We start from the raw sequence: 72,089 nt of genomic DNA on the forward strand, positions 1-72,089 counted from the left end.
CTAATACTTCACTTTGATTTCTTTTTAAATCTCAATTTCATAGGAAAAATTTCATTCATGTCATGTAAAGATTTCTTTAATTCATGAAGTTGATTCTTATTGCTTCTGAGTCATCCTAAGATTAATGGTTTGAATTCCATTCCCAGCATTTCATCAATCCCTTCATCTTCACATTCTAATATGAGTTGTTCTTGTGTTCCTTTTGAAGCATGATATTTTTTTCCTTATTCTTGTTTCTTGAATTTCTATGTTTATTTTTAGGTACTTGTATATGTACTTGTTTTTTTTTTCTCTGATAATTTTTATCTTTGGACTATTCCTCTGTGGGTTAGTGGATTGTCTGCTCTTTCAGTGAATACTCATATGCATGTGCTTGATGTGGTCAGGGACCTCTATTCAGTGCTCCAGTGTGGGGAGAGTATTTGGAGTGACACCCAATTTGGGTGTAGTAGATCTCTCTCTTTTTTTCTTATTTATTAGAGGGAAAGATTTTATCAGCTCTGTTGTTGTATTCATGCTCTCACTTCCTCTCTTGCAAAGTAATTAATGCCTGGGGGCTAGCTCACAGTGGGTGCAATACTCATCCATACTGTCACAAGAATCACACTAAGGATCCATGCAGTCCTCAGTGTGAGCATGGATCCTGCCACAATGACCACCCCAGGCAATCAGGGAGCCTTGAGCATGTGGATCCACCCACTGGGACTGCCAGGAGTCCAAGCCATACCCTATGCCCTCCAATGCAGCCACAGTGTTTCCACAGTCTAAGCACATAAGGTATCCATAGACATGGGGTACTGAGGATGTACTCTGCTCTGCCAGTCTGTTCTGTGCACAGAGAGCTGGAGATGCTCCCAGAACCAGCTGCCTGTTGTTGCTCCGCCTAGGTTGTTTGAGCCCCAGAATATGCGATATGTTGGGAGGCTTGGGCTATCTCACAGTCCTACAGGTATGCCCATCCCCTGTCAGTCCTCCCAGCAAGACTCTGGTGTCTCCTCTCGGCTGGTTGCTGAGCACATGGACACAAGCAGGTGCAGTTGCTGTTACATATGTCCAAAATAGCATCAGCTCTCTCTTAGCCAGTTGTAGTCCACCATTGTTGGGGAAATGGGGCAAGAGAAGCATGCCCATTTTTTCCCTCTATATTTGCAGGTACCTTGTCCCCCAGAAGGCTCCAGTCTGGACTCATGCTAGGCTCTCCCTGCAGCTATACCACCAGTAGCTTGGGCTGCTGCAGTCTGTTTGAATCTTACACTTCAAAGTTGGCACTGAGGCTCTTGGCTCCTGGGGTCCTGTGTTGTGTCTGTGGTTGTGCTGTGCACCCACTCCTTCCATATAGATCCAATGTCCCTTTTCTTTCTATAGCGTTCTCACTGCATTTTTCTTCCTAATTCTTCCCTGAGTTTGCACTCTCTACTTTTTTTGAACTGTCTTCCTCTAGCCTACAGCAGTAAGCTCCCTCCCTATTCTGCCATCTTGGAATTTCCTTCACATTCTTTTTAAATGATGACTATATTTCTCTGTTTCTTTGTGTAGTACATCCTTGAGAATCATTTGTAAGGCTGTGTGAATGGTGACAAATTCTTTCAATATGTTTGTTTTTGAAAGTATTTACTTCACCTTCATTTATAAATGACAGCTTGACTGATTCAAGTTTTCTTGGTTGGCAGTTTCTTTATTTTAGTGCTTGGACCAACTCTCCCCTTTCTCTCCTAGGCTGTAGGGTTTCTGAAGAGAAATCAGCTGTTATTTTTATAAGGGATCCTCTGAAGGTAATCTCATTTCTCTCCTGCACATTTTAGAATATTTTCTTTATGTTTTACTGTTGAAAGTTTGCTATAATAATATTGTGATGAAGATCTTTTCTGATTACATCTATTCAGAATTCTATGTGCTTCCTGTACTTTGATGTCCCATTTTCCCCCCTCCAAATTAGGGAACTTTTCTGCTATTATTTTACTGAATAGGCCTTCTAATCCATTCGCTCTTTCAGCATCTTCAGGATTTTTAGTAATTTGTGGAAATACTTGGTTTTCTCCTCTGATGACTTTTATCTTTGAACTAAGCCTCTGTGGCTTCGTGGAGTATCTGCTCCTTCAGTGGATATCCAGAGGCATGTGCTGGGTGTGTCCACAGGGCTCTAGTCAGTGCTTAAGGATGGATTGAGAATCCAGGGTGACATCCAAGTTGGGCATGATAGATAATCTCTATTGTCAGCAAGGGGTGGATATGATCATCAGACACAGTGATTGCCCAGAGACCCAGCAACATGCCTTGCCCTATTGTGTCATGAAGAATTCCTTCTGTCATATCACAGTAGGGTCCTACAGTCACAGAGTACAGAAAGTCCACTTCCAGCCCTGCAAATCTTCCTTATCCCTGGAGAGAGCTGAAAAATTCACAGAGCCAGCTGCTTATCAGTGTGTTGCCTTAGCAGTTCAGTATGGGTGCCAGTGATAGAGTGAGGGTACTGGAACATCTAACTGTCCCAAGTGGGTGCCCAGTGCCCTGATAATCTTCCAGGACAGACTCAAAGTCAGTATGGATTTATCCATGTGAGAAAATCCCTTAATTGCTTGCACCTACAAGTTCTCTAATGGCCTTAAGATGGCACTTCTTCCCTGTTGGTCACTGGTCACTCTTGTGGCTGCTTGAGGGAAAGAAATGTGCTTTTCTTTCATCAGGTTGGTAGGTAGCCTGTCACTCACTAGGGCTGCAGCCCTGGAATCAAAGTCAGTGTGGTACACAAGATTCTCCTTCAGGCAATATCACCAGTGAGATGGGCTGATACTGTGAGCTCTCATCATGCCCTCAGCAGCTGGCATCTTCTCTAGCTTCTGGCTGCAGGAACTGCAGATAGTGTCCCTTCATGCCGCTGTGTGTTTGCACTGTCCACCTTGCTCCACGGTGTTTCTTCTTTCTGCAGAAATTCCACTTCAACCTTCCCTCCAACTCTCCCCTGGGAATGTACTTCCTCCATTTTTGTTCTATTATCTTCACCTAGTCCAAATCAGCATTTTCCCTATTTGGCCACCTTGGCATCCCCTTGATCATTTTTAATAAAGCCATTAATAAAAACCATTTTAGTTTTGTGTAACACAGTGTCCTTCCCAAGTTGTCAAGAGTTGACTGAGGCATGAGGAATATAAATTGGAAATACCAAGTGGAGGAAAAAACACTGAGTGTTTTTTTTTTAAAGATTTATTATTTTATTTGAAAGGCAGAGAGAGAGAGAGAGACCACCCATTCATTATTTCACTTCTCAAGTACCCACACAGCCAGGACTTGACCAAGGCAAAACCAGGAACCAGGGGTTTTATCCAGATCTATAATATGGTTGGCAGATCCCCAAGCACTTTGACCATCTTCTACTGCTTTCCCAGGTGTATTAGCAGGGAGCTGGATAAGAAGTTGGAGTGGCTGTGACCTAAAGTTTAACATGCATGGAATCCCAGTGCTGCTGGCGGTGGCTTAACTCTTTGTGCCACAGCACTTGCCCCTCTTGTGTTCTATTCTAGTTCCATACATCTGCAGGTTTTTTTTGTTTCTTCACATATGTTTTATGAACTAATCTTTTCATAGGCAATTGGCTATGGTCCTCTGTATAGGTGGATTCTACATTCATGGATGCAACCAAGATTTGTTTTCCTTCTCATTGTTCTATCAGCAAAATAGTATAACAACTTGTTAAATAGTAATTATACCATATTAGGTATTATAAGTAATCTAGATATGATTTTAACATATATAGGAGGATATGCATGACTTCTATGTAACTACTATGCCATTTTATATAAGGGATTTGAGCATCAAATTTTGATTTCTGCAGGGTGCAAAAGGGGATTCTGGAGCCAATCCCTCAGAGAAACTGAGGGAAGACTGTATATTACTTATTGTCATGCATTTCCAGATTCTATGAAGAGGTTAATATTTTTCCATTTCTGTGAATTGCAAATTGAATGGGTTTTGACATTTCAATGAACAGAGCTAGTGCAGGAACTAAAATGAAAAGCCAAATTTCTGCCCTTTTCCCCCTTTCATGCTTGTTCTCTTGGTAATTGGGGAACTGTACTTGTTTTTTTCTGCAAAAAATATATTTATCTGAATTGATATGACTTTCTCTCAGCAGAAATATTATTTTTCTCTAATGTATAATCTTGGTATCTAGTGTGTGATAATGAATGAAGGATCCTAGATGAAGTTGTCCATCAAGTGAATGATTAAAGTTTTCTTTAATTAGTTAGTAACTATAAACCAAGCCTCAAAGCATTTCTTAAAAAATAGCCTACTTCATTAAATAATAATGAAAGATTACAAAAAGAAAACAAACATTTGGAGGAAAAGAACATCGGCTATTGTCAGCAAGCTATCTAGGACTTGCTCCCTCATTTCTCTATTCTAAGCCCAACTTGTTCTTTCATTTCTCTATTCTCTTCAAGGTAGGAAACTAATTCTATTATGAAGGAATGTGTAGGACGTACAATTTAATCTTTAGACCTTATAAAAGAGATGGCTAACATTTTTCTGTAATAGCATAGCCAAAATAAGAACTTAAATAATAATCTCATAGCTAGATTCACTTCGCCATCAGCGAAGTATACAGTAAGTAGAAAAAACCTCCCTTTCACACCAAAGGGAAAGAAAGTTTTAAAGTGAGAATATAATTTTCCTCATGGGCATTGTCTACCTTAGAAAAACTACTACAGAACATGCCTGGGACTATAGACTTGTAGTTCAGGCCACCGAAGATTAGAGATGGGACATGGGCACTCCCTTGACTTGCATCCTCTGGTCTGCTTTAACACAAACCAGGAGGAAAAGCAAGCTCGGCATCAGAAGCAAGGGGTGGCAGGCCTATTAATGGCTGATCTGTACAGTGATCTGCCCTCAAGGAGACCCAACAGGCCAGACCACTGCAGTGGCTTTCAATGTGGTAAGCCTGGGCTTCAGCAGAAGTCAGCTTGTGAAGAGCCCTGGCAGCTCTGCCAAGAGTTGGATCACTGGAAATGGACCTGCCCTGGAGTTGAAGGATGCCCAGGTCAGAGCCACAGATCTTATTGGCTCTAAACTGAAAAGCCCTTCACTCAGCCCAACTTCCAAAGTGACCACTGCAGCTGAGGGTATGGTCAAGTAGGGTCAGCAACAATGCAGGCAGAACTGTACATTTCCTGTTAGAGATGCCACCTGCCTTTACCTGGCCAGCTCTCCTCCCAGCCCAGTCAAGTAGTGAAAGTCAACAGAGTGCCTTCCCCTAGGAGGTTCACACCTCCCTTAGGATATACCCCATGTGAAGAGATAGATAGGTCTGGGCCTCTTAACTTACAAGGCCTAAAGCCCACCAGATTATTATCAAGCCCCTTCTATCAGGTTCTATTTGCCTCTCAATCAGAAAACTTAATTGTAGCTTAGACAGCACCTTTCTTAGCTCCTCTAATAATGACTCTGTCCTTTGTTCTAGACCCTGTCTAGCACACTTGGGCCTCATTCCTTTGTAATCATAACCTCTACTCTACCACCAATGGCTCTACTCCCAACCTGTGTGTACTGATGGTCCTCTTCCCCACTTAATGCTGTATAATTGTTCAAACCTGGTAAATGCCACTCTTAGGATCATTGGTTACTATCCTCACTCTGTCTTTTATGACCTTGTCTAAATATGATCAGAGTCGGGGAACTTGGAAGGCTTCCATAGCCTTGGCAACTCATGACGACAGCCTAGGATGGTTACTGACACCATAAACTAGAGTGTCAATTTGTTGGGTCAACAATAGGAGCCACTGTGCACTTGCTCCTCATGTGGGATCTCTGTCCTTAATGTGCTGTACATTGTGATTTAATGCTATAACTAGTACTCAAACAGTATGTTTCACTTTGTGTTTCTATGTGGGTGCAAACTGTTGAAATCTTTATACTAAATTGATCTTCTGTATATAAAGAGAATTGAAAATGAATCTTGATGTGAATGGAAGGGGAGAGGGAGCGGGAGAGGGGAGGGTTGTGGGTGGGAGGGAAGTTATGGTGGGTGGGGAAGCCATTGTAATGCATAAGCTGTACACTGGAAATTTATATTCATTAAATAAAAGTTAAAAAAAAAAGAAAACAAACATTTGAAATCTGGTGAATTGGCATACAGACACTTGATATTTTGCTATAAGCCCTTTAAAGTTAGTGCATCCTTATTTTTGTCACTATGCCACAGACTTATGTTTCTCATCCTAAATTATGGTTTTTCTCTGTCCTTTTATGATATTTAAAGCACTACACAAGGATAGCTTATTGGGTTAAAAATAGTGTTCAGGATTTGTAAATCTCCAAAGCAAATACTCTACAAGGTAATTCACTACATGTAGTCTTATATGTGGAATTTGGAACTTTAATTTAATTTTTGTTTAGAAGAAGATTGAGAAACTCAATGAATTGCAGTTCATTATTTTCTTACTAATTGGTAAGATCCCCTGCCTTTGTCTAATCAACATGAGGTTACTTTCTGATTCATTTTCTTCCACTGTCCTTGGTTAGGCTTGGTATTAAATTTATAAAAACTCCAGAGCCCAAGTTTCAATTTACAATGTATGAACAAAAGTTTCATGAAGGGGGCCGGCGCCAAGACGCACTAGGTTAATCCTCCACTGTGGTGCTGGCATCCCAAATGGGCACTGGATTCTTGTCCTGGTTGCTCCTCCTCCATTCCAGCTCTCTGCTGTGGCCCGGGAAAGCAGTGGAAGGTGGCCCAAGTGCTTGGGTCCCTGCACCATGTGGGAGACCAGGAAGAGACACCTGGCTTCGGATCAGTGTAGCTCTGGCCGTTGAGGCTATTTGGGGGGGTGAATCATCAGATGGAAGACCTTTCTCTCTGACTCTCTCTCTCTCACTGTCTGTAACTCTACCTGGCAAATAAAAAAAAGTCCCATGAAGATGTGGCCAAAGCCATTTGTACTTTGATTTGTATTTTCTAACATAGGTCTTATTGGCTTGATAATTCCATATTTTTAAATTACATCAAATTTAGGATTAATTTTTCGTGCATCATTTAGATCAGATATACTCTTGAAGATAATTAGATCATCTCCATTTTAAAAAATTGATATTTATTTCATTTGAAAGAGAGATAGAAAGATAAAGAGTCATACAGAAAGAGTTTTCTTTCATTCATTGGTTCAGTTTTTAGATGGCTGCAATAACCAGGGATGGGGCAGGCTATACTCAAGAGACTGGAACCTCCATCTAGGTATCCCATGTGAGTGACAGGAACTCAAGAGCTTGAGCCTCTATTACCTCAACAGAGTGAGCATTAGCAGGAAACTGGACTGGAAGCAGAAAGAGGAAGGAACCCAAGCACTCTGATACGGGAAGTGCTGTCTCAAAGCTGCAACTTAACTACTGCATCAAATGTCAGTTTCTACTCTCTCCCTCCATTTGTTTCCTCCTCCTCTTCCTCCTCCTACTCTCCTTACTCTTCCTCCTCCTCCTCTTTTTCTTCTTCCTCTTTATCCTTCTCCTCCTCCTTCTTCAATACCTTGTTTTTTGTATTTCCTCTGTCAAACTGGCTCATTCTGATTTTTGTATAATCATTACTTTACTTCTCATTTTTCTAAAAGATTCATATTATTTATTTGAAAGGGAGAGAGAGAGAGAAAACGAGAGAGAGAGAGAGAGAGAGGGAGAGAGAGAGAAACTTCTCTATGCCACTAGGGCCATGTCAGGGCCATGTTGAAGCCAGGATCCCAGAACTTCATCCAGGTCTCCTATGTGGTTGTAAAGTGCCAGTGAGCTATGGCCTGATCAGAGTCATTCCATTTTGTCCTTGTCTTGGGTGTCTTCTATTTTTCCTCACCAGTTGCACAACTGCTATCTATTCAAAAACTAATCTTGTAAGAATGTTACCTGTAAAACTTGTTTATGTTAAGTTCTGGGAAATGCGTCTGATGCCCCTGAGATAAGTGTAACTTTGCTAGTTCTTGCTTCTGTAACAAATGCTTGGCTAAATACAAGTTTTACAATTAACTTCCAACAAGATGTGGTCTTTGCCTTTATAAGCTCACCCCTGAGCTCAATCATGATTTGGAGAGCACATGCCTCCTTGTAGTGGCCAGCTTTAAATAAGGACTTCATAATTTGGCCCTGAGATTTTGGTGTCCTCTGTAACTCATTCTTCCAAATATAACAATTGGCAGAGTCCCAAGCACTTGAGTCATCTTCAGCTGCTTCCCCATGCACATTAGCAGGGAGCTGGATTAGAAGCAGAGCAGTTAGTACTCTTACGGTTCATATGGGATGCTGACATCATAGGCAGCAAGTTAACTTGTTGCATCACAATGCCAATCTCTGCTCCCACTCTTGCTTGAAGTCAACAGAATTGATCCTGCTTCCCTCTGTAGCCTGGGCCTTTAAGTTATTTCTCTTTCATGCTGAGTTTTGAAGTAGATTTGTTCACTTACATTCTTGCTTATTTGGGACATTCTCTCTCCTTTTAAACAGGGAGTATTTTTTCAGCATTGAACTCCACTAACCATCTCCCCTCATGCTCCTCTTCCTTACTCATGTTTTTTTACATTTTAAGGAACATTATTTAATTGTGTTACTACAAATTGGAAGTATTCATTTTTAATTTTTCCTTAATGTCTGTTTTCAAAAATTGAAACATCTGTACTTATCTTTTTATGAGAAACTTTCTTTGGCTGAACTACTTCACGTCATATTAATAGCTCTGTGCATATTTTAATTAGATATTTAGTAATTGTTGTAATAGTCCTTTACCTCAGGTACTCTGAACAGTAAAATGAAGCACAGACAAAGCTAAAAAACAACCACTATTGCAGCAAAGCTGATAAGAGTTCCCAGGTTTTGTCTTTTCTACTATGCCTCTATTTGTTTCCCATACTCATCCATCTTTCCCTCATAAATTTACAAATCGGTATTAAATGACACAGAAAAATAAAAATTAGTCTCAGGAAGATGGAGCAAGAGTGTGGTTCAGTAGGATGCTTCAGTGATCTCTCCACAGAGAAACAGATTTGAACAGCCACTCATGCTTCATGTCCTTTACAAGAGCTAAGGCAGCCAGGTGAGAGACCACAGTGCCTGATTTTGGTGTAATAATGAGGAAAGATGAATTGAAGATGACAGAAGGAGCAAATTGTGTTGCACTTCTTTCAGCTCCAAGTAATGCAGCCTAGAGAGTTCTTATCTATACACTTGAGGAACAGTGATCTTTCAACCAATTTGTTGATTTGTTTATTTAGTGGAGGATTAAGGTTGTAATTATTAAGTAAATTGAAAGTATGTCATTGTAAAAATTAAAAGAAAAATAATAAAGAAAGCAAGAGGAAAGGTGAGGACAAAGTTAGGATGGGAATTATCATTGTGTTCTTATAACTATATATATGAAATACATGAAAGTTGTTCCCTTTATATTTAAAAGATCATTTATTCACTTGTTTGAGTAATGCATGAAGAGAGATAGAGAGCAAGAGAGAGAGAGAGTTTGTGTATTAATGTACAGGTTCATAACAACAGTGTCTGTACCAGGGTGAAGCCAAGAGCTAAGAACTCCATCCATTGGCCGGCGCCGTGGCTTAACAGGCTAATACTCCACCTTGCGGCGCCAGCACACCGGGTTCTAGTCCCGGTTGGGGCTCCGGATTCTATCCCAGTTGCCCCTCTTCCAGGCCAACTCTCTGCTATGGCCCGGGAAGGCAGTGGAGGCTGGCTCAAGTGCTTGGGCCCTGCACCCGCATGGGAGACCAGGAGAAGCACCTGGCTCCTGGCTTTGGATCAGCGCGATGCGCTGGTCACAGAGGTCACTGGAGGGTGAACCAATGGCAAAAAGGAAGACCTTTCTCTCTCTCTCTCTCTCTCTCACTATCCACTCTGCCTGTCAAAAAAAGAACTCCATCCATGTCTCTCACATGGGTAGCAAATATTCCAATACTTAGGTCATCATCAGCTGTTTCACAGGTACATTAACAGGGAGTTAGTACACAAAATAGCCACAGTAATCTTGAAAAACTATGCAAAACTGGAGACAGCATATCATATTTCAAGACATACAATAGAGCTACAAATCAGCATGGTACTGACACAAATAAAGACACCTAGACCAATGGAATAGGATAGAGTTTCACAAAATCTACCCATCTATAGTCAACTGATTTTTTACAATGGTTCCAAAATACATCCTGGAGAAGACCGTATTGTCAATAAATGGTGCTGGGAATACTGGATATCTTTGCACAAAGACTCACACTTGACCACCTACCTCTCTCAATACATAAAAATATCAGCACAGAATATACAAAAGATGTAAATGTTAATTCAAGACATGAAACTAAACTATAAAACCACTAAAAGAAAAACCAAGGAATGACTTTAAGACAGTATTTATACACATTGGGTTAGGATTCATCTATAAAAAATGAAATCCTGGCCAGCGCCGTAGCTTAACAGGCTAATCCTCCGCCTTGCGGTGCCGGCACACCGGGTTCTAGTCCCGGTTGGGGCGCCGGATTCTATCCTGGTTGCCCCTCTTCCAGGCCAGCTCTCTGCTATGGCCCAGGAAGGCAGTGGAGGATGGCCCAAGTGCTTGGGCCCTGCACCGAGAAGCACCTGGCTCCTGGCTTCGGATCAGCGAGATGAGCCGGCTGCAGCGGCCATTGGAGAGTGAACCAACGGCAAAAAGGAAGACCTTTCTCTCTGTCTCTCTCTCTCTCACTATCCACTTTGCCTGTCAAAAAAAAAAAAAAAAAAAAAAAGAAATCCTTAAATCTGCAGCCAAATGAATGGGACCAGAGATTATAAAGTTTAGTGAAATAATTCAGACACAGAAAATTCTCAGACATAGAAGTTAAAAATATAATTTATCATCCTGGATAATTGCCCCACAGTATAGCACTGACCAGAGTGCACTGACTATACCCAGAACATGCCTCTGGGTATTCACTGAAAAAGCAGACACTCCACAAAGCCACAGAGTTATAGTTCAAATATAAAAGCCACCAGAGGAGAAAATCATCAAGTATTTCCAAATGCCTAAAAATAAATGCAGAAATTCAAGAAACAAGAACAAGGAAAACACCATGACTCCCCCAAAAGAATACGACAATACTTCAATATTAGAACATGAAGCTATTGATGAAATGCCTGAAAAGGAATTCAAAAGATTAATTATAGGATTACTCATAAGCAGTAAGAAGAAAATTCATGCACTAAAGAAACCAATACATGACATTAATGAAAGTTTTCCTATCTAAGAGAAAATAAATAATTATAATTAGAGAATAAATAAATCAAATTGAAACAAAAAATAAAAATGAAGAGTTTTTTTTTTAAATAAACAAAAATGATACATAATTGGCCCAACTAATCAAAAAAGAAGAAGACCCAAATCTATCATACAAGATGAAAATGGAGATATAATAACAAATACCATTGAAATAAAAGAATCATTGGAATTATTAAAAAGAGCTATATGCCAACAATTTGGAAAATCTAGAACAAATAGATAAATCCCTGGACACATACTCTCTATCAATATTGATCATGAAGACATAGAAAACTTAAAAAGACCAATAACCAGACAGTGAAAAAAATCCATAATAAAGACCCCCCCCCAACAAAAAAAGCCAAGAGCAGGAGGTTTCATAGCTGAATTCTTTTTTTTTTTTTCGACAGGCAGAGTGGACAGTGAGAGAGAGAGAGAGAGACAGAGAGAGAAAGGTCTTCCTTTGCCGTTGGTTCACCCTCCAATGGCTGCCACGGCTGGCGCACCACGCTGATCTGAAGCCAGGACCCAGGTGCTTCTCCTGGTCTCCCATGGGGTGCAGGGCCCAAGCACTTGGGCCATCCTCCACTGCACTCCCTGGCCACAGCAGAGAGCTGGCCTGGTAGAGGGGCAACCAGGACAGAATCCGGTGCCCGGACCGGGACTAGAACCCGGTGTGCCAGTGCTGCAAGGAGGATTAGCCTGTTGAGCCATGGTGCCGGCCTATTCATAGCTGAATTCTACCAGACATTTAAAGAAGAACTAATTCCAATTTTTATTAAGGTCTTCAAAGAGTTTTAAGGGAGGGAATCCTCCCAAACCAATTCTATGACACAGGCATCACCTTAATTTCTAAACCAGAGAAAGATACAGCAGAGAAAGAGAACTATAGACAAATATCCTTGATGAACATAGATGCAAAAATCACAACAAAATACTAACTAATCAAATCTAACAATACATCAAAGATCATTCTCCCAGATCAAGTAGGATTTTTCCCTGGCATGCAGGGATATTTCAACATTTGTAAATCAATAAATGTGATATTTCACATTAACAAATGGAAGAATAAAAATCATAATTATCTGAATGAATTCATAGGGAGCATTTGATAAAATGCTATGTCTTTTTATTTTGAAAACTCTAAGAAATTTGGTATAGCAGGAATATTCCACAACACAATCAAGGCAACTTTAATGAATGGGGAAATACTGGAAGCATTTTCACTAAGGTCTGGAACTGGACAAAGGTGCCCATTTTCAGCATTGCTATTTATTATAGTTCTTGAGGTTTTAGCAAGAGTCATTAGACAAGGAAAAAAATCAAAGAGATACAAATTGGAAGGGAGGAAATCAAACTATCACCATTTGTAGATGACATGATTCTACATATAGGGGAACCAAAGACTCAACTAGCAGACTATTGGAACTCGTAAAACACTTTGGTAAAATGGCAGGATATAAAATTAACACAAAAAATCAATAGCGTTTTTACATACAGACAATGCCTTAGCTTATACTGAACTTCTAAGATCAATCCCATTCACAATTGCTATAGAAAAAGTCAAATTTCTTGGAATACATTTACCCAATTAGGTGAAAGATCTCTATGTTGAAAATTACAAAACATTGAAGAAAGAAATAGAAGACACAAAAATGGAAAAATCTTCCATGTTTGTGGACTGGAAGTATTAGTATCATTAAAAGTCCATAGTACCACAACAATTGACAGATTCAATGCAATCCCTATCAAAATACCAAAGACATTCATCTCAGATCTAGGAAAAGTGATACTAAAATTGATGTGGAACCATATCAAATAGCTAAAGTAATATTACACAACAAAAACAATGCCAGAGGCATCACAATATCAGAATTTGAGACGCACTAAAGTACAATTACAATCAAAACATTCTAGTACTGCACAAAAATAGACATGTAGACCATTGGAACAAAATAGAAACTCCAGAAAGCAATCCACACATCTATAACCAACCTATCTTTGACGAAAAAGCTAAATTTAATCTGTGGTGAAAGGATTGCCTCTTCAATAAATGGTGCTGGGAAAATTGGATCTCCACATGCAGGAGTATAAAACAAAACCCCTACCTTACACCTTACCTTACACCTTACAGAAAAATCCACTCAAAACTGGTCATCGATTTAAATCTCTGACCCAATACCAACAAATTAGTAGAGGAGAACTTTGAGAAAATTCTTTAAGACATTGGCATTGGCAAAGCCCCTTTGGAAAAGATCATAAAAGCACAATCAATCAAAGCCTAAATAGAAAAATGGAATCGCATTAGCTTAGAAACTTCTGCGTTGTGATGAAACACACATGAAAGTGAAGATACAACCACAAGAATGAGAGGAAATATTTGCAAACCATGAAACTGACAAAGGATTAATATCTAGAATATCTAAAAAGCTCAGGAAACTCAACAACAACAAAACAATCCAGTTAAGAAATGTTCAAAGGACTCGAACAGGCATTTTTCAAAACAGCAAATTCATATGGTAACAGACACATGAAAAAATTCTCAGGATTGTTAGCCACCAGGGAAATACAAATCAAAAGCACAATGAAGTTTCACCTTATCCCTGTTAGTATGGCTCTCATACAGAAATCAATAAATAATAAATGCTGGCAAGGATGTGGGGGAAAAAGTACACTAATCCACTGTTGGTGAGAATGTAAATTTATGCAGTCATTATAGAAGATAGTATGGAAATACCTCAGAATCTGAAAATAGATGTACTATATGATTCAGCAATACCTCATCTGAGAATTCAACAAGGAGAAATGAAATCAGCAGATTTCTTTGTACCTGCATGTTTATTACAACTCAATTCACAATAGCTAAGATATGGAATCAACTCAGATGTCCATCGCCTGATGACTGGATAATAAATCATATATGTATATATATATATATATATATATATATATATATATTACTCAACTGTAAAATGAATAAACTTCTGTCTTTTCAACAAAATAGATGCAACTTGAAAGCATTATACTTAGTGAAATAAACTGGTCCCAAGAAGACAAATACCAAATATTTTCCCTGACCTGTGGTAACTAATACAGCACCAAAATGTCATGTATAGGAGTGAAATTGACATTGTGAGCGTCAATGTTTTCTTATAGCCCTTAACTCTACCTTTGAGGAACAGTGGTTTTTTTTTTTTTCTTATTATTATTATTTGTTGAACTTTTTACTTAGTGTAGGGTTAATCTGATGAGTATAAAGTAAACTGAAAGTTGGTCATTGTAAATATTATGAGATGGGATAGGAGAAGAAGGAGGAGGATAGGTGGGAATGCAGGTGGGAGAAAGAATAGGATGGAAAGTATCACTATGTTCCCAAATTTGTACATATGAAATAAATGAAATTTGTATAACTTAAATAAAAGAAAAAAATTTAAAAAACCTATGTGGGTGCAAACTGTTGAAATCTTTATACTAAATTGATCTTCTGTATATAAAGAGAATTGAAAATGAATCTTGATGCAAATGGAAGGGGAGAGGGAGCGGGAGAGGGGAGGGTTGTGGGTGGGAGGGAAGTTATGGGAGGGGGAAGCCATTGTAATCCATAAGCTGTACACTGGAAATTTATATTCATTAAATAAAATTAAAAACAAAAACAAAAACAAAACCATAATTGAAGGAGAGAGGAAAGGAACATCTTTATTTTTTTCAACATTTCAACTAGTTGCCTGATTATAGGTCATGGATCTGCATCACTGAATTTGGATTTTTCATGGAGTTCGAGTCTAAGTTGGAGAAGTCACCCCAAGTAACGAATAGTATGTATTTTCCTCCTCAGTTTCTCTTTAGTCTCTTCATGTCTTGGTACCATTGGCAATGTGAAGATTTTTGCTTAAGTTAGAGGTCATTAATTATGTTTTAAATTTATGTGTTTGAAACAAAAGGAGGAGAATGAGAGTGAGAGTGTGTGTGCATTAGAAAGTGGAGGAGAAATCTTTACTTAATATATACTAAACTGATCTTCTGTATATAAAGAGAATTGAAAATGAATCTTGATGTGAATGGAAGGGGAGAGGGAGCGGGAAAGGGGAGGGTTGCAGGTGGGAGGGAAGTTATGGGGTGGGGGAAGCCATTGTAATCCATAAGCTGTACTTTGGAAATTTATATTCATTAAATAAAAGTTTTAAAAAAAAGAAAGTGGAGGGGAGGGGAGAGAGAGAGAGAGAGAAAGAGAGAGAGAGAGAGAGAGAGAGAGAGAGAGAGAGAGAGAGAGAGAGAGAGAATATTCCCATCTGCTTGTTCACTCAGCTGGGACTGAGCCAGGTTGAAGTTGGGAGCCAGGAATTCAGTTGGGGTCTTCAATGGTGTGGCAAGGACCTAACCACTTGAGTCAACACTTGTTTCCTTTCTGTTTTCCAGAGTACAAATTAACAGAAAGCTGGAATGTAGAGCAGAGCCATACTTAAACCCAGGCACTCCAATGTTGGCTGTAGACATCTCAAATGACATCTTAAGAGCTTCACCAAATGCCTGATCCAGAAGTCATTAACTCTCAAGGGAATGCTGAAGATCCACGCTATAGGGATCCCTGAGTGTACATTATTTTTTTCTTTTAGCAATGGGAAAAATAGGGAGGACCAGTAGTTTATATGAAGTCTCAGATTCTGTCACCCTGTTATTGATTTCATTTAAGGCATATTAAGTCAAGACACGTGAAGATAGAAAGTTATGAAGCTACCTCCATTAAGCAGAACATGCAAAATTTTTAAAAATAGCTCTTTAGACACAGATTATTAATGCTGTAATGACATAAAGTGTATTAAATGCAAATTTGCAAAGCTCGGAAGGGTTTTATTAGGATGAGCAACATTTTGTTGAATCAATTCAGTTACTGTTTTAATGGAAAATTTGACAAATAAATCTCAGTGGAAGCCTCCAGATGTTGTATCATGCACTCTGGGGAACCAGCAACTGAGCTTGGCAGGGTGATAAGGGTGAAAATCTGGGAAGGGAAGGAAAGGGTTATATGAGGTGAAGTTTTATGACTTTAATCTGTATTTCAGAATCATTCATCCCCAAATCACTTATTGCAGTTACTAATAGATAATCCCCTGCCTTCTGCTACTAAATTGGATAATCTACCATTTGTAAGTAAATGTTGGGTGTCATTGTTAGTGTTTTCTAGGTTAAGAAAAGTCTACCTTGAAAGTCAAGGGAGAAAATGTGAAAAAAAATGTTAAAAGGGAAGGAAGTAAGGACAGAGGGATAGAATAGGTTTATTGTTTGTTGCAAAAGAAGGTAGATACATATGGCAAGAAGCTGAAGTTTTAGTTACAGGATTTATCATTTACTAAGGATGTGCTCTTAGATAATTCTCTCAATATTTGGCTTTTCAGATTATTTATCTTTTTTTGAAAAAGGAGGAAATTCTTCATTATGCTGTTGTGTTCCACACATTGTATAGGGAGGAGAATCCTTGGCTATCAATTGCCAAATACCAGTAGTCCATCTCGACTTTGGAACAACTGCCAACTGTACTACACATTTCAAGTTGCTCTCTGAATGGCATTTTTATAATTTCTGGGATGTAGCTGACTTCCAAGATTTCTTTTAACTTAAAAATACCGCAACATTAGTGGGCAATGTTTATAGGGATCTATGTAATTTATTATGTAAACTGAGATATTTTGGGAGTGTAAATCAGATTTATCAATAATTATACTGGAGGCTGAGGTAAAATCAGGAAGTCTAAGTTGTTTAATTTATCTGGTCATATTTGCATCGGTTTGTAAGACTCTTTTTCAAAGGAGTTTTAAATTTGAAAAGGGGAGAGAGAAGGAGATATATATATATATATATATATATATATATATAATTAACAGCTCCAATTCATACTCAGTTAAGATAGATAAAGCATTAAAATTTTTATGTGCAAGAAGAAAATAGCATAAGCTATATAGAATTTGAACTATCTATGGTTTCAGGTATCCATTGTGTAGGGGAAGGGTCTTGGAATTGACCCCTCTCTTAAGGGAGAGGAAAATGGTACCAAGAGCTTCTTCTAGGTCTCCCATGTGGGTGGCAATCCACTGCTTTCCCAGGCACATTAGCAGGTAGTTGGATCAGAAGTGGAGCAGCCAGAACTTGAACCCTCACCCAAATGGGATGCCCACGTTGCAGGAGGTGGTTTAACCTGCTATGCCACAACCCCAGCCCCGTGAAAAGACATCTGACAGGTGGAAGAAAATATTTTCAGGTTACTTATCCTACAAAGGATTAATATCCAGACTACATCAATTCAAAAAACCTCAGTAAGAACAACAACAAAACCCAACCCAGTTAAGAAATAGAAAAAGGATCTGAATAGTTCTCAAGAGAACTACAAATGGCCAACAAATATCTGAAAAAATATTTCACATCACTAGCTATCCAGGAAATGCAAATCAAAAGTGCAATGAGATATCACCTCATTCCTGTCACAATTGCTAAAAATCCAAAAGTCAAAGAGTGACAAATGCTGGTGAGGATGTGTAAAAGGGGGAACTCTCACACACTGCTGGTGGGAATGTAAATTAGTACGACCACGGTGGAAAACAGTCTGAAGATTTCTTAGAAAACTAGAAATAAACCTGCCATATGATCCAGCAATCCCACTTCTGGGTACCCAAAAGACATAAACACATTGTATCAAAAGATACCTGCACCACCTTGTGTTCACAGTGGCCAAAATTTCGAATCAACCCAGGTGTCCATCATTAGATCAATGGATAAAGAAAATATGGCATGTGCATACACAGTGGAATACTATTCATGCATAAAAAAAGAAATCCTGTCATTTGAACCAAAATGGATGGAACTGGATGACAACATATTGAGCAAAGTGAGTCAAACACAGGAAGACAAATACCACATGTTCTCCCTTATATGTGGGAGTTAAATAAATTTTTTAAACCTCAATCTGAGCACAGGATGTTGATTATTAGAAGCTGGGAGGGGTGGCAGGGATAAAAGGAATTTGGATTAAATAACTGGGAAGGTTGGCTGTGGTGCATTAATTGTGACAAAGACACTAATATGTTAATAGGAAAAATGGGGTGATGGGTATATGGTAACTCATCACAATTTTTTGTAAGCCTAAAATAAATAATAAAAAATAAATTTGAAAAAAAAGAAAGATACAAAAATTTTAAAAAAAGTTATTATGAAATTACAATCTAAGTAACCACTACTCAAGTAAAAAATTAAAATATTGAGATCATCTATGCAAACTCCCCTTATGATCCTTCTCAAATATTATTCTAACTTCTCACTCCCTCTAAAGTGACTTGTAAGACTTTTATACCATTACTACTTTTAATTATTTTTCTTGTATTACAAAAGTGATATATATTCACTGTAAAACAACATATATTTGAATTTTATAAAGTAAAAAATAGAGAAATTCTCTAATTGTAAATTTCATTCCTCTGCATAAATTAGAGTTTAAAATTCCTTAGGTTTTTTTTCTATGCATGTACAAACATAAACATTTTTCAAAGTGTTAATTTACCATGTTCTGAATTTACTATAGATCTATTTTTGCTTCCATATATACACACAGTGATGACTACTGGTACCCTTACTTATTGCAAAACCACTGGTCTTCTTTACCATTCTGGTGGTGGGCATTTATGAATATTAGACCACAGGGCCACAGCAGAGAGCTGGACTGGAAGAGGAACAACCGGGACTAGAACCCGGCGCCCGTATGGGATGCTGGTGCTGCAGGTGGAGGATTAACCAAGTGAGCCACAGCGTCAGCCCCTCAGGTTTTCTTACACTGACAAAGAGTGTAGGAAGATATTTAATGTGTTATCATATTAGTTTTCTGGAATTTACATAAACTCAATAAAGTTATATGATAATGTAAGATATACTCCAGGTATACTCAAGGTTGTTTAGTAAGAAGTTACATGAAACTAAATTTGACTCTTATGTTGGTTTTTTTAATCAGGATCAATACTTTGAAAGGTTTTTTGAGATCATGAATTTATGTGTATATATACATATATATATATACACACACGTATATACATATGTATTTTATATAGCATTTTTTAAAGATTTATTTATTTATTTGAAAGAGTTGCACAAAGAAAGGAGAGGCAGAGAGAGAGAGAGAGAGAGAGAGGTTTTCCATCCAATGTATCACTCCCCAACTGGCCGCAATGGCAGGAGCTGCACTGATCTGAAGCCAGAAGCCAGTAGCTTCTTCTGGGTCTCCTATGCAAGTGCAGGGTTCCAAGGATTTGGGCCATCTTCTACTGCTTTCCCAGGCCACAGTAGAGAGCTGGAAAAGAAGTGGAGCAGCCGGGTCTTGAACTGGCACCCATATGGGATGCTGGCACTTTAGCCCAGGGTGTTAACCCACTGTGCCACAGCGCCAGTCCCTTTATATAGTTTTAAGAGCATAATGATTCTTTCCCACTTTACCTCCCGTCATCCCTCATACCCGCCCTCTCTCCTGCTTCCTTTCTTATTTTTCTTTTGATTTTTGTGATGACATGATTTCAATTTACTTTATAGTCACAAACTTAATTCTCCTATAAATAATTCAACAAGTATTAAATAGTAAGTTCACTGTTTCTAGGGAGTATAGACAAAGGCTATAAAGAAATGAAGTATTTTCATACTGGGTCATTAATCCAGAAAGAGCTGTTATAAGACAGTTGGTAAATCCAGAGGAATGCTTCATATTTTCTGTAATATTTGTCATGGTAGTGAAATAAATCCTGAAGATGGGACATGGTTTTTGGTGCTGTCAAAGAAAAATCAGAGTAATCAGATTATAGCTGATGTAATTTAGATGTTTGGAGTAGGAGGATTTTCTGATAACAAAATCTAATATGTGTGGCTCCCAAAATGGAAACCTCTCTTCAGGGGATGACCTTCACTAAGGGAAAATTTTTCGGTGTGGTCATGCTAAACAATTTATCACTCATAAACTAATTTTTCTGGAAATTTTGACTTTGAAATGATCTTGGGTTTTGAACCTGGCCTAAGTACCAGTGTGGGCTGGGGTAGGTGAATACTTTCCTGCTATAGCACTTTTCTATCTTATAGTTTAAAATCGCTCCTCTGCCTAAAGATAGCTTCTACCTTCTGAGTGTTACTTGTTTCATGGCTGGTATGTGTCATTATTTTGTGGGCTAGGTTGGGCCTAAATTAATTTTCCTGACTCTTGATTTTTAGAGAAGAATTCTAAGTACAGACCCTAACATGACATGGAGTGTGATAAACTTTATTTACAAAATGAGAAAAATACACAGGCTGATTAGGGCTTTATTTTGGGAAAGTGGGCCAAAGAAAGGGAATTACCATAGGCTGCACTTCTCATCCTGAGTCTATGAGGAAGAGAAAGAGAGCTTGCATTCTTTCTAGCTTTTTAAGAGCTTAGAAAAACAGAAGAGCTTTGGTGATACTACCCCAAGTCCTGGGTAAGAGGAAGTACTTCCAGGAGAGGGGTCCCCTAATTAACAGGTAGGTAAATATGACAACATAGAGTGAAGGAAGCGTGGCTTCCAGCTCTTGAACTTAAAATTATCTATCTTAGCTTTCCCACAACAATTATGTGTGCTTTGTAGCTTCTCACAGGTATATATCGGCAAAAGTACCGAAATCTAGAAGAGTAATTTAGGTAAATTTATACACTTAAGTTGGTACCAGAATTAAACTCCAGATAGTTCTCAAAAGTTGATGCACTTGGTTACTGAGCTGTGATTTTGTGCCCCAGATACAAAAGAGTCGGTCTCCAGAGCTGGCTGGTGAGCTTTGTTTGTGGCTTATCATCTGAGTGTCCCTCCTGTACCAATAGATGCATAAGTCTATTTACATCCAACTTCCACAGCCAGAAATTTCCTTAGCTCCAGCAGGGACACAGGGAATGTTTAAAAGTCAGCTCTTCGTCTTTATAAAAAGATGTAAAATACTTAAGATATGGAATTATTTCAGAAGTCTTGAAAATATTACTTTTCAGGAGGCAGTGAGGTATAATTCCTCCCCTCTCTGTGTCCCACCTACATTTATGCATCAGGGCAGAGAGGTACATTCCTTTTTTCTTGATAATTCCAATGGAACTGTTACCCTGAATGGAAAAAATCATTAATATTGGGAAGTCTTTTGCAAATATGGTGCTGCTCATTTGGTTAACTTCTTGTAGAACTTAGCAAACTTACTGAAAATTTGACCTCTTTAAAAGTGATTTGGGTATTTATTTTCTTTTTTGCTTTTCAGGAGTCTTTAAAATAATCTTCAATGATAGGTGCAAACAGATGAAGGGATTAATACTCATCTGAAAATACTGCATGCAATTTTAGGGAAGACTCTAATTTATTGCTTTGAGAGCAAGAAGTATTTGGTCATTTTATGACTTTGACACTTAGGACATGATGCTTGGTTGTATCCCATGCTCTTCCCCATTATTAATTTAACTCTCATGGAATTAAGTAATACTTTCCTCAAAGCTAGCAGGTAACATTCATTTATGTTATTTCATTGGAACTATGTGTTTTCCCAAATATTTACTCTCAATATTTGACATTGAATAAATGCCAAATGTTTCTTAGATAGTGATACCTCCAATCATTTCTGAGATTTTATTTCAGTGTAGTTTTAAATTTATAAAACGAAAGATTGTGAGGTAGTAAAAGAAACAGTTCCCATAAATACTTTACCTAATTCTGTACTAATACATCTGTAACAATTAATGAACCACACTCAAGTATAAGTATTTTTTATCCAACTATTTTTCTCTCTCCTGTTTTACACAGTATTGGGGTTGCTGAATCATATAGCAGTTTCAAATGTATATTTTTTTAAAAAGAAATATCCATACTGTATCCTGTAGTAGCTGCACTAAAGTTGAGTTCCCACCAAGACGGTTTCTCCACATCCTCATCAACACTTACTATTCTCTGCCTCTTTGTTGATATCCATTCTCACAGAGGTGAGGTGATACCTCATTGTGATTTTGATTTGTATTTTTCAGTCTGGTGATATTGAATATTTTTGCATATATTTAGTGGCCATTTGTAGTTCTTCCTTTGAGAACTGTCTATTCAGATTCTTTGCTTGTTGCTTATCTGGACTGGTTCTTTTGTTGTTTCAGATTCTTAGTTGCTGATATATTCTGGATATTAAACTTTTGTTGGATAAGTACCTTGCAAATATTGTCTCTTATTCTGTCAGATGTCCCTTCACAGAGATAATCAAAACATGTAATTTATGGTGATGTTCCCTATCTTCCTCTTAATACAATAACCAAGCTCATCATTTAACTAGAGTAGTGAGATTGGAGGGATTTTTTAAAAACAGGTTACTCAGTTTCTAACCTTTCTCTTTGTCTTCGTACAACTCTAGAACTATCACGCCCCGTGCCTTGTCCTCAAACTTATCCTCAGGCCAGGCATTTCCAAAAGGAAAAAAAAAGCCTTTAATTTCCCAGATTTCTGCAAAATATTGAGAATTTTAAAAGTTGACTCTTCCATTTATATGTTCATGTCTTTATTTTTTAAAAAATTTATTTGACAGATAGAGTTATAGACAGTGAGAGAGAGAGAGACAGAGAGAAAGGTCTTCCTTCCATTGGTTCACTCCCCAGATGGCTACGCTGTGCCGATCTGAAGCCAGGAGCCAGGTACTTCTTCCTGGTCTCCCATTTGGGTGCAGGAGCCCAAGCACTTGGGCCATCCTCCACTGCCTTCCCGGGGAACAGCAGAGAGCTGGACTGAAAGAGGAGCAGCCTGGACAAGAACCCAGCACCCATATGGGATGCTGGCACCGCAGGAGGAAGATTAACCAAGTGAGCCACTGCGCTGGCCCCTATGTTCATGTCTTAAGAGACTCTAACTCCCTTAAGAACAGGGATTTGGTCTTTCTTAGAAATTAATTGACATAATAATTGGACATATTTCTGGAATACTGTGTAACATTTCAACACATATTTACATGCATATACGTGTGATAAGACCGGGATAACTGGCATATCTGCCATCTCAGATATCTACCAGTTCATTTTGTTGGAAACATTCAAAATATTCTCTACTTCCTATTTTGAAGTATTCAACTTAATATTATCAATCATAGTTATCCTGCTCTTCTATAGAATATAAGAAGTTATTCCTCCTATCCAATTACATCCCTGTAGCTGTAAACCACTATTTCTCCATCCTTACTTCCCCCTTGCCCCTCCCAGGTTCTGGTAATCACTATTCTACTCACACTTCTATGAGGTCAATTTTTTAATCTTATATATTAATGAGAAGAGATCCAGTTTTTAAGACACATATTCAATTCAATCTCATAGGAATAAATGTGACGATGGAAAGACATTGTTAATTATAAACCAGCTGTTCTTTACAAAAAGGTGCTTAGGAAGAGCCTCCTTAAAAGACATCAGGTGACAATTTTCCATGCTATACTAAATGAAGAATTGCATACATCAATAGTCAAACACACATCCAGTGACCCTATAGTACAGCCTTTGTTCTTAGACATTTTTCGAAAGAGGAAATCCAAATGGCCAACAGACACATGAAAAAATGTTCAAGATCACTAGCAATCAGAGAAATGCAAATCAAAACCACAATGAGGTTCCATCTCACCCCGGTGAGAATGGCTCACATTCAGAAATCTACCAACAACAGATGCTGGAGAGGATGTGGGGAAAAAGGGACACTAACCCACTGTTGGTGGGAATGCAAACTGGTTAAGCCACTATGGAAGTCAGTCTGGAGATTCCTCAGAAACCTGAACATAACCCTACCATACAACCCAGCCATCCCACTCCTTGGAATTTACCCAAAGGAAATTAATTTGGCTAATAAAAAAGCCATCTGCACATTAATGTTTATTGCAGCTCAATTCACAATAGCTAAGACCTGGAACCAACCCAAATGCCCATCAACAGTAGACTGGATAAAGAAATTATGGGACATGTACTCCATAGAATACTATACAGCAGTAAGAAACAACGAAACCCAGTCATTTGCAACAAGATGGAGCAATCTGGAAAACATCATGCTGAGTGAATTAAGCCAGTCCCAAAGAGAAAAATATCATTTGTTTTCCCTGATCGGTGACAACTGAGCGCCAAAGGGGAAACCTGTTAAGTGAAATGGACACTATAAGCAACAATGAACTGATCAGCTCCTGTCCTGACTTTAGATGTACAATGTAATACTTTATCCTTTTTAGTATTTGTTGTTGTTGTTGTTGTTCTAGTACTATTGGTTGAACTCAGTAATTAACACACAATTATTCTTAGGTGTTTAAATTTTAACTGAAAAGTGATCCCTGTTAAATCTAAGAGTGGAAAAAGAGAGGGAGGAGATGAACAATTTGGAACATGCTCAATCGGACTGGCCGCAAATGGTGGAGTTAGAAATGTGCCAGGGGATTCCAACACAATCCCATCAAGATGGCATGTACCAATGCCATCGCACTAGTCCAAGTGATCAATTTCAGCTCACAATTGATAGCTCTGATAGGTCTAAGAGTCAAAGAGATCACACAAACAAGACAAGTATCTGCTAATACTAACTGATAGAATCAAAAAGGGAGAGAAAGATCCAACATGGGAAGTGGGATACACAGCAGACTCATAGAATGGCAGATGTCCTAAACAACACTCTGGCCTCAGAATCAGCCCTCAAGGCATTCGGATCTGGCGGAAGAGCCCATGAGAGGATAGCAGGTATGGAAAGCCAAGATATCATGGAAAAAAAAAAAAGACCTAAATGAATGATCTCTGTGAGTGAGATCCCAGTGGAAAGAACGGGGCCATCAAAGAAGGAGGTACCCTTCTCTGAAGGGAGGAGAGAACTTCCACTTTGACTATGACCCTATCGGAATAAGATCAAAGTCAGCGAACTCTAAAGGCTTCCATCACCCTGGCAACTCATGACTAGAGCCTAGGGAGATTACTGACGCCATGAACAGGAGTGTCAAATTGTTAAATCAGCAACAGGAGTCACTGTGTACTTACACCTCATGTGGGATCTGTCCCTAATGTGTCGTCTAAAGCGAAGTGATGCTATAACTAGTACTGAAACAGTATTTTTATACTTTGCGTTTCTGTGTGGGCACAAACTGATGAGGTCTTTACTAATTATATACTGAAGTGATCTTCTGTATATAAAGAGAATTGGAAATGAAAAAAAAAAAAACAACCTGGTGTTAAAATGGAAATGGCATAGAAAATTAATTAATTTGAAAAAAAATTATGTAGGTTCTCTGTCTTTAATGTGCTGTACATTGCTATTTAATGCTATAATTAGTAATCCAATGGTAGTTTTTTCACTTTATGTTGCTATATGGGCAAAATGTTGAAATCTTTACCTAATATATACTAAACTGATCTTCTGTATACAAAGAAAATTGAAAATGAAAAAAAATGAGTTTCTTCTTCATTTTATTAATTTAGAAATAATGAACCATCACAGAAGATTTTTCTGATTTATTTATCTGGTAACAACCACCTTCTTTTTCTTGTTCCTTCTCACTCTTTTCAGTGCTGGTTCTGTTGTCCCACATATTCAGAAGTTTCATGGTCCACTTCCCAGTCTTTCTCTTTCCTCTTCTGAGGATTCTTTATGAAAAATTTCTTAAAATATTTCTCTTCTTCTATGTTCTATAAGCCTTGAGAAAACATTTATTGAGGACTTACCACTTCATATTCAGTATTTTTTTCTTCTGATAACATTCAAAAATTTATTTTCTTTTTTCTACAATTTATACACTTTCTTATTCTTTCTGGTACTTTCAAATCCTATTTAAATATCTTAAAATTATTTTATATCAATAAAGCCATTTTTATAATTTATAAAGCAAAGGCTCTAGTAATCAAATTCATGAAAATTTCCTGAGAATTACATATGGACACCTCAAGACTACTTTTTATGATTAACTTCTTTGCTGTATACAAATAGTGAAATCTAGACTGTGTTTGCACCTGTCTTCCTATCACATATGCACTCTCAATAAAATGATTTCTTTTGTGGGGCCACCATGTGGTTCAATGTTACATCATTCATTGTTTCCAATGCTAGCATCAGATATCAGGGCCAGTTCAAATGTCAGGTGCTGTGCTTCTGAATCTGAGCCAGCTCCTTGCTCTAATGTACCTGCTAAAGGCAGTGAAGGGCAGTCCAAGTGCTTGGGTCACTGCCATGTATTTGAGATACCAGGATAGAATTTCTGATTATTGTGTTCTGCCTGGGCCTGACTGTTGGGATCATTTGGGAAGTGAAGCAGAAGATGGAAGATCTCAATCTCTCTAAATAAATAAATAAGTCTTTAAAAAGTAAAACAAAATAAAATGATTACCATTTTTTTCCTTAAACCAATTTCTGATCAATGTTAGCTATCAAAACAAATACTGTGGCCAGTGCCACGGCTCACTAGGCTAATCCTCTGCCTGCAGTGCCGGCACCCCAGGGTTCTAGTCCCGGTCGGGGCTCTGGATTCTGTCCCCGTTGCTCCTCTTCCAGTCCAGCTCTCTGCTGTGGCCCTGGAAGGCAGTGGAGGATGGCCCAGGTCCTTGTTCCCTGCACCCGCATGGAAGACCAGGAGAAGCACCTGGTTTCTGGCTTCAGATCGGCACAGCGCGCTGGTTCTGTCCCTCAAAAGAGGTGAGAGCATCTTTAAACTGATTGGTTAGTAGAAAAATCTTTCTTACATTACTCTAAAGTAATAAAAAGTTCCCTTATTTTGTTTCATTTTGATCTAAAACTATAAGCCCACGGGAACAAATCAAATACCACTTGTATAGGAAAACTCTTGGTTTATTCTTTTAAAAAACATTATTTATTTATTTGAAAGGCAAAATAACAAAAGAGAGAGAAAGTGCATGCTTTCATCCACTGATTCACTCCCCAAATGACCACAACAGCTGTGGCTGGCCAGACTGAAGCCAGGAGCCAAGAACTCCATCTGAGTCTCTCACATATGTGGTAGGAACACCAAGTACTTGAGCCATCATCTACTGTTTATCAAGGTGCATTATCAGGACGCTGGATGAAAAACAGAGTAGCCCAGACTCAAACCTGCATGTCGATAGAGGCTTCCCAAGGAGCAATTTAATAGGCTGCACTGCAATAACCTCCCCTCTTGGTTTATTCAAAGCAAGCTTTCAAATTCCCACACTGTGTTCCCTTCTATAGATTCAATATCACAATTCCTTCAAAGAAATACTATCCACCTTGTTTCAGTTCATTTATCTTTGCAAATCTGATTCTCTCATATCTGAATGTCTACCAGTTTGTGATTGTCTTTCTTAAGGCCTGATGCTGAACAAAACATGCCAGCTGATATTCAGTTGTGTGAGAGGAAAACAGAACCATCAGTGTCTTCAATCCACATATGATACTTATAGCGAAAATCATTCCCTGGGGTCTGAATTTCTATGAGTCATATCAGTGAGGTGAGATCTACTGTATATTGGTCATATATTCTTCATTGTATCTTTCATGTTTTTAAAGAAAGATTTATTTATTTGAAAGGCAGAGTGGCAGAGAGGTAGGGAGAGATAGTGGAAACTCTTCAATCTACTGGTTCACTCCTCAAATGCCCACAAAATCCAGGATTGGGTAGGGCCAAAGCCACTAAATGGATGGGCAGGGCATGAACACTTGGACCATCTTCTGTGGCTTTCACAGGTACATCAGCAGGAAACTGGATCCAAAACAGAGCAACCAGTACTTGAACAAGCCTTCCAATAAGGGATGCTATTGACATTCCAAGTGTTGGATTAACTCCCTGGACAAGCTTGTTTTTTAAAAGGAAAAAAAGACATTTCATAACTCCCCTTAATCCTTTAGAAACAAATATTCACCACGTCATTTTCTAGAGGTAACCTGCACCATTTCTCACATATCCCTCAACAGCAGGATGAGCTACTTCATGTGATGCAGCTACTCATCTTCCAACCCAACTTTCTGCTTATAGACCTGGGCAGGGAGTGGAAGATGACCCAAATACTTGGAAGGAAGGATCTTTAAGGGCAACTTAAAGGAAGGGAGGGAGAGAGGGAGGGAGGGAAGGAGGGAGGGAGGGAGGAAAATAAGGGAGGGAGAGAGGGGGAAAAAAAGAAACCCTGATCGTTGTAAGAGTGAATTGCTTTCTCACCTACACTTTATTTCCCTTCATTCTGCTGCCAACTATTAAAAAATTGTATAGGCTTTACTTCATCAGTATCCCAAAACATACTTCTAATGGTGTCTTAATTAATTTTCTGTCGGTATAGCAAATGCTTCAGTCTGAGTGTTTTTTAAAGAAAATAAGTTTATTTAGCTCACAATTTTGGAAGTCCTGGATCAAAGCACTGGCATCTGGTAGGTCCTGTCTGCTCAGGGCCTCATAGAGGATGCCACGTACAAGAAACCTGCAGAAGAGACAAATCCCTAGGGGCTCTGTAGCAACTCACTCTCATAGGAAGCAATCTAGACCTGTAAAACCTAAATCAGTCTCTCAAGAGAGACATGAATCTATTCATGAGATGGATCTCCCATATCCTAATGATCCCACCACCTTTCCTCACCATTACTTGTAGAAACAAATTTCAATATGAGTTTCAGTGGAGACAAACCATCTCCAAACCAGCAGATGGTAAGTAGATTAAATGAGTTTCTTCTATTGAGGTCCTTGGCCCATCTCTTAAGTGGGTTGTTTGTTTTGTTGTTGTGGATTTTCTTGATTTCTTTGTAGATTCTGGTTATCAATCCTTTATCTGTAGTACAGTTTGCGAATATTTTTTCCCATTCTGTTGGTTGCCTCTTCACTTTCCTGACTGTTTCTTTTGAAGTACAGAAACTTCTCAATTTGATGCAATCCCAAATGTTAATTTTGGTTTTGACTGCCTGTGCTGTTGGAGTATTTTCCAGGAAGTCTTTGCCTGTGCCTATATCTTGCAGGGTTTCTCCAATGCTCTCTAATAATTTGATGGTTTCGGGTCGTAGATTTAAGTCTTTAATCCATGTTGAGTGAATTTTTGTGTAAGGTGATAGGTATGGGTCTTGCTTCAAGCGTCTGCACATGGAAATCCAATTTTCCCAGCACCATTTATTGAATAGACTGTCCTTATTCCAGGGATTAGATTTGGATCTTTGGTCAAATATAAGTTGGCTGTAGATGTTTGGATTGATTTCTGGTGTTTCTATTCTGTTCCATTGGTCTATCCATCTGTTTCTGTACCAGTACCATGCTGTTTTGATAACAACTGCCCTGTAGTATGTCCTGAAATCAGGTATTGTGATGCCTCCGGCTTTGTTTTTGTTGTATAGGATTGCTTTGGCTATTCGAGGTCTTCTGTGTCTCCATATGAATTTCAGCATCATTTTTTCCAGATCTGAGAAGAAGGTCTTCGGGATCTTGATGGGTATTGCATTGAATGTATAAATTGCTTTTGGGAGAATAGACATTTTGATGATATTGATTCTTCCAATCCATGAGCATGGAAGATTTCTCCATTTTTTGGTATCCTCTTCTATTTCTTTTTTTAAGGTTTTGTAGTTTTCATCGTAGAGATCTTTAACGTCCTTGGTTAAGTTTATTCCAAGGTATTTGTTTTTGTAGCTATTGTGAATGGGATTGATTTTAGAAGTTCTTCCTCAGCCGTGGCATTGCCTGTGTATACAAAGGCTGTTGATTTTTGTGCATTGATTTTATATCCTGCTACTTTGCCAAACTCTTCGATGAGTTCCAGCAGTCTTTTAGTAGAGTTCTTTGGGTCCCCTAAATAAAGAATCATATCATCTGCAAAGAGGGATAGTTTGAGTTCGTCCTTCCCGATTTGTATCCCTTTAATTTCTTTTTCTTGCCTAATAGCTCTGGCCAAAACTTCCAGAACTATATTGAATAGCAGTGGTGAGAGAGGGCATCCCTGTCTGGTACCAGATTTCAGTGGAAATGCTTCCAACTTTTCCCCATTCAATAGGATGTTGGCCGTGGGTTTTTCATATATTGCTTTGATTGTATTAAGGAATGTTCCTTCCATACCCAGTTTGCTTAGAGTTTTCATCATGAAAGGGTGTTGTATTTTATCAAATGCTTTCTCTGCGTCTATTGAGAGAATCATATGGTTTTTCTTCTGCAGTCTGTTAATGTAGTGTATTACGTTGATTGTTTTGCGAATGTTGAACCATCCCTGCATACCGGGGATGAATCCCACTTGGTCTGGGTGGATGATCTTTCTGATGTATTGTTGCATTCTATTGGCCAGAATTTTATTGAGTATCTTTGCATCTATGTTCATCAGGGATATTGGTCTGTAATTCTCTTTCAATGTTGCATCTCTTTCTGGCTTAGGAATTAAGGTGATGGTGGCTTCATAGAAAGAATTTGGGAGGATTCCCTCTTTTTCGATTGCTCTGAATAGTTTGAGAAGAATTGGAGTTAGTTCTTCTCTAAATGTCTGGTAGAACTCAGCAGTGAATCCATCTGGCCCTGGGCTTTTCTTTGTTGGAGGGCCTTTATTACATGTACATGGCATTCATAATTAAATCAGAGTTCTTCAGTGATCCATCTTTTAATGTTTTTTATTCTCAAATCCTCAGTAAAAATTGAACTTTTCCTAGCACAATGAATGCAATTAGCTCAAAAATTCAACATGTTTATTATCCATAAACCCTTAACACATACACTCCTTAAATATAATTTGACTATATTTATCTTAGAGTAAACAAATTATATTTATCTTAGGGTAAAGTAACGTGCTTTGAATGTGACTAGCTAGTCAAAAAGTCAAAACATTTTAAGTAAAAGTGTATAAAAATAATTTGAGACTATTTTAGCAAAAATAATTGTAGTGATAATGTTTTAGCCTAACCATAAGATTACATGGTATATTTAGACATGGAGGTTATTTTAGGAATTAATTCCACCTGAATTTTTAAAGATTTTTTTTTATTTCAAAGGCAGAGTGAAAGAGAGAAGGAAAGTCACACAGAGAAATTTGTCATCTGCTGATTCACTCCCCAAATGGTTTCAATACTCAGGTGTGGGCCAGGCCAATGCCAAGAGTTGGGAATTCCATCTCAGTTATCCTGATGCCCACCTTCCATAGTACATTAGCAGGAAGTTGGATCAGAAGTGATTAGTCAGGAATCCAATCTGCACTCTGATTTGGGATGCTGATATTGCAAACAGCAGCTTAACTTGTTGTGCTACAGTGCTGGCCCGTCTACTGTATTTTTTAAATTTCAGAAACCAGAGACTCATTCTGATAGCCAGAGGAAGTATTTGTGTCACTTCTGCTCTTGCCTCTGTGGCCACCTGACATTGATGCTGAGAGTTGGCTTCTGTTTTTGGCAAGTGATGTGTCAGGCTATCAGAGGTAGGGGAGTAAGAATCACCATGTTCTCAAATATGTATATATTAAATACATGAAGTTGTATTCCTTAAACAAAACAAAAAAGAAAAATATTGTAGAGTAAGAAGGAAAAGAAAAAAAAAGAAACAAACAAAAGATCAGGTTAACCCTCAAATCCAGCTTCCAGACTGGGCAGGTAGGGAATAAAATCAAAGATTAAGGTACTGGTGTGGCACTTTATAGAGAAAAGGAAAACCAAGGTCTGTTTTCAGGCAAATATATGCACAAAGTACCAGTGTACATAGGAATGTTAGAAGATTAACGTACAGAAAAGTGCTTTAGATCTTTAATTCCTTTTCAGTTACTTCACAAATGATTGCTTAGATTTGATTTTAATTTACCAATAATAAATTTGTACAGGTTGAGCATTCCCAATCCCAGAATGCAAAATAAAAAGTTTCAAAATTTGGAAACTTTTTGAGTGCCAACATGATACTACAACTAAAAATTCCACACCTGATCTCGTGTGATGGATTGCAGTAAAAACACACAAAATTATTTAAAATCTTTTGTAAAATTACTTTTGTGCATATGGTGTTTATGAAATGTAAGTAAATTTGGTGTTTATACTTGGGTATAAAGAAAAGATACACAGTATGATTTCATTTTTTTCTTTTTTTAAATTTGCTGAGACTTGCTTTCTGGCCTAGTATATGCTGTATCCTAGAGAATGTTTCATGCACTGATGAAAAAAATGTATCTGCAACTATGAGATGAAATGTTTTATAGATATCAATTAGGTCCATTTGGTCCATACTGTAGATTGGCTACATTTTTTTTTTTTTGTCGATTTTCTATTTGTTCTGTCCATTGTTGAAAATAGGTTGTTTAAATACTCCATTATTATTGTACTGAAGTTTATGTCTCCTTTTAAATCTATTAACATTTGTTTTAAATAATCAGGCACCCTGGCATTGGGTGTATATTCATTTACTGTAGTTGAAACTTTCCATTGAACTGATCCCTTACTCATTACGTAGTTCACTTCTTTGTGTCTTTTGACTGTTTTTCTGTAAAAGTCTGTTGTCTTATGTCAGGATGGCTATGCCTGCTCATTTTAGCTTTCTATTAGATTGGAATACATTTTCCCATCCTTTCACTTTAGTACTTGGTGTATCTTTATTGATATAGTGTGTGTCTTTTAGGCAGAAAAAAGGATGGTTCTTGATTTTTAATGCATCCATCTAATTGGTATCTTTTAATTTGATAATTTAGGCCATTAACACTCAAGGTTGCTATTGATAATGATTGACTTGGCCCTGCAATCTTTCTGTAAATAATCTTGTTGTTTGCTTTGGATTTCCTTTGCACTTTTACTGGGAGATTTTCTGCCTTCACTTTGTTTCATAGTGATGAGTACCTTTCTGTGTCTCTGTATGTAGCATATCCTTTAGCATCTTTTCTAAGACTGGATGAGTGGTGACACATTCTTTCAATTTCTGTTTGTCGCAGAAGGTCTTTATTTCACCTTCATTCATAAATGGGAGCTCTGCAGGGTACAGTATTCTGGGTTGACAGTTTTTTTCTCTTAAGACTTGAACGATATCTCTCCATTTCTTCTAGATAGTACAGTTTCTTATGAGAAATCAGCTTTGAGTCTAATTGGAGATCTTCTTAAAGTAATCTGGCATTTAGTCATGCACATTTTAAAATATTTTTTGTTATGTTTTACTGTTGAAAGTTTGACTAAAATGTGTCATGGTGAAGATCATTTATGGTCATGTCTATTAGGAGTTCTATGTGCTTCTTGTACTTGGATGTCCATTTTTTTCCAAATTAGGGATGTTTTCTGTTATTATTTCACTGAATAGGCTTTCTAATACATTATGTCTTTCCATATCTTCAGAAAGTCCTAAGGCCCATATGTTGCATTGTTTGATAGTATCCCATAAATCTTGAATGCTGTTTTTAATTTTTCTAATTATTTCTCTTCCCCTTCCTGCTCCTCCTCCTCCATTTTGCTCTGATTGAGATATTTCCAAAAACTTGTCTTCTAGCTTGGGTATTCTTTTCTTCTGCCTCAGCAAGTCTATTGTGAAGGCTTTTCAGTTTATTTTTTTATTTGACATATTGAATTCTGCATTTCTAATATTTCAGTTTTATTTCTTTCCAATATCTCTCTCATGGGAAATTTTTTCATTCATGTCATGGAAGGATTTCTTTAACTCATGAAATTTTCTCTCATTGTTTCTGAGTAATTCTATGATTGTTTTTTTGATTCCCTTTTCAGGCATTTTATCAATCTGTTCATATTCACATTCTAATATTGAGAAAAACAGTTCATTAATTCTATCTTTTTTCCTATCTTAAAATCTTATATTAATTCTCAAGTATCGTATAATTTTCTGAGGATGGTAACCATTCTAATTTATTTAAGTTATATGAATTACTCATACAAAGAATTATGTGAGTATATATGTATGCATGCTTTCTCCACAAAACTTATATTTTATCTAAAATATTTTTGTATGATGAAATGTTTGTTCCAATGTTTAATTAACACACATTTATTTCATGAATTAGCTTATTATAACAACATACATTAAACTCCTTTTTTGTGTGCATATCTCAATACTCCTTCTAAAATGTCTCATTTCACAAAATATATTTTAGGAATGAAACACTTTCCTACTTGGTGAATTGATTAGCTTGGCTCTTAAAAATGTGTAACTCTTTTGGAATCTATGTCCTACCTCATTAATACCTGCAGATATATACAGCCTGGTTGTGATATGTGAAAGGATCAATAAAGACATAGCAGGGAAATTTTGTCAGAAAATCTTTGGTATTCATTCAAGGAAGCTCTTCTCTCTTGTCTGATAATATCCATTTATAAAAGGAAGACTGAAATTTCCCCAGGGCAGTAGTTTTTTAATCCTAACCTCATTATGAATCAGGATGTTGCTCTCAAACCTTATCATCAATCTTTTTGAAAAAGAAATATGTCAACCTGTGACTAGATAGGTAAAGCAAGATGAATTTGTAGTTAGATAAAGCAGGAAAAATACAACAGACTGTAATGTACACTTTACTTCCTTTCATCTCCAAAACATGAATTTAGTTAAGAATAAAGTCTAAGTCAAGTGTCTGCTAATACTAACTGATAGAATCAAAAAGGGAGAGAAAGATCCAACATGGGAAGCGGGATACACAGCAGACTCGTAGAATGGCAGATGTCCTAAGCAACACTCTGGCCTCAGAATCAACCCTCAAGGCATTCGGATCTGGCTGAAGAGCCCATGAGACTATTGTAGGCATGGAAAGCCAAGATATCATGGAAAAAAAAAGACCTAAATGAAAGATCTCTGTGAGTGAGATCCCAGTGGAAAGAACGGGGCCATCAAACAAGGAGGTACCTTTCTCCGAAGGGAGGAGAGAACTTCCACTTTGACTATGACCCTATCGGAATAAGATTAAAGTCAGCGAACTCTAAAGGCTTCCATAGCCCTGGCAACTCATGACTAGAGCCTAGGGAGATTACTGACGCCATGAACAGGAGTGTCAAATTGTTAAGTCAGCAACAGGAGTCACTGTGTACTTACATCCCATGTGGGATCTGTCCTTAATGTGTTGTCTAATGTGCAGTGATGCTATAACTAGTACTGAAACAGTATTTTTACACTTTGTGTTTCTGTGTGGGTACAAACTGATGAGGTCTTCACTAATTATATACTGAATTGATCTTCTGTATATAAAGAGAATTGGAAATGAAAAAAACAACCTGGTGTTAAATTGGAAATGGCATAGAAAATTAATTAATTTTTTTAAAAAAAACTATTATGTAGTATCTCTGTCTTTAATGTGCTGTACATTGTTATTTAATGCTATAATTAGTACTCCAATGGTAGTTTTTTCACTTTGTGTTGCTATATGGGCAAACTGTTGAAATCTTTACCTAATATGTACTAAACTGATCTTCTGTATATAGAGAATTGAAAATGAATCTTTATGTGAATGGAAGGGGAAAGAGAGCGGGAGGGGGGAGGGTTGTGGGTAGGAGGGAAGTTATGGGAGGGGGGAAGCCATTGTAACCCATAAGCTGTACTTTGGAAATTTATATTCATTAAATAAAAGTTAAAAAAAAAAGAATAAAGTCTAAGTGACAGATTCCTGCACTCATTATATGAAATAGCTTAAAACTTTATAAAAGATATTTTTGAATATTTTAAGTGGGGCTGGGGTTAGAACAGGTAATTCTAATTTGAATTCAATAATTTAAATTTGAGTAACTCTGAAATGAGAGTGGTAATAAAGGTCACTCCATCAGGCTATATCAGAGTACATTCCTCTCCCCAATGAATAAAACTTTAAAGAGAGAGAAAGGAGGAAAAAAGTACAGAGGGGACAAAAAAGTTCAATCTGAATTATACTTTTTGCTTGAGTAAAGCAAGTCTAAACTGTGGTCATTTATGAAAAATACTGGACTTTCGCATTCCCCCAAGGAGTTATAAGAGACAGAACAGACTGGATATCTTAATCAACTACAGTAGTTGGACATTAGAACCTCAGATGGACAAAAAAGGGATCAATGTTAAGAAATATAGAAAAATAGATAACTCCTTTTTTAGATTTATTTCATTTATTTGAAAGAGTTACAAAGAGAGGTAGCGACAGAGAGAGGTCTTCCATCTGCTGGTGCACTCGTCAGATGATGCAAGGGCCAGAGCTGCGCCGATCCAAAGCCAGGAGCCAGGAGCTTCTTCTGGGTCTCCCATTTGGGTGCAGGGGCCCATGGTCCTGGGCCATCTTCTACTGCTTTCCCAGGCCATAGCAGAGAGCTAGATCAGAAGTGGAGCAGCCGGGACAGGAACTGCTGCCCAAATGGGATGCTGGCACTTCAGGAGAGGGCTTTAACCTGCTGTGCCACAGCGCTGGCCCCTGATAACTCCTGATTTGTCTAATTTAAAGCATCTTGTCACAAAATTTTAAAAGAAAACTAAAGAAAGAAAGAATGAGTGAGAGAAGGAGGAATGTATTGCTGAATTTTTTGAATCGTATCTATAAAATTCATGAAACCTGTTCTTTCTATATTAATGATTTTAAAGTGTAATAAAATAATTTTTAAAAACCCTAAGATTCTTCTTGGATTGTCAAGAGAAATCCAATATACTCTAAAATGATAATGGCCTTCAAAACAAAACCTAGTCAGGACATCACAGGCATACCCTTCTTCCAGATGAGCTGGGAATATGTTATTGTCCTCGCACACTGTTCATGACCACACACCCATCCTGCCAGAACCTTTACTACCATGGCCTTTCCCTAGGCTGTAAAGAGTCAGGAAGATGCTGTGGTTTGGGAAGATGCTGAGGTTTTAGATGATAAGTCATCAAAGACTCTCTGACTAAAGTGTAAACTTAGAATTTCTCTTGACACGGATTTGAGTTTCTTTTATAGCACTAATATCACCTATCTCTATCAATTTGTATGATCAGCTATAACTTACAATTCAAATAATTAAAATATATGAACCATGAATCTCTATTGCTTTCAGTTGTCTCCCTTCTCTTAGACTATAACTACAGAGTATACAGACAAAAGCTAACAAAATTGGTAGTAATGAGCCACTTACGATAGTAAATTTTGGAGATAACATGCAAAGGCTCATGCAACTGGATATTTAGCAACATTGACAATAATAAAATTCTAGGAAAATAAGCTGAATGCTCCAGAGAGGTTATTATCATTGTCATAGCATTTATGTTGCCTGTAGTACATATAGATGGGAAATTTGAGAGAATTCTGCTAAAGCAAAAATTTATTAAATTATTGGTATAAACTTTTATAATCACAATTGCCTAGGATTCTTTCTCTCTTTTGGTCATTTAAAATGAACATTATTGTGCTATAAAGATTTGGATTGGCTATGAAAATTGCATTGACTTAAAAGGCTATCAGTGCTCACACTGTTGAATTTTACCCAGTAGAAAAATAGTCTTTTAATTGCACACAAAGCTCAAGTCAGTCTATGCGGAAAAAAAAGGATGAGCAAATTCAGATGTTTTTAAAAACGGGACCAATGCATAACTCACAGTGGGTTTTCCATCTGTCTGAATGGCAGAAAAACCACCACCTGATTTCCATACGAACTCATGGCTCTCAGTAAATGTCACAGTTGTCATTTTAAAACTCTCCTTCAGCTGTTTGTTTTAAATCCATAAAATGATAAATTATCTCATACTATGGTAAAAATAAATTCCCCGTGTTTGTGATACTGGAGGAATTCATCAAGACACAATCACGGTGGATTGCTTATCTGCTAGTGCATTGCGTCTATGTGACAGAAGAACTGTAAGGTGTTCTAGAATAGGGAATTAATACTTGCTTTATAGCCATGTTTGGGACAAGCAACAACAAAGGCACTACAATACTGACTAAAGCTACTATAGTTGTGAATGATACTACTCTGAAATAATGCACAATTCCTTCCACAACAAGCTCATCATGGAAAATGACCAGTTCTCAGCTGAATCCATGGACTTGCCTACTGGCATATGTATATTTCAAAACCACCTACTTTTATTAGCATTTCTCAATATGAAGAAATAATACTTGTTTCTTCACTACGTAATATTTCTTTGAGAATAAAATGAATGAAATCAAAAGGAACATTGGATCAGTCCATGCAGAATTAAAACCAAGCAACGAACAGTTGAATGTGAGTTAGAAGAGGAGAAATAACTATACACGTAGCAACATAACCTCTCCATTCCTAGCTTCCAACATTATCATTAAGCTGGGCTGTGTTTCAGTTATATTGTGTTATTATATATCATTTTATATAATACTATGTATAGACACACACATGAATTCCTAATGGCTATAGTTAATGATTGGCTACATTTGCATTAAAATAATTCCATAGGAAATAAAACCATTATAGGTAACATTTTAAGTTTCCCTCTCAATCCTATTTCCCTTTTTCCTTCCTAAGAAGAAAACTATGATGAAGTTGGCATTAATCATCACATTACTTATTTTATATTTTAAGATATTTATACTTAGAAACACAGATACACATACCTGCACAAAGATACTTCAAAAAGTTTATGAAAAGCAAAATTAAGGGTAAGTTTATTTTGGTGGAAAAATTCTGAAATCCATTGTATTTTTTCACAATATATATTTTAACAAAATTTTGAAGACCTCACCTATATACATATATATGTCATAAATAATAAATGGAAATTATTATTTAAGCTCATATAAATACCTTCACAATGAAAGTGGAATTTTTGGTCAGTATTTTAACTTATATATGTAAGTTTATGCATATGAATTTGTTTTATTCGTTTAAACTTTGTGTTATTTCACCAGAAATATATATATATATATATCACAATTTATTCATCTATTTGCTTATTACTGGGCAATTAGATTATTTTATCACAATGTACACAAGCTTCTGTCAGTTTCTCTAAGCTTTATACCTAGAAGTGAAGTTGCTGGGTTAGCTTTAGCACTTTCAAGTTTAACAGATGTCAAATGACTCCAAGAATGGGTTCTTCTAATATTCCCTTTTATCTGCAGCATATGCATTATCTAATAAATTCCATATTGTCTGGTGCTATTCATATAGTTCATCTAAGATTCAACTTCAAAGATATGTACTAGAAAGAACTAAGTGAGTTGTTCTTGTCTTAACAATTTATATTTTGATTTTGGTGGAGAATTAATATGGGGTCCTTGTAAGACGAAATCTAGTAGGAGAGCTGGGCTTAGACAGGGAAGTTGAAGCTTCACATCAGAGTTCTTTCAAGTGGCCATCTGGGAGACAGGATATCCAGTGGATAAAACAGAATTTTTACTAACAAAATCAGAGGAAGACTCTTCTCTTTGCCAATCTGGTTCTTGGCTCAGGTTGAGGTCGTTTGTGCTTGAAATGATGTTTGTTACAGGACGTTGCTCAGAAATAAGAAACATGTGGCACACATGGTCAAAAGGTGGTTAATTTTTGTTTATAACTTTATTCTTTGATTTTTGTGGAATTCCTGGTAATAAGGGACAAATATTAATCATCACCTCAGCACTTTTGGAAAAATTCATCATTCAGCTCAACACTGAATAATTAGCAACAATTTTGTGGTAATATAGGACATCTTGCAATTAACAAAATATACAACACCACTGTTGCTTATCAAATGTGGGCTTTTGGGCCAGTGCTGTGGCCTGGCAGGTTATGCCATGGCCTGGATTTCCAGCATCCAATAGAACCAGTTCAAGTTCTGGCTGCTCTACTTCCAATCCAGCTCCCCGCTAAATTTCCTGTTAAGCAGTAGAAGATGACCAGCAAGCTTGGGCTACTGCCATCCACATGGGAGACCACGAAGAATCTCCTGGCTCCTGGCTTCGGTCTGTCCCATCCCAAATGTCCATCCATTGTGGACATTTGGGCAGTGAACCAGTGTATGGAAGATCTCTCTCCATCTCACACTCTCTCTCTGCAACTCTGACTTTCAAATAAATAAAGATTTTTAAAAAGAGCATGCTTTCTCTTTAAAAAACTTTTATTTATATCAAGAGAACAGTTTTTTGTATATAATGGACCCAATTCTATGATAATTATTTAATTTTTAAGATTATCATACTTCCTCAATGTCCCCATCTTCCTTCCTTTCTTTTTTCCTTTAATTTTTGCAGTAACATACTTTCAATTTAATTTAAAATCATGGGTTGATGCAATGCTAATCATAATGTACAATGAGTAAAAAGTAGAAAACCCACTCTTCCAGAGTAATAGAGACAATGGCTATAAATCACAGTCAAATCAAAATATCTCATATATATATTTTCGTTGTTGTTTCTTTCTTGTCCATCTGGTCAATGAATTTTTCCAGATTATTCAAGGCTTTGCTGAAGATTCATCATCTGTGAGAATTCTTTCTTGACACACCATTCAGTGTCACAAATATTCTTTTTTACCATACTTGCATCACATATCAGCAATGTATATTTACATGTGTACATCCTTAGAAACACTACAAAAGAGGCAGCATGGAGGCAGTAGGCTAAAATGGAGACCTTGGGTTGGCCTTCCTGGAGTTGAGATCTGGCTCTACACTTCAGTGCTGTGTGACTTGAGTAAGTTTCTTTAATTTTCTGTACATCAATTTTCATCTATAAAATGCAAATAATAGTTCACACATCACATAATATTGTTGTGAGGATTAACTGCATTAATATTAACTAATATAGTAATCTCTCCTTATCCATAGGTTCACTTTCTTCAATTTCAGTGACCTATGATGAACCATGTAGCCTGAAAATATGGAATGAAAAATTCCAGAAATAAATGTAACATATTCTAAGTTATTCATGATTCTGAATAGGATGCTGAAATCACCATTGCTCCTAGGACATGACTCATACCCTTGTCCAGTTAGTCACAGTGTATACACTACCCATCTCTGAGGTATTCAGCAGCTGTCTTGTTATCAGATCCATATAATGCTTGCAGTCAAGTCACCCTTAGGTGGTAGCTTAATGCCATGCCACAATGTCTTCACCATTCACCTCATTTCATTTCAACACTTAAGCATTGCACTCAAATTACCTCAGAGCATCACAAAAAGAATACAGTACATCAAGATATTTTGAGACAGACCACATTTACAAAACTTTTATTATAATATTTTATGATTTTTTTATTATTAGTCCTTTTTAGTAATCTTTTACTGTGCCTAATTTATAGGCTAAACTTTTTATAGGTAGCCATGTATAGGAAAAAGCATCATACACACACACACACACACATACATATGTGTGTGGGGCTGGGTGCTATTTGTGGTTTCAGGCATCCGTTGAGGATCTTGGAGCATATTCATCACAGATAAAGGAAATTATTGTACATGAGAGGATTTGGAAGTGTTCCTGGGACACTGAGAAATATAATGTTAGATATTTCTCTCTTTATGTCTTTGAAGGTAGTGACTGTCTCCACAAATGGGCCCAAAGAACTTTGCAGTGTATCTGGCAAATAACTGGTTGCAAAGCAATATGTGTTCAGTTCAGTAAACACAGATATATCTATTTTCTGAACAAGCTTCTATCTGGCATAAATTTCATTCTAGTTGGTACAAGTTCCATTTTTACATCAACTTAGAGATCTCCATCAGCAATTCTTTGTTTTGATAATTGTTTAGTTTAAGTTATCACCTTCATACCAAGTCTGCCCAATAAGTTAGGAAAAGAGGTGAGCAGCATGATAACTTTTAACAGCAGGAAGCTGTTAAAGTAACATTTTGAAATGTTACTTTGTTTTAGCTCCAAGTCTGAGAAATAAAATTATTTATAGATTCTATTAGAAGGTGCTGTCCTCCCTTAATATATTGGATGGGTATGCTTGGAAAAGATGATTGTTTTAATAACTCAACATAAATTGCTATAGCCACAGGCTGTGGAGAAAAAAAATACTTCCATTTTTAAATTAGGTATTTTGATAAGAAATAATTTCAGCTGGTGTTTAATTCCAAATAAGGATTTTGATGTAAATACATACAAAATATTTTGCATGGAAAATTCTTACCTCTTTTTATTCTCAATTAGTGGAGCACAGCTTAAGGGTTGGATATCAATAAATAGACTTGCAAAGGTTCTTAGAAAGAGCCCTTAGAAATAGCTCTTTTCTCAGGCCCTTGCTTTTAAGTGACTAATTCATATGGATACATATAGATGCATGTGTGTCCTTCTATCAGTTATTAGAATGGGGGGGTGAGGCTTCTCTAAGGACAGCCTGTTGTAACTTGGATATACTTTGATGTACCCATGAAAAACCTCCACAAACAACATTAGAAGTTAGAATTCACTGATTTCTGTCTCTCTCTCTCACTGTCTAACTCTGTCAAATAAAAAAAAAAATCACTGATTGATTTTAGAACATGTACAAATTCCTGACTTCCTAAACATTCAGAAAACACATGATTAACTGACAGAGAGGAAAAAAGGAGGGTAGAAATCATAACATGAAGAAGGTGAAAGATGGAAACTGGATTCACTGAAAACCAGATTAAATATCATAATACCGCATATTTAAACTGAGATTTATGTGGTTTGTGTTCTCATAAAGGTCTTACTCTAAATTATTAAAGATGATCAATTCAATATGTAATATATTTAAATATTTAAATAGCTTGTCTTAGCTAGACATACTCACATATTCACACAAATACGCCACTGGAAGGTGACACACAGTATCATTCATATTTTCCATTTTGAAAGATCAGATTAATTAAGAGAATGCTGAATGTTTGTGAGCTGGTTCTGAAATATTTTTATTCATAGGTAACGGTCTCCTCTTTCTCCAACCAGTATCTCTTAGCAGAGAAAATTTTGGAACACTTTTTAAAAAGAATATTTTAAATTGCTAAATGTCTCTTGTGTCAATAAACTATAAAATAATGTAAGGTGAATTTTAAGTTTTACATTTGCAGAGAATTGCTAAAGATTCAGTTCATTATGTAAATTCATGCTGTTTGGAACAGTAATTTTCTTCTTTTTTCTTTTGTCTTTCTCAAGCAGAGAGACATAAAAACAGACAGAAATCTACCAGCTGCTGGGTCACTCACCAGATTCCTGTAACAGCTTAGGTCAGGCCTGATCAAAGTGAGGAACTCAATCCAGTTCTCTCATATGGGTGGAGGAACCAAATTATCTGAGCTTTCATCACTGCCTCTCAGGGTGTAAATTAGCTGAAAATGGGAAATGAGAGCAAAGCAGGACACAAATCCAGGCACTCAATATATAGGATGTAACATCTCAATCAGCATCTCAATTACTGTGACAAGTGCTCACTCTGGAAAAGTAATTTTAGATTTAGTTCTTTGGTTCTGACAAAAACTATTAGCCTGCTAATGATTTGGTTATTATTTAAAATACAATATATTAAAGAGATTCAAATTCTGTGTGAAAAATGTACAGCATACTTGAAATAAAATATCTTCTATTGGATATAATTATCATTAAAAAGAATTTCTTAGCAACACAACTAAAAGATTAGAAATCCAATAATGCATAGCTCATACATATGACTTTATTATTTAATCAATATTTTTTAGCAAATTCATTTCAAATGAACTTACCTGAGTTATTCTTCATAGTTAGGCATCCTAGGCAAGGAGTTCTATTACAATTTTATTAAATATATTCTTGAAGATTCTTTATTAAAAGCTAAAACTCTTTTTCAAAGATATGTTTTTTTGTCAGCCTCATTGCTGACTGCTATTGAAATTGTATTGTGCTACATACATAGTCACATCAAAAGATAATTTGAGCAATTGGGGCATTAAAACTCAACTTCCGATGAAATACTTGAAATATTTTTAGAGATCATGTAAAATTTATGAAATTAAACATATTAAAAGTAATAAAAAAATTTAAGGAAAAGTTTGCTGCTCCATACATATATGGTAAGTCTGTAAAAATTTTTATTAATATAGAGAACAAATTTCATGTGTTTCATAGATAAAATTTTAAGAAGATAAGCATACTTCCCTGATTTTAATATGTTAATTAGCTTCTCCTGGAAGCTCACTGAATGCAAATTATTCTTTTCTTGAAATATTAAGAAAAATTTGATGGAGAGGTTGGTGATTGATAATAAATACTGCTCCAGCATGTCAAAATAGTTTGATAAAACAGTGAAAATATCGGTCTATTTTTCTCGTAGTTTTATCTGTTGTGACAGCTCTTGTGCATCTGGACTGCCACTGACGGAAAGCCTCAGGCTCCTGGTGTGCATTATTTTAAGTTCTCTAAAGGGCATGGAGAAGCATGCTGAATCCAACAGAAAGCTGGTTAGAAGTTGCAGGGGTCAGACAATGCTGTCTAGTAGAACAATGGACTTCACCTTTCCCCATCACACTCATTGATGTAGTCAGCTCTGGATTTGGATAGTCCCTGGACTGTTTTGCCATCAGACATTTCTTCATATGACCTTGTACCTGCCCCTAGAAACTACATAAAGTTTAGAGTGGGGAGTACCAGGCATTGGCTAAGACAAACTCTGGTCTTATATCATTTCCTCCTAAATGTTTGTCATTTTCACCTGTGCCTTCTGACCATCTGCCCTGGGAAGAAGTTGGTGGTGCTCTGTGGGCCCTTCTGCCTGGTTCTATGGCCACATTTTCCTCTCCTGTATGTAGCACAAACAGCAGACCAAGGGAGAAATAAAAATAAGACTCCTCCTTGTGGGCTCTCCTCCATAGAAATTACACTCCAAGGACAAATTCTATTCTGATCTCTTGCAGGGGGGTGGAGGTAGGGGGATGAGTCAGTCTCCTTTATACCCAAGAGATGCTACCACTAAAGTTGTATGTGTTATCTTTTCTAACGAGGCAGCTGTTGAAGCTGTCTGTACCTGAGCTTCTTTCTCAAAGTTGCTTATCTTCCATGGTCTGGAACAACATAAATTCCAAAGATGTATTGGCCATTCAGGGGCTGCCTGAGGAGGCAAGTTGGGCCAGCCGTGATTGCAAACATCTGTGAGGCATGAAACACTTACCCAGTGTTCTCTTGCCTCCCTCAGCATTGCCTATCTGGTGTGGTGATGGAGGAGGTATTTCTGTTTTCATCTTTCCCTTCCTGAATATGGAATGGAGCAAATTTCTCACCAACAGATACATCTACAAGTTGGTAGGAAGACAGTCTACCATTATATTCATGGTAGCTCAATATCACTTTATAAATTCAGATTGGATTTGTCATGATGGCATCCCTTTAATGAAGATACATGGCTCTAAAGCTTTATGTGTAGATAGATGGATAGATAGAGAGATAGATAGAGACTCTTAGATCTGCTAACTGTTCTGGGATCTGAAGTCAAGATTAGGACACTTAGTTCAGATTTTCCACATGAGTTGCAGGAACTCAACCACTTGACCCATCACTAATGACTTCAAGGGATTGAATTAGCATGAAGTTGTTGTCAGGAGAACTGGGCATAAAACTCAGATGCTGTGATATGGGATGTGGGTATTTTTTTTCCCAAATATCTTTTTTTATTAAACTTTTATTTAATGAATATAAATTTCCAAAGTACAGCTTATGGGTTACAATGGCTTCCCCCTCCCAAAACTTCCCTCCCACCCACAACCCTCTCCTTTCCCGCTCCCTCTCCCCTTCCAATCACAACACGATTCATTTTCAATTCTCTTTATATTTATATACAGAAGATCAGTTTAGTATATATTAGGTAATGATTTCACCAGTTTGCCCCCATATAGCAACACAAAGTGAAAAAAAAAATACTGTTGGAGTACTAGTTATAGCATTAAATAAGAGTGTACAGCACATTAAAGACAGAGATCCTACATAATATTTTTTTAAAAAAATAATTAATTTTCTATGCCATTTCCAATTTAACACTAGGTTTGTTTTTTTTTTCATTTCCAATTATCTTTATATACAGAAGATCGATTCAGTATATAATTAGTAAAGATCTCATCAGTTTGTACCCACGCAGAAACACAAAGTGTAAAAATACTGTTTCAGTACTAGTTATATCATCACTGCACATTAGACAACACATTAAGGACAGATCCCACATGGGATGTAAGTACACAGTGACTTCTGTTGCTGACTTAACAATTTGACACTCCTGTTCATGGCGTCAGTAATCTCCCTAGGCTCTAGTCATGAGTTGCCAGGGCTATGGAAGCCTTTAGAGTTTGCTGACTTTGATCTTATTCCGATAGGGTCACAGTCAAAGTGGAAGTTCTCTCCTCCCTTCGGAGAAAGGTACCTCCTTGTTTGATGGCCCCGTTCTTTCCACTGGGATCTCACTCACAGAGATCTTTCATTTAGGTCTTCTTCTTTTTTTTTTCCATGGTATCTTGGCTTTCCATGCCTACAATAGTCTCATGGGCTCTTCCGCCAGATCCGAATGCCTTGAGGGCTGATTCTGAGGCCAGAGTGTTGTTTAGGACGTCTGCCATTCTATGAGTCTGCTGTGTATCCCACTTCCCATGTTGGATCTTTCTCTCCCTTTTTGATTCTATCAGTTAGTATTAGCAGACACTTGTCTTGTTAATCACTAGCCCAAATGCCTGCCCCACCAGGTTATATTAATCCTACTTTCCTACATCTTTCTCTACCACTCTAGACTGGAGTATATATGTATATGTGTATATATATATATATATATATATATATATATATAAAATTAAGTCTTGGGTCAAAATCATTGCCAGCATCCCCATGCTCCTTCCTTAAGAAAGAAATTTCCCCTTTTCTCTCTCCTCCACCCTCTTGCCTCATTTCTCTTGTTCTTCACTCCCTCTTTTTCCAGTATCATTTCTTCTCTTTCCTTCTACCCTCACCTTTCTTTTACAACATCTAACTTTTCTTTACCCATGTCCAGGGCTGACTATATCAATGAGTGTGAATTGTTCTACAAGACAGCATTGCCTGTCCCCTGCAACTTCTGAAGCAAGGTATATACCAACACTGATGAAGCATGAAGAAAATTACTTTTAAGGAAAAGCTTTTCAGACTCAACATTAATCTTTCACATTTATTAACCATAAATAGACTTTCAGATACTAATGATATGCAATATATTTAGTGCCACTGGTTTAAAGAAATTGAAGAGAGTTTTTTTTGGAAGAGTTTAGGTTCTGATGCAGATGACATGAACAAAAGCTAAGAATGTTAATAACTGAAGGAAGTGTTCATTAGCTGACTAGACCAGATAGATTTTCTGTTCCCACATTTGCTGAATTTTCTTTTCTAACTTCATGAAGTTAACTTAAGGGGACATATTTGCCTTTCAGCAATTCAGAGGAATGAGTAACTCAGAGAAATTAAAAATTAAAATTAATAATGATAACTTTCTTCAGTTCCACTTTACCTTCTTCTATGGTAGTTCTATGCTTTTCTCACCCCTCAGCAGATTCTTACATGAAGCAGTCTTCAAGAATGCAAGCTAATAATGTCTGTCCATTTGAAATAAAATCTACAATGATAAGTGGTATAACAATAATCAAGAACGTGTAATAATAATGGGTTTTTAAAAATAATAATTTATAAGTAAATAAAGACTACTGACTAACCAGGACTTCCAAATTCCTCCCCATCCCCCAATCTGTCAATCTTGGAAACTTTTCAATATATTATAAGGCCGTCACTCATATGTATTCATCTGTATTTCTGTGAGTTCTATTGTCTCAGCCTATTTACTAGTGTGTAATGAGGAAAAAAAGAAAATAACCATCTATGTCAGCTAAATATAGTCTTTTTTCAGTTTATTTATTTTTATATTTTATGCCTTACTAGAATTCATTATCAAAAGATGACATGCCCACTGCTCACAGCAGCTGCAATCCATTAGCCTAATGGATTGAAATTATAGGTTGCCTAAGGAATTGTCTATTGTGTGCCAAAATCAAATACAAACCCTACTGTGAAAAGCCTTGACACTATTAAATGTGAAAAATACAATGTGTTCCAGAAGATGTTAAGAAAAAAGATGTAGGGCATTTGACTAACCAACTAGAAAGTCCTACGAAGTTTATTCCAAAATAGAAATTACTTGTGTTTTCTTGTTGTTTAGCAGAGCAATTTTACACTGCCATTCACCATCTAACAGTCTTGGATGAATAGCGGGTACCAACTGATTACGTTTCCCCTTTTAATTCCACATACTGGTCATAAACTGTTGTGTTTATGCTATTCTCAGACAAATTGCCACCTCATGTAGTGCTTTGATTTATTCAATAAGAAAATTGGAGTACTTGTCTGAACTCCACACTTCGAGTGTACCAAGCTTGTAGACGTGCTAAGGCAGCAAAATAAAAACAAAACAAAAACTAACCAGGAAGATTCTAATCTTTTAAAAAATCTAACCAGGAAGATTCTAATCTTTTGTCAAATTTCTCTATGATTCTTTTTCACTTCCTCTCATCATTTTTACTACCTGGAAAACAGGTAGTTCTAGGAGTTCCAAAGTTGTGAATGAACCTGCAAAGAGCAGCATAGGCTTTGACATTCTCAATTCACTTTATTTATTTATTTATTTGTTTTTATTTTTGATAGGCAGAGTGGACAGTGAGAGAGAGAGACAGAGAGAAAGGTCTTCCTTTGCCGTTGGTTCACCCTCCAATGGCCGCAGCGGTCGGCGCGCTTCGGCCGGTGCACCACGCTGATCCGAAGGCAGGAGCCAGGTGCTTCTCCTGGTCCCCCATGGAGTGCAGGGCCCAAGCACTTGGGCCATCATCCACTGCACTCCCAGGCCACAGCAGAGAGCTGGCCTGGAAGAGGGGCAACCGGGACAGAATCCGGCGCCCGACTGGGACTAGAACCCAGTGTGCCAGCGCCGCTAGACAGAGGATTAGCCTGTTGAGCCACAGCGCTGGCTCAATTCACTTTTGACACAAAGAGGAAAGTGAGGTCTGGCTTGTTTCCAGCGAAACCTCATGTTGATATGGGGAGTAACTGTGTGGTGAAGTGAGCCACCTGTAAAACAGAAGCCAACAGCAGGGCAAAGTACTCAGTGGAGGGTTCTGTGCTGTCAGTTTTCACTGGCACTGGCAGAGAGGAGGGTCTAAAGTACCTTGGTTCACCTCTTGACACCTAAAGAGGTGATATAGCTCTGAAAGATCTTTGTGACATGCCTCTGTTTGTCCCTCCTTTATATGCTTCACTGATTTTTCTGAGAATAGTGTTCTCCTAGAGAAGTGCCTATGTAATATCTAAAGACTATAAAACAGGCATTTCAAAACTCTTCTCAGTTACATGAAAGTTAGATTTTTGGACAGTAAATAAGTTGAAAACTCAAAGTGTAGGAGAGGTGTTTATCTAAAATACACAGCTTATAAGAAAGTAGGAGGGGCATATGAATTAGACATAAAGACTGCCAATATTTAAAAATACACAATTTTATAAATAAAATGCAAATTTTTCATTTAAGTGTCTCAGAAAACAAGTAGAATTACAGGATGCTAGTGTTTAATCTTCTATGAGAGCGTCTTATTTTAACTTCTTTAAGATTAAGCAAGGAATTCCTCTTCTTTCTTTATGTTTTCTTCTGTCTCATAAACAGTCTATTTCTAATAGAGATTCAATCACTCATCCACACAAGGAGAATCCATACATTCATTTATTTGTTCTTACAATATATTGTAGTATTCATTATATACTTAACACTGTGATTAGTACAGAAAAAAATATACAGAAAACACAATTGGTCCATGTTTAGCCCATACATTTTGAAGATAGAGTATTCATTCATTTATTCATTCATTCAACAATAATTATTGAGTCTTTATTTTGTGCCAATCATGCATGCATGTGTTAGCTAAAGAAGCAATTAATCAGTTACAAAATACAAGTGGATGGTTTTGTGGAGCTAGAGAAATAGTGACTGAGATAAAAGCTATATGAGCCAAGATGGAAGCCTAGGATCTTGAAAGACAAGCTAATAAATTGCAGATAATAGAGTCTAGGTACATTGTTAAGTAGTATAAAATAAATTGGTAATTCAAATAAAAACCACACTGTTTTTTTTTTTTGACAGGCAGAGTGGACAGAGAGAGAGAGAGACAGAGAGAAAGGTTTTCCTTTGCCATTGGTTCACCCTCCAATGGCCGCCGTGGCCGGCGCACCGCACTGATCCGATGGCAGGAGCCAGGTGTTTATCCTGGTCTCCCATGGGGTGCAGGGCCCAAGTACTTGGGCCATCCTCCACTGCACTCCATGGCCACAGCAGAGAGCTGGCCTGGAAGAGGGGCAACTGGGAGAGAATCCGGTGCCCCGAACGGGACTAGAACCCGGTGTGCCGGTGCCGCTAGGCAGAGGATTAGCCTATTGAGCCACGGCGCCAGCCTCACACTGATGTTTTACCTTAGCCCAGTTGGGATAAAACAAAAACTAATCAATGCTGATGAGGATGTGAGGAAAAGTTACCCTATTACATTATTGGCAGGAATGTAAACTATTACAAACCATTATGGAAGAGAGTATGGAAATGTCCCGGAAGTCTGACAATAGATCTACCATAAGACCCAGCCATCCCACTCCTGAAATCTATCCAAATGTGTGAAATCAACATATGAAAGAATTATCTGCACCTCCATTTTTATTGCAGCTCAATTCACAATAGCTAAGTCATGGAATCTACACAGATGTCCATAAACTGATGACTGCATAAAGAAAATGTGGTATATAAGCACTATGGAATACTACTCTTATATAAAAAGAATGAAATCTTGTATTTTGAAACAAAATGAATGCAACTGTATATCACTATGATTAGTGACATAAGCCAGTCCCCAAAATGCAAATATAATATTTTTTCCTGATATGTGGCAGTTAATGCAAAATAACAAAAAAAGTATAGGAATAAAATGGACATTTTGGGATATGATGGTTGTTTTTAGCCCTTGTTTATACTCCTATTGAACTGTGGTCTTACTAATTTTACTTGTTGAATATTATGATTAGTGGTGAATTAAACTTGTGATTATAGAGTGTATTTAAATTATATTTTTGCAAAACTTAAAGAAAAAAGAAAGGAAGAAAGGAAAGAGATTGAGGTAGGATAGGAGGAAGGAGGGATGTATGATTATCATAGAACTGTACCAATGAAATCTGTCTTATTTACATAATTTTTTTTCAAAAAAAGCAATCCTTAAATAGATTGTTTTGCTGACTTTCTCATATCCTTTCTTATAATCTGGATATAAATCTTTTATCAGTAATATGGTTTACAAATATTTTCTCTCTTCTGCCTCTTAACTTTGTTGAGTGCTTGTTTTGCAATACAGAAGCTTCTTGTAATTTCACTTGTCTATTTTTGTTTTATTGCCTGTATTTCTGGGGTCTTTTCTAGAAATCTTTGCTTATGCCAATGTCTTGCAGGGTTTCCCCAATGTATTCCTTTATGAATTTAATGGTATCAGGTCCTAGATTCAGATCCTTGATCCATTGTTTGTTAATGTTTGTATAACTTGTAAGGTAGAGGCCTGGTTTCAAACTTCTGCATATGTAGATCCAATTAACCCTATACCAATTATTGAAGAAAATGTCCTTTGAACAGTGATTGATTTTAGCTGTTTTGTCAAAGATTAGCAGGCTGTAGCTGCGTGGATTAATCTCTGGGGTTTCTACTCTGTTCCATGGGTCTACAAGTCTATTTTTGTACCAATATCAGGCTGTTTTGATTATAACTACCATATAGCATGTCTTGAAATCTGGTGTTGTGATGCCTCTGTTTTTTTTTTTTTAATTAGACAGGCAGAGTTAGACAATGAGAGAGAGAGAGAGACAGAGACAGAGAGAAAGGTCTTCCTTCTGTTGGTTCACCCACCAAGTGACTGCTATGGCCGGCGCTGTGCCCATCCGAAGCCAGGAGCCAGTGCTTCCTCCTGGTAGCCTACACAGGTGCAGGGGCCCAAGCACTTGGGCACATCACTGCCCTCCTAGGCCACAGCAGAGAGCTGGACTGGAAGAGGAGCAACCGGGACTAGAACCAAGTGCCCCAGTCGGGACTAGAACTTGGGATGCTGGTGCCGCAGGCAGAGAATTAACCAAGTGAGCCACTGCGCTGGTCCCTTTTTTAAAATTTAATATTGATTTAGCTATTTGGTATCTCTTGTGCTTCCATATGAATTTCAGTATTACTTTTTTCTAGATCCGAGAATAGTGTCATTGATGTTTTTGATTGGGATGACATTAAATCTATATTGCTTTTGGTGTTTTAATGGATATTTTTATGATACTAATTCTTTCAATTCATGAACATGGAAAATCTCTTCAATTTTTTGTGTCTTCTTCTGTTTCTTTCTTTAATGTTTTATAATTTTCATTGTACGATTCTTTCACATCTTGATTAAATTTATTCCAAGATAACAAGAAATTTTATAGCAATGATGAATGGTTCTGATATTTCTCATCCATAAATTTGTTTGTGTATGCAAAGGTTGTTGATGTTTCTGTTATTTAATATAAATCAACTTTACCAAACACTTAAAAATTCCTATAGTCTCTTAGCGGAATATTTTGGATCTCCTACGTATAGGATCGTGTCTTTTGTAAACATCAATAATTAGACTTCCCCCTTATTAGTTTGTAGCCCTTTGATTTCTTTTTCTTGCCTAATGGCTTTTGCTAAAACTTCCATAACAAGATTGAATAGGAAAGATGAGAGTAGGCATCCTTGTCTGATTCCAGATCTTAGTGGAAATGCTTCCAACTTTTCTCATTCAATATGATGTTGGCCGTGGTTTTGTCATAGATTACATTTATTGTGTTGAGGAATGTTCATTCTATGCCCTATTTGCTTAAGGCTTTTATCATGAAAGAATGCAGTATTTTACCAAATGCTTTCTTTACATCTACTAAGATAACCTAATTGTATGGTTTTTATTATTCAATTTTTTAATATGATGTATCACATTTATTGATATGCATATGTTGAACCATCCCTGCATATCAGAGATAAATTCCACTTGGTCCAAATGTATAATCTTTTGATATGATCTTTTTGATATGTTGTTGGATTCAATAAGCTAGTATTGTTTTTGGGTTCCTTGCATCAATATTCATCAGGGATACTGATCTATAGTTCTTTTTCTTTCTTGTATCATTTATGGTTTTGGAATTAAAATGATGTTGGCCTGATAGGAGGAGTTTGGGACTGGATTCCTTCCTTCTCAATTGTTTTGAATAGTTTGAGATGAGTTAGAATTATTTTTTAAGAGTTTGGTACAATTCAGCCATGAAACCATCCAGTCTTAGCTTTTTATATGTTGGGAGGGTCTTTATTTCTGATTAAATCTCTTTCTTGGTTATTGCTCTGTTTATGTTTTCTGTCTTCATGACTCAATTTTGGTAGACTGTATGGATTCAGAAATCTATGCATTTCTTCTAGATTTTCAAAGTTGTTGACATATAGCTGTATGTAGTAATTCCTAACGTTTTTTTATTTCTGTGATATCCCTTATAACATCTCCTTTTTTCATCTTTGATTGTATTAATTTGGGTCCCCCAATCTTATTTTTGTTTTTGTTTTTTGGTTAGCTGGACCATAGGTATATCAATTTTTTTTTAAATCAGCTTTCTTTAAATTGATCTTTTGTATCATTTTTGGTTTTGATTTTGTTTATTTATCCTCTAAATTTGTTTATCTATTTCTTGCTAATAATTTTATGTTTGATTTGATACTGTCTTCCTGGTCCTTGAGATGCATTGTTAGATTTACTTGATGACTTTTCAATTTCTTGATGTGGGTACTGACTGCTATAAACTTCCCTCTTAACACTGCCTTTAGTGTATCCCATATGTTTTGATATGTTGTGTCGGTCATATTCATTCATTTCCAGTAATTATTTGAATACCTATTGATTTCTGCTATGATTCATTTTTCATTCAGCAGTGTGTTGTTTAGTCTTCATGCTTTTGCATATTTTCTAGAATTTCTCAGGTCATTAATTTCCAGCTTCATTTCATTAAGTTTTTAAAAAATATATGGTATGATTTCGATTGTTTTGAATTTGTTAATACTTATGTTATGGCTTAGCGTATGATTTATACTAGAGAAAGTCCCATGCATTGATGAAAACAATGTTTATTTAGCATCTCTGGAATGAAATGTTCTGTAGATATAGACTAGGTCCATTTGGTCTATAATGTAGATTAGGTTTTTTTGTTGATTTTTTTGTCTAGTTTATCTGTCCATTGATGAAAGTTGTGGGTTGAAGTGTCCTGTTATTTCTGGAACCTATATTTATTTATTTTCTTTTTAAAAGGCAGGCAACCTAGTCTTGGGTACAAATACATTTACTATAGTCACATGTTCCTATGGAATTGATTTCTAAATCATTACATAATGCCCTTCTTTGTCTCTTTAACAGGGTTTTTTTTTTTTTTTTTTTTTTTTTTGACAGGCAGAATTAGACAGTGAGAGAGAGAGAGAGAGACAGAGAGAAAGGTCTTCCTTCCACTGGTTTACCCCCCAAATGGCTGCTGCAGCTGGTGTGCTGCACCCATCCAAAGCCAGGAGCCAAGTGCTTCCTTTTGGTCTGCCATGTGGGTGCAGGGCCCAAACACTTGGGCCATCCTCCACTGCCTTCCTGAGCCACAGCAGAGAGTTGGAGTGGAAGAGGAGCAACCGGGACAGAATCGGCATCCCAACCAGGACTAGAACCCAGACTGCCAGTGCTGCAGGCGGAGGATTAGCCTAGTGAGCCACAGCGCCAGCCAACAGTTTTTGTAAATGTCTCTTTTGTCTTGATTTAGGATGGCTATCTCTACTCATTTTTGCTTTCTGTTACCATGGAATATCTTTCACTGTTTCAGTTTCAGTTTGTGTGTATATTTCTGTAAGGTGTGTTTCTTGTAGGCAGCAAATAGTGGGTCTTGTTTTTTAATACAATCAGCCATTCTGTGTCTTTTATTTGGAGAATTTTATCCATTTATATTCAAGGTTTTTATTGATAAGTGATGATTTTGTCTAGTCCTTTCCCTTAAATATTTCTATTGCTTGTTTTGAATTTCCTTTGTACTTTTACTAGGGGATTTTGTGTCTTAACATTTTTTCATGGTGCTTTTTGTGTTTCTATGTGTATCACATCCTTGAGTATCACTTATAAGGCTCAATGATTTGTGACAAATTCTTTCAATTTCTATTTTGGAAGATATTTATTTCACCTTCACTTATAGATGAAAGCTTTTCTGTATCCAGGATTCTGGGTTGATAGTTTCTTTCTTTTAACATGTAAACTATGTCTCTATATTCTCTCATAGTCTGTAGGGTTTCTGATGAAAAATCAGCCGTATTCTAGTTGGATATCCTCTGTTGGTAACCTGGTATTTCTCTTGTGTGAATTTTAGAAACCTTTCTTAATGTTTTTACTTTTAAAATTTGACTATAATATGTCATGGTAAAAATGTTTTCTGGTTATATCTGTTAGGAGTTCTTTGTGCTTCTTGTACTTGGATGTTGCTTTTTCCAAATTAGTGAAGTTTTCTGGTATTATTTAATTGAATAGGTCTTCTAATCCAGTATTTCTTCCCACACCTTCAGGAACTCCTAAGACATATGTTTGGTTGTTTGATCCCATCAATCACAAACATTATTTTTTGCTTTTCTAATTTTCCTTCTTTTTTATTGTGAATGAGATATTTCCAAAGATTTTCCCTCTATCCCAGATATTATTTCTTCTGCTTCACCAAGTCTGTTGTTAAGACTTTCCACTGTATATTTTATTTGACATACTGAATTCCTCCTTTCTGTTATTCCAGTTTGGTTTGTCTTCAATACCTCCTTATGGATTTCTTTAGCTCATGTATTATTCTCTGTGATTTTCAGTAACCTTATGATCATTCTTTTGAATTCATTTTCAGGCATTTCATCAATGTGTTTGTCCTCAAATTCTAATATTAAAGGTTTTTGTGTTCTTTTTGGGGACTCATATTGTCTTCCTATGGAAAAAACTAATGATAATACACCTTGGATATTAATTTTGATGTCAAACGTTCCTCAAATTTCATGTGTTTACTGTTTGGTTCCCTTGTGTTAATGGTGCTACCAAGAATATCATCATCAAAGGCCAAACAAATGGGACTGACTAATCTTAGACTTGGAACTCCAGAGCTATGATCCAAAATAACAATTTCTCCTTAATAAAATCTGATTGCTTCAGGTATTTTAATACAGTTATGAGAAGCTGGCCAATACACGTGGCTTTAAAAATTTACTGAACCAGATAAATTTTTTAAAATCCATTTCTATGAAGCTTTTGAAGTACCATTGTTTATACATGATGTATTATATATAAATAATAATTGCTACACACCCACACATACACGCACATACTCCTGGGAATAATTGCATATAATCACATGTATATAATCATATACAATTATCCTATGTATCCTGAATGGGTTATCCCAAGGATCCTTATAGAAACCCAAATCCATGGATACTCAAGTTACATATTATGTAAAATGGCATCATGTATGCCTATAGCCTACACATATCCTCAAGTATAAGTTCTGTACAAATGGCTATTTTATTGACAGTGCTGTATAAATAATTATGTTATTTTAAAGGAATAATAAGAAGAAAATTAATCTTTTGAAAGATCTTCAATACATTTTTGTAAATATGCATTAATGAAAATATTAAGCATGGGTTTCATATTTTTCATAGAATTAATTTTTAATTACATTTTCCATGAATTTTCAAAGTTGAAAATATATTTATTTGTTTTAGAAGCTGATAATGAGGGGGGGAAGGGATAGAAAAAGATTGAAATAGACACAGAGACAGAAAGATAGCTCCTATCTACTGGTTTACTCCACAAATGCTTCCAATGGTCTGGAGTGGGCCAGGTTGAAGTTCAGAACTAGGAATTTAATTCAGGTGTTCCACATAGGTGGCAAGCACCTAGCCACAAGAGCTATCATTGCTGTCTCCTGGAATATGCTTTAGCAGAAAGTGGGAATTGGAAATATAGTAAGGACCAAACTCAATTAATTTAGCATGGGATGTAGGCATCCCAATACCAAGTACCCATCTTCCTAACTTTCTGAAGTTTCCTTGTGTGTTTATATATGTGTGTGTGTGTGTGTGTGTATTTAGTTGAATTAATCTGGATCAATTTTGAGGGCCAAACTGAAGTTTCACTCACAGGGCATTTGCATCATTTTTTAATTTGAGTTTGTTTCTGCCAAAGCTAGAGGTCTGATATTCTTTGGGATCTATTTATCTCCTTTCAGAAGTGTTTGGTTTAATGCAAATTTCTCTAAACATAGTTATGTTGGCAGATTAGTACTTAACCATATCTACTCTCCTCCTATGTTTTCAGGTTTCTTGTTGTATATGCCAAGTGGTTTGTTCTTTTATCCATTATAAGAGTTCTGTTATTTTCAGTAAGGCAAAAAATGTATTGAAAGTTGCATTTGCTTTAATAATTTCAGGGGTTTTAAGCCACATTTAACTGGTACACAAGTGGCAAATCAGATCAGTCATATAAATGTTTCATATAACACTTATACTCATTGCATTTTATTCTAATGTATGCACAATGCATTAATTAAGGAATTCGATGGTAATTGCCATTTTCCTCTGGACAGAAATGACAAAATGTGAGTATCTTTGCTAAAAGTAGCACAGTTAATTATCTTTTATATATCTTATAATTCATCATATTAGAAAACAATTTGCTTTTTGGAGGATATTGCTCACTCTACTGCTTTTCAGTGTGTTCATCTTCATTTTTTGAGCACCCAACATATGCAGAGAGTTTTATTTGGGAAATTACTACTGTAGGAACTATTATTTATTCCCTAGTTAATATCACTAGACAAACTTTCAAATGACTCATGAATCAAATAAGTCTAATTGATTAAAAATCTCCTTACACTTATGAGTCTGATTAGGCAATGAACATTCTGAATATAAATTCATTTTGTGCTGCTTGGATTCATTTGAGGCATTTCAGCAAGATTTATAAATGAATATTGAATTTTCATTATTGTAGCAATGTACTAACATATTATCTGATATGCAAAAATGGTCATATCAAGAGAGAGCAACTCAACTTCATAGATTAATCCTTTTCATCTTCTTATAATGGGGCCACTCTTAAGTAATTAAACCTTTGACACTACTTCATGGTGAGCAATGTTGAGGAAGTGGAAGGAGCATGCAGTGTATCAGCAGTCATGTTTCCTAATTCCTTTAACTCAGTATATTCAAAGTGGATAAATCGGGACTGGTGCTGTGGCGCACTGAGCTAATTCTCCACATGTGGCACTGGCATCCCTTATGGGTGCTGGTTCTAGTCCTGGCTACTCCACTTCTGGTCTAGCTCTCTGCTATGGCCTGGGAAGGGAGTGGAAGATGGCCCAGGTCCTTGGTCTCCTGCACCTGTATGGGAGACTGGGAAAAAGCACCTGGCTCCTGGCTTTGGATTGGTGCAGCTTCAGCCATTGCAGTCAACTGGGGAGTGAACCAATGGAAGGAAGACCTCTCTCTCTGTCTCTGCCTCTGTGTGTAACTTTACCTCTCAAATAAATAAATAAAATCTTAAAAAAGAAGGTAAATCTTGGAACCAGAATAAATATAAAGAAATGATAAAAACACAATAACACCTGTACCAAAGATGTAATCAATGGAGAAGAATGAGATTGGAGAATGTATGAAAAAAAAAATCAGCTTTTTCCTTAGAAAGTATTTTTATATGCAGTGTGTATCTGCCCTGTCTTCTTGATAGGCTACTCTACACATCATCAAGGATTCATTCCAGAAGATGTTCTGTTTCACACATAGTCCTGACTTGTGTTATTGTTTGCAATAATATTTTCCTATTTGAAAAACTTTAAGAAACAAATAAAAATTGTGCATATTTAGAGTGCATTTATACATATGTAACATCCAACCAGGGTAAATATATTTATCCTTTAAATAATTAACATTTATTTATGGTGAAAATATCTAAATTCTTATCTTCTAATTTGTTTATTGCAAGAGAAATTTACAGTACATTATCTTTACTCACCCTACCTTGCAATAGATTTCCAGAACTTCTTACCTTTATACAGCTATAATCTACCACCTGGTAATGAATCTATTCTAAATCTTCCTTTTCCCATTCTTCAGGCCTCTGATAACTAATATTATACTTTTAACTTATATGGGACCATCATTTGAAAAGACTCAACATATATGAGTGAGATCATGTGATATTTGTCTTTATAATTTTACATCTTTTACTTAATATTACTGCTTCTAGTTCAACACATGTTGGTGCAAATGACAGAATTTTCTCTTTTTTTTCATTAAGTAGTACTTCACTGTTATAAGCTACATATTCTTTTTTAAATTTTATTTAAGTTATAAAAATTTTATGTGTTTCATATATATACAGATTTAGAAATATAGTGATTCTTCACACCCTTCCCTCCTTCCTGCCTCTGCTCCAACATTTCTTCCTGTTACCTTTATATTCCCACTCTTAATTTATACAAAGATTTGTTTTCAGTTCACTTTATTCTCAAGATTAACCCTAAACTAAGTAAAGATTTCAACAAATGGTGTGAAGAAAAAACACTGTTCCTCAATTGTAGAGACAAGGCCTGTAAACAATCATTGAATCTCAAAATGTCCATTTCACTATAATACATTATATTGTAGATATTCTATTAATTACCCAGATAGGGAAAACATATGATATCTCTCTTTTTGGGACTGGATTATTTCACTAAGTATAATGGCTTCCAGTTGCATCCATTTTGTTGCAAGAAAAACACTATATTTTTTACAGCTGCAAATACTCCACAGTGTATACATACTGTAATTTCTTTTTTAAAAATTATTTATTTATTTATTTGAAAGGCAGAGTTACAGATAGGCAGAGGCTGAGAGAGAGAGAGAGAGAGAGAGATCATCTATCTGTTGATTCACTCCCCAAATGGCTGCAACAGCCAGAGCTGGGCAGATCTGAAGCTAGGAGCCATGGGCTTTTCTGGGCCTCCCATGTAGTGCAGTGGCCCAAGGACTTGGGTCACCTTCTGCTTTCCCAAGTCATAGCAGAGACTGGATCAGAAGTGGAGTAGCTGAGACTTGAACTGCAATCCATATGGGATGTCAGCACTGCAGGTGGACAGCTTTAGCCTCTATGCCACAGCACTGACCTCTACTTTAATTTCTTTATCTCATCATATGTTGATGGACATCTGGGTTGATTTCATAACTTAGCTATTTTGAATTGAGCTGCAGTGAACATGCGGGTACATATAATTATTTCATACACTGATTTCTTTTGCTTTTGGTAAATTCCCAGCAATGGGATTGCTGGGTCATATGGTAGATCTGTATTCAGATTTCAGAGGTATTTCCATACTATCTTCCTCAGTGGTTGCACCAGTTTACATTTTCACCAAGAGTGGATTAGGGTATATTTTCCCCTACATCCTCACCAGCATTTGTTGCTTGTTGATTTCTGTATGAGAGCCATTCTAACTAGATGTGATGAAACCTCATTGTGATTTTGATTTGTGTTTCTCTGATTGCCAATGAACCTGTGCCTTTTTTCAAGTGTCTGTTGGCCATTTGAGTTTCCTGTTTTGAAAATGCCTGTTCAAGTCCTTTGCTCATTTCTTAACTGGGTTGTTTGTTTTGTTGTTGAATTTCTTGAGCTCATTGTAGATTCTGGATATTAATCCTTTATCAGTTGCAGAGCTTGCAAATATTTTCTCCCACCACAGAAGCACAGGATATCAAAGTCAAAATTGACAAGTGGTATTACATCAAGCTGAGAAGCTTCTACACTGCAAAGAAAGCACTCAGAAATGTGAAGAGGCAACCAACAGAATGTGAGAAAATACTTAACACAAATTCTTTATCCATTCGTTTGGTATCTGATGACTACCTATATCTTGAGACTATGTGCACTTGACAAGATGCTATTGCCAGGACACTCAATTCAAAGCTCTCTTTCACATCTCCACCATCATCTGGAATTCCAATACAGAAGTGTTATGACTGATTATGATTTGATTGAAGATTAACAATAAAAGAGGGGTTCTACAGGGTAGGTATTCCTTGTCTTTCTGACGGAAATTTTCAAGTAGGTAAATTTTAGGAAATACACACATATAAACACACAGAGAGATTCCTTCCAGGGAACAACAGCATTCCAAAGAATCAGTATGATTTCATTTCAGATTATGATAGTATTTTTATTAAATATAACTAATTTCTGAGCTATCCCTATCTTAAAATTAATAGCATTTTCTCTTCCTCTTTCTCCTTTTTTTCTGGAAAACTCCAAAGGCACTTCATTCATAGAAATATTGGTGTCTAGTTACAATATTTTGCTAAAACCAAAGAACTCTGTTTCACTGATTGTCTTTAGTTATACAAAGATTTGGCAAGTGTTTAATCTGTTCCTCTCCACAATCTCTGGAAGGTTAAAAGTGACAATGTAGAATTTTAAAATATAAATATAACCTATAGATTATAGACATTGATTATAGACAATTTTAAGAGATAGGTATAATCCTCTAGAATTCCCAGAATTCTGGGAAAATTGTGATTCCAGTATAGATTATTGATAATGCTTTCAAATGTCTGTAATCTAATGAAATTGGAAAACATAGAGATTATCTTTTCCAATGAAAGTTAAGTTAGTGGGATGTGTCAGAAAGCAGTGATATGTTAGAAAATGTTTCTCATTTCTTTAGGGTACAATCATGTTCCAAGGTAGATTGAGTGTTTAGAACAGTGAGTGTTCATTGCATTATGGTACAGCACTGACCTTGAGTTAAAATGTTTTTGTGGCTTATTTATATAAGGCTATACATGATAGGTTTTTTTACTTCAAATAAAAATGATAAAAATAGTGTGCGACTGTGTGATTGGCATTTGGGGGGATGGGGGCACTACCATGGCCAAAATAACTGCTTTTTAATTAATTTTTCTAGTAACAAACATGAAACAACTCAGGATAATTTAGCCATGTTCAACACAAATCAAAGACAGTGAGAGAACATTGGAAATCATCCAAATATTCTGAATTTATCTCTTAAACTAGAAAATTTAACCTGTAAGTATTACTTTATTGTCCACAGAAATAATAAACTTGATTATTCAATGCCAATGATTAAATTTATCAGTGGTTAAGAAACAATTGCAATTATGCAGCTATTCTGATAACATAAATCAATACTATAAACTGAATTTTTAAGTTCCTAGAATTTTGTAACCTGAAACGTTTAATTTCATTATCTATATGCATTATAATTTCCATGATCAGTGGTGTTCTTAGTACTCTCCTCACATGGCAACTGCTCGATGAAGCCATTGAAGTTTTCTTCATCAAAAATTAGGAAGTTTTATTTCTCAAAGGCTTGCCACATACTGCTAAATTTATCTAGTGAAACAATTTCAAAACAAGTTGACCACAAGGGCATGTTGAATGAAGTCTGATCAGTAATCTCTGTCAGCTGCATGTTGAATTCAGTACATCTGCCATATATTTTTTGTTAAAGGAAAGAAAATGTACTGAAATTGGTATAATACTTTAAAAAATGTATATAAGCTGCATTATACATGTATTTTTCAGGCCAGCAATGAAGCTTGATTTAACAGAAAAATGTCATGCCCCATTCTGGTGTTTAGTTTATAGCTTCTATATAATTTTTGTCAAAAGTTTGCTTTATATAATCAACAAAAATAACAAGCATTTACATGGTTGAGCAAACTGGGCGATGGTACAATGCAATCTCCTTCATAGTTATAACTGAGAAATTATGAATGGCTGGTGAAATATGGATCTCAAAAAGACTATTTGAATCATGAAATTTTCAAATGTGTATAATCTTCCTGTAAAGGTCATCACATGGCTTGAACACACAGCACTGAGTCAGAGTGATAGTGAAAATAAAAGCTAAGAGTACAGCAAAATAAAGCTTGCAACATAAAAATTAAGGATTTTATTGTTAAGAAGTAAATTGTATACATTTGAAGAAATGTCAATCTAAACATCCGTATAATTAAAATTTAATTTTATAGTTACCCAAACCTATTTTTGGCATTATAAAACAGTGATAGCCAGGCCGGTGCTGCAGCTCAATAGGCTAATCCTCCGCCTGCAGCACTGGCACACTGGGTTCTAGTCCTGGTCGGGGCGCTGGATTCTGTCCCAGTTGCTTCTCTTCCAGTCCAGCTCTCTGCTGTGACCCGGGAGTGCAGTGGAGGATGGCCCAAGTCCTTGGGCCCTGCACCCGCATGGGAGACTAGGAGAAGCACCTGGCTCCTGGTTTCGGATCAGCGGCCACTGCGGGGTGAACCAACGGAAAAAGGAAGACCTTTCTCTCTGTCTCGCTCTCACTGTCCACTCTGCCTGTAAAAAAACAAACAAACACACAAACGAACAAACAAAAACAGCGATAGTCAAAATACTTACAATTTCTTAAAGGCTTATATAAGATTATTGGATTATATAAAATAATATGTAACATGGAAAAGGGCTGAATTTCACTAATGATTACTTACCTATGTTCATAATCCATATAGCAATAGGCCGCCTTAAGGTCACAAATTAAACATTTCTTTTTTATTTGTAAGTAAAATATTCCCCCCAGAAACCTTTTATTTAATGTATATAAACTTCATGCATTTCATAAACACAACTACGTAAGTACTTCTTATGTTGTACTTTCCCCTCCATTTTTCCTAATACAGAACTAATGTAATAATGTGTAATATATTTTCTTTTATAAAAGGAATGCATCTTCTTCATAAACTCATGCAGAAGTTGATGCTCCATAAAATTATACTATTACTTCCACTTTTGAATTTTGAAGTAGAAAAAAACATGTTAATAATGACAATCAAGTAGCCGCTGTTAGATGAATATGGTAGACTTATATAAAAGCCACCATAAACCTTCATTTCACTTTTGTAGTTCCTATGTCAAACATTTGAATATCAACAATTGTATTGTGATCAGAACATTTGTACTATTTTGTTATCCCAAGTCTTTATCACTCTGCTTTAAAATCGAAGTGATTTTAAAGTTTCATTTCCAATTGAACAATTAGGACCTCCTTGGAAGCACTTTCCTGTCACCATTACGTAATTTATAACAGGGATGGTCTTCCTACTGTGTGATTGGCTTGTGGGTTAATTTCAATTTAATTTTCAGTTTGATCATTTAGATTCTAACTGCCACGAAACCCATTTCTCTTAGAACCCAATCCTGCTTTTATTCAGTAACTGAATATATTGAAGAAACAGTGTAATTATTTTTACACTGTATTTGTGGCACAAAGAGAGTTATTGTGAGTCATCTGTGTAGTTACCATTTAGGGATTTCAGTGGGTCTATTTGGTTTTCCATGTGGTCTGTTAAAAAGAATTGAACACGCTATAAGGCAGTATACTATTGAGGTTGGTGGTTCATTTCTCCTTTATATGAGTGTCAATTCTTTTCCAACTACTTTGCAGGACTTCCTAGGGGAAAGTTGACATAAGAATTTACATTCTATAATCAAGGAATGAAAATAGGAATTACAACATCTGATTCTTAAATAGTATACATTTCACTTAAAATTAGTTCATAAAATATTAGTTACTTTACTTTGCTTAAAATAATTATCATTGCTTGTCAATGAAGTACCAGCTATTTTGTGCTTATTAGTTATTTTTTGTAAGAATGCAATAAGAGACTGGTGTTGTGATATAGCAGGCAAAGCTGCTGCCTGTGACGCCAGCATCCCACATGGGTGCTGGTTCTTGTCCCGGCTGCTCACACCAGGTCTAGCTCCTAGATAAAGGCCTGGGAAAGCAAAGGAAAATGCCCCAAGAACCTTGGACCTTGCACTCACATGGGAGACCCTGAGAAATCTTCTGGCTCCTGGCTCTAGCCTGGCCCATCTCTGGCCATTGTGGCTATCTGGAGAGGGAACCAGTAACTTGAAGATCTGTCTCTCTCTTCATCTTTCCCTCTCTTTCTGTAACTCTGACTTTCAAATAAACAAATAAATCTCTTTTAAAAGCAATGCAAAGTAAGAATTATTATTTCTAGTTACTCAGTGAAGAAAATGAGGATGAGAGAAATACAGCCAATCTGTGTGCCTAAGGGCTCAGAGTTTAGGTAGCTGGGCAAATATTGAAACCTTGCCTTTCTTGGAAGCCACACAATATTTTTCTTATTTGAACCATTTCCAATACTGATGAAGTTTAAAATTTCAGATTCATTTATAGAAGTTATGTTAGATTTGCTGAGACTGGAAGGATTTTATATTTGTGATTTCACAGGGATCATTAATGCTTCTTTTATCAGTTACAATCAATATGTCAGCAAGAAATGGACAGTTCCAGTAGCTTTGGGCAACTAGTTATGGGATTCACTTTAGGTCATGCTGTGTAGTGACTTAAACCAATGCTGAACAATAGAAAATAAGATAAGCTATGTATATAATTTAAGATTTTCTGGTACTTAAAAAAGTAAAGAGTTAACTAAAATTTAAAAATAAAAGTTATTTAACATATTATTCAACACATTATCATTTCAACATAAAAAATTATTAATAAGATTTTGTAGCATTCTCTGATTCATATGCATAGAAATTTGGTGTGATCTTTATACTTACACGACACCTGAAGTTCATGCTAAATTTCATCAGATCTAATTACAGATTTCATAAAGTTTACAGTGGAGAAAAGACACACTCTAGTTACTCCAAAAACACTAAAACATTTGAATATCAGATTTTGATAGTTTATATTAATATTTAAGACTACATAAAAAATTGAAGAACATTTTATAGGCTCAGGACACAGTAGGAAATAATGAGATATATATCTTTGCAAACAAACATTCAGGTATACTGATAACATTCTTATGTGTGTAAGTGCTTTTGAGGATGTTATACTTTAGGAATTTTTTTCTTTAGAGATTTCAACATTCAGTTTATGGCTTTTGGGATTGTGTCATTAGGGGTCACAGTCAACACTGGTCTAATTATCACATGTAAATGGAAACATTAAGAAGGGGAAAACAAGAAAAAAAGAAATACATAAAATAGATTTTGAATCATGGAATTTGTTACTGACCTTGACAAGCAATGATGTATCTATGTATTTTGAAAGAGTTACAGAGAGAGAGGGAGAAGCAGACAGAGAGAGGTCTTCCATCTGCTGGTTCAGTCCCCAGATGACCACAATGCAGGTCTGGGCCAGGCTGAAGCCAGAAACCAGGAGCGCGGAGCCAGGAGCATCATCCTGGTTTCACACAACAGAGGGCCATCTTCCACTGCTTTACCCAGGCCATTAGTTGGGAGATGGATTGGAAGTTGAGTAGCTAAGACAAAAACTGGTACCCATATGGGATGCCAGCATTATAGGTGATGGCTGAACTCGCTGTGCCACAATGCTGGTATTGATTAACCTTTTCTAAGAGTGTTAAGTTTAAAGTTAGCTCTAAATTATTTCAAGTAGCTGCAACAAAGTTATTGTAGATGAGTCTAGGAGTGAGAAGAACTTCCCCGCACAATATCACTATTTTGTCTTCGGGTCAGATTTCCAACTGCTAAACCATGACAACCATTAAAAAAAACAAACAAACAAACAAAAAAAACCAAACTCTTTTCCCTTATATTCTCAAACACCTGGGGTCCAGGGATATGAGAATATGTGTATGAGTATTTGTGTGTGTGTGTTCATATTTGTCTGTCTTTATGTTTCTTTCTAGGCTGAAGTTTCTATCTTTGAAATTATGATTATCATTTTTTGTTTGTAGTTTTTTTTTTTTTTTACTTTAAGGCCTAACTGATCATATAGTAAAGTAGAAACAATATCAAGTTCTAGATTCAAGCCAATCTGAGTCTGCATCCATTGGTATTAAATCTCCTTTACCCCAATCTCCTTTATTCACCAATAAAAAGAGAAAGGAAGTTTCTAATACAGATACTTCAAAGTGTGAGGATGATGCTTCATACTGGATATATGTTGCATATTTGAAACTAAATGACTAATAATTCCCTTTCTGCTCTTTGACTTTATTATGTGCTATGGTTTGAAACTGACTTGGCATGGCTGGTGTTGTGGAGTAGAGGGTTAAGCTGCCGCTTAAAGGTCTGGCATCCCAGTATGGACATTGGTTCCAGTCCCAGCTGCCAGCTGCTCTGCTTTCAATCCAGTTCCCTGCTAATGCGCCTGGGAGAGCAGAAGAGGATGGTCCAAGTGCTTGGGCCTTTGTATCCATGTGGGAGGCTTGGGAGAAGCTCCTGGCTCCCGGCTTCTGCCTGGCTTAACCCCACTCATTGCAGCCATTAAGGGAGTGAAGCAGCACATGAAAGATCTCTCTCTGTCTCTGTCTCTTTCTCTTTCTCTCTCTGTAACTTTACATTTCAAATAAATAAAGTAAATCTATAAAAAAGAAAAAAAAACAACTTGGCTTTCCCTAATCTATTCTAAACTTTAGATCACAAACTCATAAATTCATGTTACTAAGAGGGTAAAACTTCAACCTAAGTATGGTGTTTAGGAGGTGAGCTTAATAGGAGGTCTATAGGTCCTTGGAGGCGAATCTTTGGAAGGTAGTTCTCTGGAAAAAGTTGGTTATGGAAATCAAGCTTGGCCCCACTTTTCTGCTTGCCAGGAGGTCCACCCTCTGTAAACACTCCATCACTCCACTCTCTGGGCTCACCATATGTCCAGTCAGTGGTGTTGCCCACTCAAACCTCCAAAACCATGAGCTAAATAAGTCTTTGTTCTTTATAAAATTAGTGGTGAAAGGCAAACTAATGCATTAAGGCATCTAACTACAACAGATAATTGTAGTTACTGGATAATAGTACAAAGTGGTATTTGGAGTTACAAATTAAAAACCTAGAACAATTTTAATTTTTTTTCTTGAATTTTTATATAAACAATCAGTTGTTTTCTCTTTTTATGAAATAACACAGCAATTTTAAGTTAAAACATTATTTTTTTAAAAATTTTCATAAGTTTTTTGTTCATGGTTATGTTAAGTGATGCAGACAGTAGGATAATGTATTTAGTTTATATTTGTTGAACGTATCAATCAGTTAATAAACCTTGGAAAATAATTCAAGGAAAAACACTGCAGCAGTCTTTATTCAGTTTCTAAAACACACTCCACATATCTTGTTTATACTCTGTTGTCATTTTTATTCAGGAAAGCTAAATTTCCTTATCAATGTTACAGTCTCTTATCAATTGCTCTAATAATTTGCTAAATGTTTATATTACCAAGGGTTGCCTCTTGTAAAGCAACCTGTAGTGTTTTGGTCCATTTATATTACTTTGGTTTCTCTCGCCTGCATGATGGAACAGGGAGTAGTGGCAATGGCAGGACTCTAGCAGTGGAGCAGTGGAACTGCAGCCGTTGCCTGCCGTGACTGCAGACCAGGGTTAAAGGATGTTTGCACATCTGATCAACTTTCTTTCTCTACAAGCAAATGTGTGTCTTAATTCTGACTATAGACCTTAGGCAATTATTAATCTTCAGGAGCAGAAAAATCCAAACCCAGCCTTTTTATATTACCTCATTATTCCTGTTCATAAATGAAAATTTAATTTCGGTTATGGTGCTTAGTGCAGTCAACTGTTATAGTATTAATTATAGAACTGCTGCTAATGCCTAGGAATGATATTTTAATAAGGTTTAATCTCTTTCCCACATTCTAGTGTCTTTCATAATGATGTCTATGTTTTTCTTCTTGCTTTTATTTTATTTGCAAACAAACTCAGCAGTGCAAGCTGTAATTCCAAATTGGCTGGTATTTCTGAGACAGCTAAATCATTCATAATCCAGGATCTGTGAATTTGTTTAAAAAAAAAGGGAGCAAAGCGACTCAACTTTATTTGAAATATACTACCTGCAATCTTGAGCCATATCTCAGTCTTGCTTTAATATTTAGTCTCTTCTCAATTGCCAAAGGGTCTTCTAGCCATTTAGCAAGCATTTTTGAAGGATTTTCAGCTGAAAATTATTCTGTGTATTGCACGAAATATAATTTTTATTTTTAGCTATACCTTAAGGCATTCAGAGATTCTTTTTTTTTTTTTTTTTGGACAGGTAGAGTCATAGACAGTGAGAGAGAGAGAGACAGAGAGAAAGGTCTTCCTTCCATTGGTTCACTCCCTAAATGGCTGCTATGGCTGGTGCTGCACCGATCTGAAGCCAGGAGCCAGGAGTTTCTTCTTGGTCTCCCATGTGGGTGCAGGACCCAAGCACTTGGTCATCCTCCACTGCCCTCCTGGGCCACAGCAGAGAGCTGGACTGGAAGAGGGGCAGCCGGGACTAGAACCCGGCACCCAAATGAGCCAAGGCGCCCGCCCCAAGGCATTCAGAGACTCTCTAGGAAGATGTATGAATAAGTGGTCATGAATATAAGGCAGAAGGAGGGTTAAAATTAAATCATTTGATTCCTGTATGTTTGAGAGTTCATTTATTTTGAAGGAATTGCCAATCATTATTATGCAATCAGTACAATTTTCCTTGATTAAGTGGAAGGACCGAGATCTAAGCTGTTTTGATTAGTGTTTCCTCATCTTTATGACTGAGAATGCATATTATTTGCTACTCTTATTCCACATATAAGGGTTTGGATATTGCTTGTTCTCCAGAGATTTGTGTGCTGGAAGCTTGGTCTGCTGTGTGGCAGTGTCAAGGTGGTGGAATCTTTAAGAGGAGGAGCATCATGGAGGCTGATTAGGTCATTGGGGATACTATCCTGGGAAGGAATAACATCTGTCTCTTGGGATTTGGTTAGGCTTCAAAGAACTGATCCATTACTGAAATCATGGACTGTTTTAAGTCAATTTGCCTTTTCTTAATCTCTCTTTCTTGCTGCCTATTTCACCATATGAACTTTTCCTCTCTCAGCACTCCCTTCCATTAATGTGATGTTATCCACTGTCCTATGATGTAATATAAGGCCCTTGCCAGATGTGGATGACTGGTACTGTACTTTTAAGCCTAGATGTGGATGCCTGGTATTGAACTTCTAAACCTATCATCAACTTAAATCCATGTAAAGTACCCAGTGTCAGATAGATACTTTGTTATAGCAACATAAAATAGACAAAAACACCATTTCATCATGATCTTTTTTTTTTCTTTCTTTTGTGCTTAGAACATTTAAGACTTTTTTTCTTCACTTTAGTATGGCATTTCTAAAACTAATATATTTATCTGATCAATTAATTCATAAAGAACCTTAATACTACTTTTAGATGCAGTATGTTGGGAGTATCTGCTCATTAGAACACTTTATTTGCTTTATGACACATGGCATTGATAATTCAAAATAAGAGGAGAGAGAGGTATAATCATTTTCAAAAGGGAGACTGAGAGCAAAAATAAAGATGAATTTTATTTGTTCAACAAATATTTACGGAACATTCCATAAGTTTGGTGTGTTTATTAGTTACTAGGCCAAATGATGAAAAGTAGCCAAAACGAAAGACAAAAAGCCTTAGAATATTTATTTTTTTTTACCATGTACTAAGAATGAGAAGGAAAGAATGTGACATGTTGGCCAACCAAGAATCATTGCATAGTTGAGCCCTGAAGGGGATTATGTATAAAAGTGTGTAATTGAAAGTTCTGAAATCTATGGATAAAATTTTGGAGATCTCAAAAATTTAAGGAATAGACAATGTAAAAGAATTACAAAGAGATAGGAATTGTACAGGAGTGAGTGGAATTCAAAGAAAGTTACACAGTCTGTAGGGAGTAGGATCATTCAGCGACAAGAGATATTCTCTATGGGTTTGACACCTTCTACAGCTGGATTTAGAGAACTTTTCTGTAAAGAACCAGATAGTAAATACTTTAAGTCTTATAGACACGACTTCTGTTATAACTACTCAATTTCATCATTGCAGGGCATAGTGGCTATAGAAAGTACGTAAGTGGATGAGTGTAGCTTTGATTCAATAAAACTTTTCATACAAAACAGGTAGTTCACTCAAATTTAAATTGTGTCCATAGTGGCCAACCATGTGTAAAAACCAAAGCAAGGGACTTAGGTTAGTTGTTTGGAATCAGATAGACAGTAAGTGATATGGGCAAAATTAACAGGGAGACAAAAGCAGAATGCTAGAAAGTCAGTGAGGGTTGGAGCTGGCACTGTGGCACAACAGGTTAGAGCCTTGGACTGCAGCGCCGGCAGCCCATGTGAGCGCCAGTTCGAGTCCTGGCAGAGGATGACCAAGTCCTTAGGCCCCTGCACCCACATGGGAGACCCAGAAGAAGCTCCTGGCTTCAGATCAGCTCAGCTTGGGCCATTACTACCATTTGAGGAGTGAATCAGTGGATGGAAGACCTTTCTCTCTCTGTAACTCTTTCAAATAAAGTAAATCTCTAAAAAACCCAAAAAGTCAGTGAGAAGAAAGTTTATTTGGATTCCCATTGAGTAATATATCATACATGCATTCAATCATCCCTTTAGGAGCTCATTTACTTAGTTTTTAAAGATTTTATTTATATGAGAGGCAGAGTTAAAGACAGAGAGAGGGGGAGACAGAGAGAAAAGTTTTCCATCTGCTGGTTCACTCCCCAAATGGCAGCATTGCCTGGATCCGGGCCAACCTGGAGCCAGGAGCCTCCTCTATGTCTCCCACATGGGCACAGGGTCATAGCAGAGAGTTGAACTGGAAGAGGAGCAGCTGGGACTAGAACCGGCACCTATGTGGGGTGCTGACGCCTTAGGTCACTAAGCCACAGTGCTGGCCCCAGGAGATCATTTGCTTTGATGCAAAGATTTGCTTACAGTAACCACTACTAAGCCTGCTGTGGATGGGAGCCATGGCATCTTATGGAATATTTTATAGGTCCCTCGTCCTCTGAAATATTATTCTTAAAAAAGTGTCATGAAATTTTAGTCTTTCATAAAGAATCTCTTTTTTAAAATGAAAATACGTGTCTGCAAGGAAAAATACATTTGTATT

Source organism: Lepus europaeus, chromosome 2 (genome assembly GCF_033115175.1).
Source record: "Lepus europaeus isolate LE1 chromosome 2, mLepTim1.pri, whole genome shotgun sequence".
Classification (NCBI taxonomy): Eukaryota; Metazoa; Chordata; class Mammalia; order Lagomorpha; family Leporidae; genus Lepus; species Lepus europaeus.